The following is a 58,296-nucleotide window of genomic DNA, read 5'->3' as shown; positions in this document are numbered from 1 at the left end:
ATACATCTCATATTCAATAGAAAAACTTTACACAACAATCCCCCTTGAGTACATTCCATTAACATTCTCTCAAGAAGTGTGTCTATAATTTCTCAAAAAATAAAAAATATTTATAACTAGGCCTAATTTTGATACTGAATGTCAGTGTAATTCATCCTATTATGTTTGTAAAGATTAATTTAGTGGGTGATTCATGCAGGATCCAGACAATTTTCTCTTTATATGGTATGTATATTTGAAACTCTAAAACAATTTGACAGAATCTATATATTTTGTGTTATATCTTAAATCATAGGACGGAGGTGGTACCTCCCTTCAATTTATGTTGTATATTTATGTCTGGAATTCAAGCAATTTGACAAAATCTGTTCATCATGGTTGGCCAATTGGATTCCTGAAATTTTACCAAAACATGTCTATTTATATCATAGAGATGCAAAGCTTGGCCTCATATCTTGCATAGGAGAAAAAGACTTAAAAGTAAAATGGCAAATCTTCTGCAGCATTTCACTTTTGGCCTCGTCCTTCTTGCTTTGACTGCAGGTATCTAACTTAATTCAAGTTCTTGAATCAAATAGTTTTTGTTAGATACAATGAAAAATATATATGTATTATTCGCCCCATATCGGTTGTAGACGTGGAGCTTAGGTAGTTTATAAGTCTTAAGGCCTCATCTATCTAGCGATGCACCTATATACAATAAAATCGTGAGGTATTGTCCGTTATAGTTTCGTACGATTTTTTCGTGAAAAGGCGCCTCGTTAGGGAGAGGAGGATGCTTGGCAACATCAGTTTGGATGGATCGATTTGGAGTTTAAGGATTTCATATTTGAGTAATTCAATGTCCAAATTAAGAATTTGAAATATTTGAATTCTCATCTTGAGCTACTTTTGGAAACGCTGTAATGGATTTCAAAATCCCTAACATGGAGATTTTCGAAAATATTTTTCTAAAAGTCTTGTTCGAATTCAAATCCGTTCATCCAGATCCTAACCTTACTGAAAAATGGCTTGTGTGTTGACATGGATGCAGGTTTTTGGTACAGTGGGGATGGTGCTGTTTGCGAACAACAAATAGATTTTGCTACCTGTAATAAGGAGCAGAAAGGATCATGCGATAACATCTGCAGAAGTGGACTTTTTTTCCCACCATATTTACTGATTAGAAGTATTTGTGAGGAGAGATTCAAGTATGGCAAGTATCAGTATTACTGTGCCTGCCTCTGGGAGTGCGATGCTCGCCCACAGGCTCACCCTCCTACCTATATCATCAAATCACTTACATGAATAATTTTAAGTTAAATATATTTAATATAATCAAGCGGGTTTTTTCTTGGTAAACTAGCAACTATTTTTGTTCCTCCTGATTTTACACCAAACACAAAATGTTAAGAGCAAAAATTTACTGAAAATTTTAGATGCGAAAACAATATATAGGGTTAAATACAGTCGTTCTTATGAAAAGTTTAATGGGCAAAGAATTTCCTGAACGAAAATATAACGAAGAGCAATTCGTCCCTCTAAACTTTTAGAAAGAGGAAAATTTTACCTTTCTACGCGGGATTTAGTATAATTTATCCCCCTGTGATATTACAAATAAATAAATTATCCCCTAATTAAAAAAATAACAATTTACCTACTTAGACAGTGAGGTAAATAACTTCATTTTAAAAAATACAAAGAGGTAAATTGCAACATTTTAAGAAATATAGAAGGTAAATTGCTAATTTTTATTTTTAATAGAAGGGGAATTTGCTTTTTTTTTTCGATATAGTGAATATCCTTAATCAAAAACCAATAATTCAGCGAATTTGGGTTCCTTATCTGCAATATCTCAGGTGGTTGCTTGCATTTTTTCCCTTTTTTGGGTGCACTGGAACTATTAATTGATTTTTGACCTGCAAAATAGATATTTTGGTTGCACTTACTAGTATAAAAATATAGTACTGAATTACTTTTCTCATTTGTGGTCAAACAGTTAAATTTTCTGAAAAGTATACAAAGTAATTTTATATTAACCAAAAGCTTATCAGACTAAAAACTTAAATAATAATTATAATTTTCTCACTAATTATATGTACTTAGTGATGCTTTAGTGTCATAATAATGAGTAAGATTAATAATAAAATATTATTCAATAAAGTTGTTACTAAAAATAATTAATGATATATATACAATGATAACCTAGCGACAATAATTGTCATTAAATTGGCACCATGCACATATCACTAATTATTTATAATGACAATTTTATATACAATTTCTATCACTAATAATTAAATACCAACAAGATCAAACTTATTATCAAGTTTATATTTCAGTTGTCAATTTTAAAATTATTATTTAATATTTTATCACTAATATTGTGACGTCCGTAGAATTTCATACATAATTGATAGACTAATTAGTAACTATTAAGAAAATTTAAATTTTATTATAATAAATTATAGATTAAAGTTCGTATATATTAAAACTTAAATGGAGTAAATTGGAGTTCATTAGAATATTTGGTAGCAAATTATATTAATTAAAAAATTAAGTAGGACGTAAGGAGTATTTTGAAAAATATTCAATCAACAAAATAAAATAAAATAAATAAAACAAATATATATAGAGAGATAGAGAATGAAGGTGGGGTGGGTGGGTCATCACTTTCCACCGCCTCACCATTAATATATATATATATATATATATTATATATATATTTATATATATATATATATATATTGGTCACACACATTAAATTTACCACACACACCAATCACAAATCGTACAACACACATTTGTACACAATTGAGGGTGCGAATCAGGTATGGAGGAATTAGATTGTAATTTATATTAATTTATATAAGTATATTATTTAATTAGTCTAATTACCAAATGTAGCTTATATTGTCCGATGTAATATTTAACAGAAAAATTTTATGAGTTTAACTATTTAAATTAGTGTTGAATTAAATATTCTATTTGATCTGAAAATGCTATAGTTGGTTAATTAAATTATTAGATTTGAAAATTTAATTATTACTATAGTTAATATATTCAATTTCATCGGACCTATTAACCAAATACATAATTATATGCATTGGTGTTTATTTAAATTATATTGCAGCAAGAAATTGATAAAAAATTCGTAAAAATGTTCGGAAATTATATTTTAGAAATACTATGTCTAATAAAAAGAAAAATGAGATTTTAATGATAATTTAATTTAAAAATATTATTAAGAACGATAGTTATAAAGATATAAGAGGTTTGATTCAATAATAAACTCTTATGAGTTAATTGATAAATTAAATATATATTTGAGAAGTTTAAAAGTGTATTTATTTAAAAGAAAATGGAACAGAGGTTTGAACTTCAATATAAATGAAATGTTAAAGGTGGCTAGTATTGGAAATATGTTCCGAGGATTCGTTGGAATGCATGAAATTGAAAATTTAATTAAAATTATTGTTTGAACTAAATAATCTACAGTAATTAATTTAAATTAATTAGACCATGCGACTATAATAGTTAACATATCAACGGATTTTATAAACATATTAACAACTGTTCTTTAATTTACAGATTTCTTTCCTAGTTGTTATAAAAGTTTTCAAATTATTAATAGTGGTTCGAATGAAATCACCACTACTTTACATTTCTTCTTAAAAGGTCCGACCCGCATTTATTCCCAAAGTAATAATCATTTAAAAATTAGGGTTAATTACATTAAGACCTCTCTAAAAATGTGAAATTATACTTTCTTCTAAAAAATTTTCATAATTACATTGACACCTCCTTTAAGAATTCACTGTTTACACCTAATCCTCTTTCGTTAAAATTTGAATGAAAAATACTGATGTTTGCAAAATAGTTATATAAAATTTTAAGTTTTATCCCTCATTTTACATTTTCGTATAAAAATATACATGGAATGTAATTAAATAAGGGGAAAAAATTAGAAACTTATGTAATTTGTTTTACTAATGCTAGCATTTTTAATCCAAACCCCTAATGAAAATGGGTCATGTGTAAACGGAGAACTTTTTTAGAGCGTGTGAATGTAATTTCAAATCTTCATTAGGAGAACGTGTAATTTAACATTTTCAGAGGGGGGCTGTGTGCAATTAATCCTATATAAGAATTATCTAATACTGTAACTTCAAAATAAATATAATTTGATAAGGAAAAAATAATCTTATAGTAATTAAGACTAAACGTGATAGAAACTTTGTGTTGATTCTTGAGATTTTTACCAAATCATGTCGTCTCTCTCTCTCTCTCTCTCTCTATATATATATATATATATCATAGAGACGCTAAGCTTGGCACATATCTTCCGTAGGAAAAGAAAAACTAAGTAAAATGGCAAATCTTCTTCAGCATTTCACATTTTGTCTCGTATTTCTTAGTCTGACGACAGGTATCTATTTATAAATTTTTTATTTGGATTGATGAATTTAAAGTTAAGAAATTTAAGTTTATAATACTAAATATATTGTATTGAGTATTTGAAATATTTAAATTTTGTTTTGAGCTATTTTCAATAATATTGTGAACGATGAATTTCAAATTCATTTAGTATGGAGTTATTTGAAATTCTTTCTCCAAAACTCTTGTCGAAATCCAAATTCGTTCATCCAAAAAGAGTTTTTGTGTTTGGATTGATAGATCTGGAGCAAAAAATTTCAAATCGATAACAATAAATCCGATGTATTTGTTTGGATAATTTTGTATTGCAGATGATTTCATATGATCCAACGCTCATCTTGAGTTGTTTTTAGTAACATTCCGATATATTTCAAATATATTTAATATAGAATCACTAAAATTTTCATCAAGTTTCTCGTTCAAATTCAAACCCGTTCGTCCATATACAACATATGTTTCTTAAAATAATTAAAAAAAAAAAAAGAAAAGTTGTGAATTAATTAGTGTGTATAAGGGTTTGTCACATATGTACATATACAAGAAACACAAGTATTATTATTTAAAACTTTCATGAGAAAATTGGTTGTTTATATAATTTTGAGATGGATATCATGTATATATATGCAGGTTTTTGGTACATTAATGTTGAGGGTGCTGTCTGCGAGAAACCAATAGATTTTGCAACTTGTGACAAGTCTCATCCTGGATCATGCGACAACATCTGCAGAAGTGGACTTTATTTCCCACCATATTTACTTATCAAAAGTGTTTGTAAGGAGAGATTCAAGTTTGGCAAGTATCAGTATTACTGTGCCTGCCTCTGGGAGTGTGATTCCCGCCAAGAAGCTCACTCTCCTTTATGAATAAAATTATACACATAATTAATACTTATTAATTACTTTCTACTACTTGATAAGATCAACCACTTATTTTTTACTCTCATATTAATTTGACATCAGTTGTACCTGCTACTTAAATTAAATAGATCGGGAGAAGGAAAAATAAAAAGTTACAATTAAAAAACAAAAATCGTGTTCAGATACTGACGTGTTATTTACAAATTAAAGTTGAAAACCCATTAATATGAGAATAAATTATAACAAAATTCAAGCGAACTATATATAACTTGATTCCTTTTACGAGTTATGTGGGTAGCTAAGGATATGTTTTTAAGTTCATTCATATGTTAGTGAAAATAAAAAAACAAAACTCATGAAGAAAAAATGAATTTCAAAACATGTTCATTTGTTCACTTCATTGCATCAGATGTCCGTGAGCAAAATTCGAGGAGATATTTGTAGACAAATAAAATTTTACGCTCATTTGAATGATGACTAGTGTAAAAGAATATATTAATTATCAATTACACTCATTTTTTTTTTATTTATAGTTTAAACTTAACTAAATTATCCCAAGATAATTCCCTTAATCGTCTTCTCTAGCTTCACGTTTCGTTTTTGTATGTGTTCTAAATGAGTTTCCAAAAATTTTTTTATATAGGTGTCAAAGAAGTAAAGTTGTGATGTATTTGAATACCTTTGGTATCATCTCTTTATAATTTAATTTGAAAAGACAATACATTAAATATTTGGGAGAGCTTCTTTGTCGCTTAGTTATTGAGTTTCTGCCGTATGCGCTCCTTAACAGCTGAGAAGACTTCACTCTTTGATCTACCAATAATTGTAGGAAACCCCAAAATGATGTCTGCCAATTCCTGCTTAAGACCTTCAGCCACATTTTTGCTAACCACCATTTTCGTCTATGTGATGGGCTTAAAAAGAATTGGATCCATACGTCTATTTTCCCACACTTGTCTTGAAATGGTCAATGACGGGGAACTTCGCACCTCTTGCGTACTTTGTCGTTGTGGTCGCGGACTCCCGTTGCTTTCATCCCGCACCAGAAACCAGAAAGCAGTGTGAATTCGTGGATGATCCAAGTCCATGGTCCCAGTCAAAACAAGACACAATTTAAATTCTATCTTTCATTTTACTTCAACCAAACAAGTCACTATTATAAAATTTAAGTCAATTATATATATTATTTTAAAAAAATGCTTTTAACCTGACATTTCTTTTTACATACAATTAATTTTGAAAACATATTAAGAAACACCTCAAAATTTTCTTAAAATCTCACACTTTCTAAGTTTTCAAAGGTTATAATATATTAGATCTTATTTTAAAAATAAGTTCATTATATATTTGATAAAGTAAATTTTTTTTTTTTATCAAGGATAAAGTAAGATTATGGAGTTTATAAGATGTTAGTGATAAAAAATTTATCAATAATTTAAAGGAATTCGTTAATATTTTATAAATAAGTTGACAACTCTTTACTTCTTTTTAAAGAGTTTATAACCTCATAATATCTTATTTTTAAAACTTATAAAATCTTTTTCTTAAAAGTTTACTGAAGACTTGATAGCATCTTATTAGCCCACAAACATGTTATAAGATATTTCAAAGAGCTTATAAGCTCCCCAAGCGTAGATTGGATTTTCTATTACAATTTTTGTTGCATTTTCTATTTCACTTCACATATCAATTTTATTTCAATTTTTTTTATATATGTGCCGTGTATATGTGAAATGAAATAAAAAATGCAACAGGAATTACAATAAAAAAATACAATCCACCCGAAACACCCTATCAGTATAATATATATTAATCGGATTAAATGCAATTTACCTTTATGCGGTTTTCGAAAGATTAAAAAAAACATTAAAAAAAGAAAATACAAAAAAATCCCTGATATCTTGAAAAATAATGCAAATTTCCCAGACAGGAAGGCTGTGTGCGTCATTTTTCACATATATATATTTTTTTTAACTTTTCGAATTTCAGATGGTGTATACGTATTTACCCGATATTAATTTCCATGTCTACAATTCCAACTTCTTGCATTAAAAGTCAGTCCAAATGAAATTTCTGCAAGAAAATTAGTGAGGGTGGACCTGGAAATGGATTTACTCAAAAGTCAATACATTCATAATATTCCTTCAGAGAGCACATCGTACTTCATCCCTCTGCTCTATGGCATTCATCATCTCCCAATTTTTCTCTCAAAGTCCGTCACTGCTACATTCTCAAACAATGCTGCTGCCCTTAATTTTCCTTATTCTAGCAAACCTCTCAGCCTTTGTCCAATCCCAATCTGTCTGCCTGAACAACGGCAATTACACGAGTAACAGCACATACAAGGCAAATCTCGACACTGTCCTCTCCTCTCTGCCCACAAACGTCCATAGAAACGGTTTCTACAATGCTTCCTTTGGGCAGAATCCGGATAGAGCCAATGCCATCGTGCTCTGCCGAGGAGATATTCAGCTGGATACGTGTCGTGGATGTGTCCGAGATGCTGCTGCAGCGCTTTTAGCATCATGTCCGAATCAAAAACAGGCGGTCAACTGGCAGGAACGCTGCACGTTGCGATACTCAAACGAAACGTTAGTTGGAATTCTGGCGACTATGCCGGGATATTATTGGTGGAATCCAGAGAACGCTACGAGTGTCGACCAGTTCAAGGAGGACTTAAGCACTCTGCTAGACGATCTACGGGGACAGGCGGTTTATGGTGGTTCTTTGAGGAAGGTGGCGGCCGGGAACATAACTGGCCCTGATTTTCAGAGAATTTTCGCACTAGTACAGTGCAGCCCGGATTTGTCTCCGGAGGATTGCAGTAGTTGCTTGATTGGTGCTGCTGCAGATATACCGAAGTGTTGTGACAGGAAGAGGGGGGGTAGAGTGCTCAGGCCCAGCTGCACTCTTCGTTTTGAGATTTATCCCTTCTACAATGGAACTAGGCTTGAGGAACTAGTGCCTCGGCCTGAGCCACCGGTCTGGCCGCCCCCAGGTAATATCGTAAACAGTCCGCCTTTTGTTACAAACTAGGCTTGAAATATTCTCTTCTTACAGAGTTGACACTGGAAAAATATGATGTTTTGTTATGATTAACTTTTATATTCAAAAGTAAAAAAATTTTGATGGATACTAATTAGCTGCGGCTATACAACGTTTATGAGCTGATGTTTTTACAGATGAGACAAAAATTAACCACAGAGAAAAACATAATTGTATTCTCTTGATAACAAACTCTATATCAAGCACAAAAGAAAAAGGGAATTCAGATTATAAGATGGTTTATCGACATAACTAACGAGGTTCTTCGATTTTTGCAGAAGAGCATGGTGGTAATACAGCAAGGACGGTTAAGGATGACGGTAATAGTAATACAACTCGAACTGTTATTATTATTACCGTTTCAGTTGCTGCCGGTGTGATACTAGTTGTTTCTGTTGGGATATTCTTAATAAAGAGAATCAAACAGAAACCAAAGGATAGTGATCATATTGAGAGTAAGTATTTGATCTCTTCTGAAATGCTTATTTAGAAACAAAATTTACCTCCAACAGAGATTCAACTAAATTATTCTATTTAACTAGGTGAAGTTGTGGACGACATTAGCACTCCTGAGTCTTTGCAATTTGCCTTCAGCACAATCAGAGATGCAACAAACAACTTCTCAGATAATAACAAGTTAGGACAAGGTGGATTCGGGACCGTTTATAAGGTAATTCAGTATGCAATTGTTGTTATGTAATAATGAAAAGGGATATGTAAAACAAAAACTTTTTGAATTTCAGGGAAAATTTCTGAACGGTCAAGAAATAGCAGTGAAAAGATTATCCAAGAATTCCGGTCAGGGCGACCTGGAATTTAAGAATGAGGTCCTGTTACTTGCCAGGCTTCAACACAGGAATTTGGTTAAGCTTTTGGGCTTCTCTCTACAAGGAGAAGAGAAGCTTCTTGTATATGAGTTTGTTCAGAATGCAAGCCTTGATCTCTTTATATTTGGTAATATTTTACTTTTTCATTTTTATTGATTGCTTGAACAATTTCACTTTTAACATACATTTTGGTTGAATATGCATGTAGACCCAATCAACCATTCATATTTGGACTGGGAAAGACGGCACAAGATCATCGGTGGTATTGCCAGGGGAATTCTTTACTTGCACGAAGACTCTCGACTTAGGATCATTCACCGTGATCTCAAAGCTAGTAACGTACTTTTAGACGGAAATATGAATCCGAAAATTGCAGATTTTGGCATGGCAAGGTTATGTGGGCACGATGAAACTCAAGGAAATACTAACAGGATTGTTGGAACCTAGTAAGTATACCATCCTATTATAATTAGCCTATGAAATTTCTATGAATAAAAACAGATAAATTATATGATGATTATACTTATTCCACTCTTAACTGATTAATAATTTGCGTAAATTAGTGGATACATGGCACCAGAATATGCAATACACGGGCAGTTTTCTGTTAAGTCGGATGTTTTCAGCTTCGGTGTACTGGTCCTGGAAATTATCAGTGGCCAAAAAAATAATTGTTTTCGAAGCGGGGAGAATGTAGAGGACCTCTTGAGCTTTGTAAGTAAGACAATTATACATCATTGATAGTGATCAACGCTATGCATATACTAAATATAAGATGGCAAATTGTTACAGGCGTGGAAAAATTGGCGCGAAGGAACGGCTGCAAATGTGGTGGATCCAGTCTTGAGGTCGGGCGCTGGTTCCATGACTGAGATGTTGAGGTGCATTCACATCGGTTTGCTCTGCGTTCAAGAGAACGCATCCGATAGGCCGACAATGGCTTCTGTTGTTCTTATGCTCAGTAGTTTCTCTTTAACTCTGGGAGTACCTTCCGAGCCTGCATTTTATGTACCCAGTGGCTATGGCTCAGATGTTCCACACTTTCAGGAGTACAATTCAATTCAATCTGATCATTCATCCAGAAATGATGCATCGATCACTGATTTACATCCACGATGATTTTTCAAAATCTAAATTGATGTGATGTATCTATTTCCAGATCGGCCGATCAAATGTTGAACCATTTGCTAATGTAGAAAAAATCAAGGTGTGACCAAAACCTGTCCATTCATATACTCATATATTTAAGCCACACTATAATTAATGAATGTATTATTCTGATTTGAAATAAATGATTTAATTTTTTTATAAATATGAAATTAATTGTATTTTCATTGTCATCATTTTTTGATTCAATATTTTCTGATGTCTCATTAATTACAATAAGGAAAACAGTATTTTTTGTCCCATAAGTTAATTTTGATTTACTTTTAGTCTCATTCACTATAGGATTAACATTTTTAGTTCCATAACTTATAAAAATTATCACTTTTGGTCCTCATTTGCCTACAATTTGATGGTGTACGTCACATAAGTGCTTTTGGGTGGAGGGAAATTTGACCTTTCTTCCAACATCAGCATATGAATGATCTAGTTTGTCTATTTGATTCACTTGTGAAAAACATGATTCTTTGTATTGCTTTTAGTTGGTTTCAACTTACAAAAATATAGGAATGGTGTAATTCAATTTTTGTGAGAGAACAAAGAATTTTTCCTTTCTTTGGTCTAATTTCCTTTAAAATTTGTTTTTCTCCTTAAATTGTAGTTATATTACCCTAAGAAATGATCCCAAATTGAAAAACACATTAATTTTCCATTGCACAAAAAATACTTAACTGCAACGTGCCCATGTCATTAAATTATAGGTAAAAAAAGTGAATTAGGATAAAAAATACTCATTTTTATAAATTACAGGACTAAAAATACTAATTTCATAATGAATGATTTTAAAATAAAACGGGCCTAACTTATAAGATCAAAATGTATTTTTCCCATACAATATCACGGATTCTTGAAATTCATTTTTCTTAATATGACTTAAATTACCACTATACGCTGTAATTTCTTACCCACTCAAATTTATAAGCTTTGACAAATCACATACATCTCATATATCCACCTATTTTGGCAGTAGATTATATTAATCAAGATACTCATTGGATGAAGCTTTCTTACAATATTAACGTATAATTAAACTCCCTCTTGAAGTTTTAGTGTAATTACACATAGATATCTTGTAGTTTGGAAAATTACATTTAGTACCTCTGAAGTTTGCTTCCGTCTAACAAATAAGTCCCTCTGTTAGTTACAATTCATTAAATTTGTTGATATTAATAGAAAAATTAAATGAAAATTTATATTTACCCTCGATTGGCTTATTATTGATTTATTGTAGGTCAAACAATATTTTCATACTACACTATCCATATAACGGTGAAATATACCTCCTCACATACATTAACACGTGAAGACGTATGAGGTTAATTTGGTTATAAAAAGATTTATTTGACCTGTAATAAGTCAGTAATAAGTCAATCAAGGGTAAATATAAATATTTTTCTAATTTTTTTGTTAACATCAACAAATTCGGTAGATTTTCTCTAACGAATGGACTTATTTGTTAGATGAAAGCAAACCTCATGGTGCTATATGTAATTTCTCAAATTAAAGGAGGTTTACATGTAACTACACCAAATCTCAGGGGAGATGCGTGTAATTATCCCAAATATTGATACAAATTTGGTAAAAACTCTCAACTTTATACTAGACCGATTCTCCAACCCAGAGAGAGAACCAGTAATTAATTTATCATACCCAAAATTTGCATTGGATTGTCACAGATTAATGACAAAAAATTGTATATAACTACGGTTACAGGCCTAGCCAAAATCCTGCAAAACCTCGAACTAAAATTTATAAAAGAGAAAAATTCACAATGGCAAAGCTGATGCAGCCTTTGATGCTTGTGATCGTTCTTATAGCTATAGAAGGTGCCTTGATCATGTTTTCTGAAGCTGCAATATGTTCTTTCGGATTAAACGTTTATTGCGATGTCAAAAAGCCCGAAACATGCAACAATGTATGCCGGAGCGGGGTTCTATTTCCACCAAAAGATTTTGACAGAAGCGTCTGTGCTGGCAGAAGTTTCAACGGCACCACCACTTATCACTGTATTTGCTACTATAAGTGCGGGCCGGGCTGACGCCATGTTAGGAACTCAAAACTTATGATACAAGTAAACATATGATAAATAAAAAGAAAGTTTCTGTAATGGTTATAAATTTGGGAAAAATGCAAACAACAATTTATCTTCTTATATTTTAAAAAATGCAGCAACTTGCTATGGTTTTTAAAAACACAGGGAGAGGGGCAAATTGCTTAATATTAAAAACACATAAGGGTAAATTGCTATTATTTTTTGTAGGGGTGATTTGCTCATTTATAATATGACAAAAAGGTAAATTGCATTAAACCAATTATAATTTTTCAGTTTAATACATTGATGAGTTCGTAGAATTGTTTGCCTTTATTTATAAAACACAGTACAATAATTAGGTTATTTTTTCCATTTGATTGCTTCCGTTGTGATTAATTATAGCTAATTAATTATAGCATGTAAAAAATCTCTTCTTTCTTATTAGTCTACTTCATACAAATCCTTCGGTAGTTCAAAATATGTCTGACCTTTTATCCTGTGTAAGAACTCATATTCCTGCAAGTAAAGTTCCCTCGAAGTAATCTTTGGGCAGATTTTGGTCTCCCAAGAGGAACTATTCTTCCTCTTGGAGCTCGTACATTTTCAACGAGATCGTTGGTCTACACCTCGTCCTCCCCTTGTCCCTAATTTTTTTATCCCTTAGATCATAGCTTTCTGGATAGTATAATTTTGACTTGTATATGATCAGGTATTAATTTGCTCCTAGTCAATTATCATTTGTTAATATTTTTCATTTTTTGGGAAAGGTTAAATGCATTGATAGGTAAATCAATTGTACAAGAACGCATCAGCAATATAGCCTATACATTCGAGGCAATCCGCCATACTATATATACAAGGCAATGGGGGTTTTATGTAATTATCGAACAAATGAATACTCAACTATTCAAGGGTAAAATTGAATTTTCATTCAATTTTTATATTGATTTAAGCAAATTCCATTAATATTATTAATGATGGGTTCATTTGTTATATAATATTAATTGATAAAAATGGTAGATATAATTTTTAAATTTTTAAAAAAATTATATATAATTAGACTAAATCTCAAGATGGAAGATATATAATCCTTAAAGAATATTATGATTATTAATTGTGCATATAAGTTGGATATACTATGAGCAGGACTAGCTCAAAAGACTGCAAAATTATAGAAAAATCGTTCATAAAAATTTTGGAGCACAAAAGGAGTTAATTATATTTTTCCTATATATAGACATTAATTCTATTTTACTCCCTACTATTTCACATTCTTAATTTTGGTTTCTAAACTTTTTTATTTTTTTTCAAAATATGGTTCAGCAGTTAGTTTGGCCGTCCAAATTAACGACACCTCATTAAAATGCACATGAGGCCAGTTTGGGAGAGAAAATTGGCCCTTCTTCCCGCTTATATGACCGGTGATTGGTTCTATAAGTGAGAGAATACATAGTGTTTTGATTTATTTTTTGAGTATTTTGTGGAAATAGAAAGGGAAAAATAAAAGTAAATAAGTGTGGATTTGAGATGTGTGTGTATGTTTGGATTTATTTTTGGAGATAATCTAAAATAAGTGTTATATGTTTGATATTGTGTTTTGGGAGATAAAAGTCACTGTTCATTGACAAATTATGTCTTTTTCATATATATTAATATATATATATATAAATGTTGTATGTTTAATTTAGTATTTTTTAAAAATAAAAATTATTATTTATTGTTAAATCACGTCTTTTTATATTATATTTATATATAAATGTGTGTATATATAGAAAACCCAAAATAGAATATTTAGTGTATAATATTTATTTTTTTTATACAAAAGTTAATACAACATTGTGTAGTAATAAATAATAAATATTAATATCAATATTCTTAATAGCAATAATGATAACGATTTAACAAATCTATCAAAAATATCGAAATATATACACTCATTTTTTTAAAAATAAAACTCGTCTTTTTAATAAATTAAATTATAATATGATACCAGTAACTCCCACTAGAAAAAATAAGATTTCTCGGCAACTATTAATTATTATAGTCAAAAAAATAAAATCATAATAAATACAAATCAATCACAGCTTCGCAAGAATCACTAATCGTTGTTTCTGTAAGTGTGGCCAAAACATTGGTCATGATTTTACCATGATCAATGTTTTGGCTATGACTAAAAGTCACGGCAAATATTGACGATTAATCGTAGTAAAAATTTAAATTTTTACTTTAATTTTATTTAATCATGATTAATATATAATATTAATTTACAACGATTTTTAAATCGTAGTTATTCATGATGCAACAAAAACTAAATTTTTTGTTTTTTTGGGCAGTATGTGAGTTATTATTTTTACATTCAAATTTCAACAATATAAACTTACACAGTGCTCACTCGTCCTTAATTCTGATGTAAAACCCTATATTTGTAATAAACTGAAGTCGTCATTATTTGGCAAAATCTTAAAGCATTTCTACGCAGAGTATTCAGAGATCATGCTACCAATCTCACTCTGCCAAAACTTGGCAATATATCAAGCTCCCAACACTAATTTCATAAACTATTTTCTATGAACATGTGTATCACTAAGCAATCTATGATAGAGACACTTCGATTTTTCACTATTTCTTGAATTTATTTCTCTCTCACTAGCTAGCTAGAAGGATTATGATTTTTTTGTTACGATTAATTATTATGATTATAAAAAGAAAATAATCGAGACGAACACTAATTAACACGTTTTGCAATAGTTATTAGTCATTATTTCTGCTGACAAATTAAGGTAAAATATTAGAATCATGACGAACGTTTATTAATCATAATCGAAACTTAAATTTTCACATTGATTTTATTTGATGGTTGTGGATTTGCCATAATTTTTAAGTTGCATGTCTAACACTGCAGATGATCATCTAATTAGATAAATTAATTAAGTGAAAATTTCAAAAGTGGTTTTGTGTTTCTTTGGAAGTGCTCAAAGATGAGATTTTGGGAGAATAAAATCCAAAAAGTATATAATATTAGTAATTAAATAATTAGTGTATACATACATATATATATATATATTATTATAATTATCGTACAAAATTAAGAAATCCATAGGAAATTGTGTGAAGACAAGTAAGATGCCACAAATTGAAGCAATCTGGACATTGGACCAAATTGAGTCACCATCTCCATGTGGAGAGATGTTGAAGTTATTAGTCTTCTTTCCCAATAAGCCCTTCTTTAATTAACAGTGTATAATTAATTAATTAATTATACTTTCATTTTCCTCCCCTACTACACTACTTAGCTAGATCATGTCTGCACGCCAAAGAAATATGTTTGAATACTACAAGGTATTTAGCTGTCAAGAAAGGGTTACATTGCTATGTTTGTTTGTACACTTGAATGCATTTTTGATCCCATAATTTAGTTATTTGGTATTTTTAATCCTTTAAGATTTTAGAGTAGAATTTTTATCTTAAATTATTTTAATTTTTGCAATTTTCAGTTCCTTTTCGCTGAATTTTATCCTTATCACTGGAAAGATGCATTGTGGATCTTATTTGATTTTTTAAAATTTAGGTTATTGTTCATATTGGCTCATTTTTTTAGTATTTTTATCCTTAAATTTTTTAAAATAATATTTTAATCCGCAATACTCTTTAGTTTTTGCAATTTTGATTATTTTTTCAATCAGAATTCACTCATTCTCGTTGGTGGAGGTGAATACTTATGTAAAAAATGACTGATACTAATAGAACATCTAGTGATTGATTGATAAGGGGCTGGCTCAATTTCATTGACGGAAAACAATTTTTACATGTAAATTTAAATTAAATTAACATTCCCCTGCCCTTTTAGAATTCTTAAAACATTTGTATTAATATAGATTTTGCCCTCCAAAGTAAAAAATACTAACTATTAATCCTCTTAAGAACATCAAGATTTTATATATCTATATATCTATATATATAAGGAATAATAATCCTATAAGCAAAAGGAGGTTGCTGATAGTGCAATTCTAGCTAGAATCAAACATCCTAACCCTTCTTAAACTAAAATATTACCTAGTAATCTCTAGTATCCTAAAACATACTAAGTTACACTATTTTTTTTCTAAAATAGTCCTATATATTTATCACTGGCTAAAACCCTTGGTTTTTATTTAATTCCCATTAATTTAAAAAGTATATATATAATTTGCCTAAAATTCTTTCAATTGAATTTATTGAGATTTCTTACTAGAATGAATGAGCTCAAACAAAATTTAAAGTAACTGGTGATATATACAATATTGCTAAAATATACATATATATAATATTACTCAAAGTTTAATTTATTTTTGGCCTACATGATGAAGATGCAGAAACTTACCTTTTAGCCTTCCCATGCACACCTAACCTCGCCGGCCGGAAATTGCTTTCGCCGGAAACTGCTTTCCGTCCAAACAACTTCACAAACATTAATTGCTACGGTACATATATATATATATATATATATATATTGGTGATTAATTTGGATTAAGGGTACATGTTGACAAAAAGAAAATAACATCAAATTTACAATGCATATATATATATAAATATATATGTGTGTGTGTGTGTGTGTGTGTCTGTATATATAGTAAATTAAAAAGAATTCAACACGAAGATTTGGTTTATTGCAAGTATATATAAATGATACAAAATTTATAAATAGCTCAATTATATAATTAACTATTTTGAAAAGATACCAATAATCTATTTTATTCCTCAGTAATTAGCCTTCCTCGAGATTGAGAATATGCGGTGAATAATGTAGAAGGCTGTGAAATAATTTAACCAAAATAGGTGATATTTTCAGTTGAGATTGCGGTGAAGTCAGCAGCAGTAGATGTAACCGGGGTGTAAATGGGGGAGGACGAGGGCGTTAGAGGAAGCGAAGGAGGAGGAGGCGGTGGTGGGGGTGGAGGGAGCGGCGTGGGTGGCGGTGCAGCAATCGAGACGGCCCCGGACGAAAGCAGTGTTACATGAGAAGTTGGAAGCATACTGGTTTCCCTATACTTGTACTTCAAAATCTCAGCCCTCACAGCATTTAATTCTGCTTGTAGAACTTGAACTTGCTGTTGCAAAGCAGAGATTGCTCCCATGCAACCATAAACTGGATCTCTTAGCCTTACGTTTGCCTCATAAACAAGACTATTTGCAGCATCTGCTCTTTGGCTTTCAGGAACCTCCTGTAATGAATATAACAACATAAACGTATGAAATTACTTAGAACAATTTGAACATAAATGTTTCGGTTTCAGGAGGGTTTTTCTCGTTGAGTCTGTATGATTTACTTTACTTCCGATCATTCTTTCATACCAAATTAACGCGTACCAAACTAGTCTAATACACGCGTGTACTTATGCTTTTCTTTCTTTTAACACTTTTACTTTTCACCTCAACCGCCAAATTTAAGATGAACGCAAGAGAATTTATAAGGACGATGATTAAGAATTAGGGTTTATGTATATGGATACCATTAGCATCTTGGAGACGTTGCTCGCGCCAAAGACTTTGTGAACGGAGGCGAACTTCTGGGGTTCATGAGGTGAGAAATAAGGAGAAAAGGGGCATTCTTGAGCGCAACGACGTCTCAAGAGCTTGCAGGCGGCGCAAGGGGTGATGGTGTTTAGGGTTCCGGAAGGCCCCAACATATGTCTTCTTCCTCCCATCTGATGAGGAAAGGCATCGGATTCTCTCTTGATCTTCTTGCCTATCTCCTGATCAAGTCTCTCCCTGCAAAACCAAATTCCTCCAATCAAAATTTTAATATTGTCAAGAAAATATATATATATATATATGAAGCCTACAAATATAGCCAGTTCAATTTTACTACTACTTCAAAATTTAGAACTTAGTTTCTCTGGAAATCTAGTTAGACCAGCGTAGTTCAAATTGTATACCTTTCTGTGGACATTCAGGCATACTACCTGTTAATTGAGAAAACAAGAAGAGGAGAGAGAGAGAGAGAGAGAGAGAGAGAGAGATGGAAGAAACAAATATAGGAGGATAAGAGATAAGAGTGCTTAAAAGGCAAGATAAAAAGGAAAAAGATTGTCCATAGTTTCTCAAGAAACCCCCAAAAAGATATGATTAATTAGGAACTGAAAATGAGGTTTAAAGTTCCTTTCTACATTAGCAGTTTAATCTAGGGCCCTAGCTCTTCTTCATGTACGAGGATTCATCATTCATTAGAAAAAAAAAAAAAAAAATCGTATGCACTTTTTCATCCATTATAATTAAATGACTAATATTAAATCATTGTAGACCAATATTATTTCTAATAGTCAAATAAAACAATATAAGAACTTTACGTATTAACCAAATTTCTTATAATTTTTAACTATGGCTGATATTTTAATCTCGCCCGAAGAAATATTGGCTAATAGCATAATTTTAATTACAAAGAAAGGGTTTAGTTAGGATTTTATGAAAATTAATGCCAGCTTTCTCATGTACGATCCTCACGTGTGAGTCTTCACCTGTGTTGACTTCCGGAACAGGACTGGTTGTAGTTTCATACACATTCTTAATTTGATTTTCCTTTCCACTTGATGCATGTGGACTTGCTTCTTTATAAGAGACAAGAAACGCAGAAATCCCTTTAAAAAATGGTCCAGCGCTGTTAATATTTGTACTCATTGCACCAAAGGTTGTACTTTTGATGAATGTAAGTGATTATCCATAGCATTATAACCAGCTTGAATGACAGAAAATACCTCATTTTTACCTTATGTCAATTTCAAGAATTTCTTTTATGAACCCACACTAAAAGAAATAAGTTATTCCCTATGCTTAGAGTTTGAAATATGGATGCAAAAATATAAATTCTGATCACGATTAATCAATAATGATCATGGTTTCACTTACGAGCAAAACATTTGTTAATTATAATTCTAAGTTGAGATTAATCTCACATCATCAGTAATTTTCACAGAAAATGATGGGGCACCATCAAGATAAACTGAGTTATTTTCACATCTCTGACTAAATATAGCACGTTGCTAGTCCATTTGCGACATCTCACCTAAAGTGTTCCAAATGATAAGTTTCGAAACTAAGAAGTTTACACCCTTAATTCTTTTAATTAGTTCTACTACTTTAGGGGTTTTTTTTTTTTTTTTCTTTTTTCAAACTGACGCAGAGACATGATCTAGCACGTGATAATAATTTTGATTTTATTATAAATATAAATTAATTTTAAGAACTTAATAGTAACAAGATCGTTTTGTGTAGAATAATTATCACTTAATATAATATTAATTAATTAAACATTAAGTAACATTGTTATTTCAATTTCTTGTCACTAATTAATATTCTCTTTTGCTTTCGTGTTGTATCGAGAACATATTTACCTAATTAGTCAACCTAAACCTTATTAAGGTTGAATGCAAAAGGACCCATAATTAAGAAAAGACTATGTCAATTAACATAATTAATTAATTCTAAGCACACCTGAGAAAATATGGCTTTTCCCTATATTATTAATTTACTATAATTGAAAAATAAAAAATTACGACGAATACTAATTAACAACGAGTGCTCAACAGCTAACTAGTAACATTAGTTTCTGCAAGTGAGACTTCACATTAGCTTCAACTAAAAACTATACCAAATATTTTGGCAATGGATACGTAAAATTATAGTGAATGTTAATTAATTAATCATGACCAAAATTTATGTTTTCGCATCAGTTCCTTTTCTACATTTAAAAATTTTCAAAAAGTGAAAAACTAAAAATATTGAATTTATATTTTATGAGACTGAAAGTATGATTTGGCGAGGGATGATTGGAGGAAAGAGAGGTAGTAGTTTTGCTTGGGTGTGAATGGTGTGGAAGGTTGTTTCAAGGGTGGGTGGTGATGTAGGGAGAATAAAGAAAAGGGGGTATGTATGGAGTATACATTAAAACTATGCATAATTTTGCTTATACTTTAAGGAAATGACACCATGGATTCTTGTTTGACCCGTATTTTAAGGCAAATAACCCGGCCCGTTGTTCAGAATATCTCAGTCCACAGGCCTGCTGCGTTCTCCGTCCTGCCGCTGGCGGCCAACCTGTGTTTCTCCCCAATCAAAATTGCCTCATGAGTGTGTGTTGTGTGTGCATGCAATGTAATTTAATTATATATGTGGATACAAATTATTAAATGTGACGTATAAATTATTTTTCATATGGAAACCCTAAATTCCATTCTTGGGGTTTCAATACTTTGGTCTTGGAAGTCCAAATCTTAGCTGTGTGTTTCAATATTTTACCAAAATTATTAATGATATCTTAATCTAATCATTAAGCTCAGTTGAAGTTACATGAATAAATTCAAAATCATTTAAAAAAACAATAATATTAACTAAAATATTAATGAATATGGCTAAAAGTCATAGTAAATAATTATTATAACCACAGTAAAATAAAATCGACGCAAAAAATTAGTTTCTCCATCATAAAAAAAGTTACTTGCTACAACTAAGAGCCATGGTTAAAAGTCATGACAAATGTTTTAGCCACATTCTCGCAAAAATCATGATAAATAATTAATCATTGCGTTGTCGTGATCAATAACTATTTGCTACTGCTAATTATTATTAACCATCATAATTAGTCATAATTAAAATAAATTGCATAATTAAATACTAAAGACAAAAAACAATCATGTGACTATATTCTTGCAAGCTATGTTATAGGCTGCTCACTCAATGTCACGTTACTCTGCATTTACACACCAACTGATCTCAAAGGGTATCTGTTGAAACCAGGCCAAATTTAATTAGCAAAAAGCTCTCATAATTAATAAATTATGAATTTGATTTTTATCCGAATATGAATATTAATCAATTGTAATAAAAGTTATTAATTAATAATACATATTTAATATTTATAATTGATGTATATTGTTAATAATCAAAATTTATTATATAACTGAAGTCGATTTATTAAAAAAATATTATTTTATCATATCTAAGCTAGTCAAAGAGAAATTCTAACTTGAATTGGGTTTGGACAGGCCGAAACCAATTATATAGCAAATGTAATACACTTATCGTGTATTGGTGTACAGTTTATAAAGAATGACCAATTATATAATAAATATAATACACTCACTTTGTAATTGATTTGATTCGATTAAACCTGATTTGGGGAGTGAGGGAGAGGGGGAAAGAATTTGTTTGGGAATTATTTAAAGTTTGAATAAGCAACAAAAACATTCTAAGTCTTTGGGGGGTCAAACTAGTTAGAAGCATACATTGAAACCAACCACCTGAATTTGAAATATAAATAGGAAGAAACTAATTAATTTTAACTATCATTTTCATCCGTCTTTGCTTCTTAACATTAATCATTTATGCAAAGAGTAAGGAGGCTGTTTATGATTGACCTAATTCCATCACTAATTGACCTGGTCAATCTATCACAGGTAGACTTAGTTGTGTCATCATGTCCACCTCCAAGAACCCTGAGGAGGAATGTATTTTGTTGATGGTGGGAACGAGGTCATGTACCTTTTTTTTAATTCATTTTTTAAGGATTATTATATTGATCAGTACATGTAGTTGTTGGTTATTAATGTAAATATTATTAAATTGTGATAGTCATATGTAAATTGGTATAACTATTTGTGACTGAAATTTATAATATAATTATAATTGATTTATTTTTTTAAAAAAAAAGAAAGAAAAAAATAATGAGTAAGGTTAGTTTTCATTATGTGAAGTGATCAAAAGTGGGATTATATATATATATCTTTTTGGTCATATATAAGGGATAATTACACCGTAATTTTCTGAGGTTCAATATAATTATATATAGATTTTTTGTGATTTGAGAAATTATATTATACAATACCGCTGATATTTATTTCCTTCTAACATATAAAATCCGTTTGTTAGTAAAATTCACAGAATTTCACTAGAAGAAAATGGCTCCTACAAAAAATTTTGATGCTAAAATCAGCATCGAACCAATTAACAAACAAAATTATCATTGCTAATCTACATTATTTAACATAATTTAAATAGCTTGTCGCTAAATTCGTTAGTAAGTACTTTTTCTTACTAAATTTATTAGCAAATGAAATTATTGTATTAAATGTAAATTAGTAAAGAAAATTTTACTTGCTAATAAACTCAATGTTAATCTTTTTCAAAATAGTTATTAAGTCATTTTCTTATAGTGTCTGCATAATGAAAATTCATATTTCTCTTGGAATTTGATTGGAAATGCGATGTAATTATTGGTGTGTAATAAATTACATATGATGGGTAAAAGTAGTCTGAAGCTGAAGGAAAGGATAATTTACTTTGTGTGATGATGTAGGCAGGATAGACAGCGTTGCTGGCTCAAATGTCAAATAATAATTTTAGTTGATCAGCACAAGTCCATTTTATAAATAATAGTAATATTTATATATCTAATATGTCTTTCATTCATTTATTAGATTCCCTGTGTAGTGTGGGCATATGTTGTGTCAGACTATAGAAATTCTAATTCACAGACTTTCAATATAAATATGTTTAAATTTATTACATTTAAATTCAAAAATAAATCAAATCCATCTACCTACACATTTAAAACAGTTAAATAACAACTCGTTGTTTCCTAAAAAGAGAATGAAATTAAAAAACACATAGTTTAGTTTGGGTTAAATTACGTGGGCGGCCCCTAATATTAGATTTAATTACACAATACTCCTATTCTCTTATAAAATTATAAATATATCTCTAGATATCATAATTGTAAGTATAATAGCACCCTCTATTCAACGATGAAATCTACAGAAACACTTCCTAGATATATTACACTAATACTCCTCAAGAAATATATTTTTAATTTTATAAACGATAATAACGTATGTGTATAATTAATTTTAACCTAAAGAAGTATCCAAGTAATTTACACTTTAATTTGACATAACCTTTTTTGTTTATCGATGCGGATCCAACCCGCTTAAGTACTTTTCTAGGTCTGAACGGGTCAAGTCAGCCCTAAGGTGCCCAGTTCCTGATGGGTCATCAGAATCCTAATCAATGGCCCATATTAAAACATACGATGGCCACTCCAATTGAAATGTGGAGTACAAATTGGGCCATCATTCATGAAAAAGGGTTAAAGTTGCTATGTCGTTTGATGTTCCAATTTTGTAAATGTGTTGAGAGCCTATAAGTATTTTTGGTACGTAAATGATCGTAAATTCATAATGACTGTTTCTAAGATGGCATTCCCATAATATTATTTCTATATCATACTCTTAATTAGCTACCCATAAAATATCCACCGGGCCTTACTCGGGTAGAGTTTGCATCTTATTTATTAAATTTTGTTTTCTCTTTTTTTTAATAGATGTCTGTACAAAAAATGCAACGATTAATCATAGTTAATTATTATGGTAATAATAAAATAATTATAGTAAATAATCATTGTTCACGATCATGCAATAGTTGTTGATCTTACTATTTACGAGAATTGATAAACATTTGTCATGGCTAAAAGCCATGATAAATATTTAAGAGCCATGGCAAATAACATTTTTTTGGTGAAAATTTTATATTTTTACTTCGATTTTATTTAATCATGGTCAAGAAAAATTATTTATCATGATTTTTAGTCTATAGCTATTAAAATTATATCCAATAATTATTTTTTTTCTAGTGTGAACATGAAATTTCTCAAATTTTAAATACTATTTATTAGTTTTATGTATTATTTAATAATATTAGAACAATATGTTATTTGATAAATTATTCTTTAGTCCTATTAAAGGGCATGGGACATTTGTGGTCCCACATTCAGAAAAATTAACACGTTGCCCTTGTTAAATAAAAGTACAAAATTGGCCCTACTGTTAAATTTTGTAGCCGCGGGAGGCATATGCCCTGCACGTGGGCGTTATCTGGCCACTTGTAGGGAAAAGCTGAGGTGCTCTAGTTGTTTGTTGAGGGTAAAATATCTTTTTAATTCCTTTAATTGAACTCGTAAGATTTTTGTTTGATCATAATTTAAAAACTAATTTATTACTTTATATAAAAAAATAGGGGATAATTAACACTATCATCTCCTAAGATTTGGTATAATTACACATAGATTTTCTATGATTTGAAAAATTACATGTAAACACTCATCTGGTTTGCTCTCGTTTAACAAATAAGTCCCTCCATTAGTAAAAAATTATTGAATTTACTAACTTATTTCAGGTCAAATAAATTTTTTTATAACCAAATTTTTCTCATATGTCCTCATTCTTTAACGCATGTGAAAAGGTATATCTTAATTGTTATAAGGGTAGTTTAGTCCAAACAAAAAATAAGTGGAAGAGTTTTTTATTTACCACTTTTACTTTTAAACTATTTAAATTAAATTAATTTAAACTAAAAATTATAAGCAACTTATGTATATTGAGTTGTTTTTGCAAACGTATTTTTTCACTTCACCTATATTTCCTAACATTCCCAACTTCCGTTACTATTTAACGACAATACTTTCTATAGTTTATTTCCATTGCAAGACAGAAGACACTGCAAACACGTTGTCAGGTCACATGAGACAATTTTCATGACCATGTAAAAATATTGTTTGTTTGTGTTTTTATTTTCAATTTTCAGTGAAAAATATGTTAAAAGAGACATTTGAACTGGAGCTTATTAGAAAGCTATATCTGATTTGGGGAAAAAAAAAAAAAAAACATTTCAAGTGAATAAATGCAGGACTTGAATAGTTGTGATTGAGCCACATATGCATGCAACTCCAATATACCTCAAAATGTTAATCAGTGAGCCTTTAATTAACATAAACTCCACAATTTTAGACTTTCCAGAATTTATTTAAATATATAAGAATTAGTATTTGTATGGTACGTTGAAATATAATGTTTTTTCTTGTTGATGCATGTATGAGGAAACTACAATGTAGATTCAGTTTTAGTGAATCGAATTTTTTTTTTCAAATTTCATTACATCTTTTATTTCATTTAGAACACACGCCACGAATAAAGAATACGTCATTTTTTTCATTTAAGAAAGGATTTGACATGTAGAATGTAAGTTAAATGGACTATCCGCAGCTTCAATGCGTGTAACGTTGATGAACATTCATCAATTGCATATATTGATATTAAATTTGGAATTATTGATCTTTTCATCCGTTTTTAAATTTGAGCGTTTGAATGATTTAATGAATAGTGTCGGTGCATGAGAGAGAGAGAGAGAGAGAGAGAACTGCTCTAGAAGAAATCAAACTGAGATCTTGATTCAACTTGTCTCTAGGATTTTCTTTTCACATAAAAATCAGGACATTATCAGAAATACAGTTATGATGAGTACTAGGTAGATGACTATCTCATGATGTACAAAACCAACATCGCACGAGTTCTCTAACGTGAATTGCTCGTGCCATGCCCACCAACAATGGACGACATGACCTTCTTAACACTCTTGATTGGGTAAGAATAACCCATAAACCTCCTCTCATTCTTAGGACCAAAGCACAATGTTGAAGTAGGAGACCTTTTACCCGACTCATCATGGTATTCGTCCTCGTCTAGCCCGAAATACACTGTACTAGTCGACCTCGAACGAGCTTTAATACTACCTCTTCGTGCATTCACCGGCGTCGATGGCAATGAGCACGATGAGGACGAGAAAGACGACGAAGAAGACGAAGGCGGCGGCGAGAACGCTCGCGACGCGTTGATTTTCCTGGACGAAGCTCTGGCGAAAATGGAGTTGAAAAACCTGGAATTCTTGGAATTCTTCTTCTGCAAGGGACTTGGACGTGGGCTCGACTGGTACGACGGCGGCGGAGTCAGCGGCGGAAGAGGGTCGTCGTTGAACGTGTGTTTAGGGGTTCCAGGCTGAGACTCCCACAGGAAGGGGACGGAGCCGGCCGCGCCGCCGTAGTACAACACCCGGAAAGATGCCTCGCCCTGCTTGGAGGAGTTGTACTTTTCCCTGGAAAGCAGCCTGGAGAAATTGAACTTGTCATTTTCTGACCCTGTTTTTGCCATTTTCTCTTCTGTAGGGAAATGGAAAAGTGTATAGCAAAATCAAGAATTGGAATCAGCTAGATCTGAAAGTGGAGTGGATTTGAAGGGAAATGGGGTTGGCGTTGGAGATCAGTTTGCAATAATTTATAATGTAAGAGATGGCCGGAGAGTGTGGTCGCTGATTATTGGTTTCAGCAATTGCATCAACATGATGTTGACTCCAAATTTCAAATATAAAAATGTGTAGGTACATGGAATGAAGCGATATTTATGAAGCAATTATATGGCTATTTTTCTTTTTCTTTTTTTTAGTTGAAGCAATTATATCGTTAAGTATATGAGTTTTGGACCCAATTTTTATTTCAAATTTATTTTATTTGATATAAATGACGCAATTTATATATATATAAGATGTATTTATAATGAAATAAAATAGAAAATTTAATTCGTGGTTGAAGATGAAACAAATGCATTAATAGGCATTTGGCACTTAGTCACCTTATATAATAAATATTTGGTATTCTTTTGGCTGGTTCTAGCCTTGTACTTTCTTCATTCTATGTTTCTTTTCAATTTTTCTTTTTTTTTTAAAAAAAAATTGGTTATAATATAATATATTTTTTTCTTGATATCAATTATAGCAGTTATAAAATTTATAAAAAGAAACAATCGTCATGTGGGGATGAAAAAGAAAGAAGTTTGTGAGAACTGAGAAGAAAGAAACATGAAGTGAGGTGAAAAAATAAAAAGATTATAATGTGAGTTTTATTAAAAATATCAAAATGTGTAAGAAAAAGAAATATGGAAAAATGAGGTAAGAGAAAAACATAGAATGGTGGGTTGAGAAAAAAAATTATAATTATGAAATTATTAAAAACATTAAAAATTCCTATTCTGGTTAAATTTTTCTTTGAAGGAAATAAATAGATTAAAAAAGATAAATTTAAATATTCAAAATTAGTTCGATAATATTTTTTTTATAATAGTGTAAATGAATAGAAAAGTTATCTTTAATTCACTATATATAGCTACCATAATTAATGGACCCTAATCTCTATCAAAGTTGTTTTTTTCTTTTTTACCAAAATTTATTGGGTATTTAATTTGCTCAATTTGATATGGTCATAGTTTGAGCATCTTCCAGTCTGTTGATGGTATTCCTACATAAAGAAGCAAACTCTGTATTTTTCAACAAGGTTCGGATTTGGAATGTTGAAGTAGAAAAGGTTTACAATTTTCCTCTCGTAATTTTGATATTTTTGTTTTTTTATTTTTTTAGGTAGAAAATAGATTTTATAACTTTCAAATTTTTTACGATTTCGATCTTTCAGTCATCGGTGTTGGCAATGTAGCAGAAAACAAGCATGTAACCTGTACGTTTTTTTTGTTAATTTGGGTTTTTTTTTATTAGTCGATTTCTACCAACACGAAAGCAAACTTTTGGTCCTGTATCATATGTATTTTGATATTTTAATCTTTTATCTTTCTGGGGTATTAAAATAAGTTTTGTAACTTTTAAATTTTTATGAGTTTGGTTCATTGAATTGATGAATGAGAACAAAAACTCCAAATTAAAAAAGCATGTGCAGCGTACATATTTTTTTTCCGACAATATTTACAAACTTTGATAAGTGAAGAACCAAAATCGAGAAAAATTAAAAAATTACAGGCTTATTTGCTACCTTAAAAAAATAGGCAAAATGCAAAAAATACCATACGAAATTTGTATTTAATCCAAGTAGATAATTGTTTATTTAAATTTGGACCATTGTAGTAGTGATTAATTTCATGACTTAATGATTACCATTTACTATTTTCACATCCCATAAATTTGTTTGAGCTGTAAATGATATAAACCATCAGCCACTATTATCCCATAATATGACCATATAAAACGATAATTTCAGTCGATCGGCATAATTCAATCGGTAAAGTTGAGATTCCACAACTCGTAATAATAACGTTGAGCATATGATAACCAATAATTAAACAATTAGACTATCAAATTGATGATTGATTCATCACGGTCTAATTAAGAATCATCATTTAATATTTTCACATTTCATAAATGTCATAATTCTATCAACGAGGTCACAGGTATGAGTCCTGCCGAGGTATATGTATTATTCTATTTTAATAGTATTTGTTGGTCTATTATAATAGTAGATACTTGATGAGGGAGATCATTTAATTACCTAAATACCCCTACTTTTTAAGGCATTTATATATCTATAGTTGATTATTTTGATCAATTTTGACCAGGTTTACCGCCATTTTCTGATCTCATTCGACCCCAGTTTATTTTCGATCTCACCTTTTCGACCCCACTTTTCTAACTTAAGCATCTGAGGGTCATCGTCGAGGGCTACTCGGCTAGTCTTACGCTTGCTTTGTTCTAAGGATCCACTTACAGGTAGTTCGAAAGAAGGATCTAGCGACCCGACCTTGGGATCCATATCTAGCGATCCGACCCGGATTTTGTGCGATCTACATCAATACTGATTAATAATGCATATTCAATATTAATAATTTATTTATATTAATGATTGATAATTAAAATTCATAATTAAATTGTAATCAAATCACTAAAAAATGATAAAAAAAAAATATCAGATTTCTTCGAACTATGAAAAATATAAACCATTAAGAAAGTAGTGGATGTGGGCCGATCTCAACCGTTTAAAATTTGCAAGGTGATGAACAAAAGGTAGTTAAGGATAGATTTTGGTTACAGGTGAGGATGGGTATAATAAATGACAACTGCCTCTTTTAAGTATTCTTTTCTTTTCTTCCCCTTATTGGTAGATCTGCGGAAACAGATTTTTTTAAAGGCTAAATACACTTAAACTCCCACTCAAAATGAGAAATTATACTTTTTTTATAATAAAAAATTAAAATTACATTTATACCCCATACCAAAAATTCTTCCTTTACACCTGATGTCATTCTGTTAAGGTTTTGATAAAAAAAATACTAACACTAACAAAAAAAAATTACATAAATTTTTTATTTTGCCCCTTATTTAATATTTTTTGTGTATCTTTGTACTTAAAGGGATAAATGTAATATAAATGTGAAGTGAGGTTAACATTATTATAATTTTTTTTATAAATACAAAATTATTACATCGGAATATTAAACGAGGGATAAGATTAAAAATTTATGTGTCAATATTTTTCGTCGAAACCCTAACGAAAGAGGGTCATATGTAACCAGTAAATTTTCAAAGGGGTGTAACGTGTAATTTTAAAACTTCTATGGAGTAAAGCGTAATTTTATATTTTTAGAGTGAGTGTAAGTATAATTATTTTGTTTTTCTATATGGACAGGAGCATTAATATTTCAATAAATTGAGCAATATATCGATTCAATCATTACAACACAATTAAGAACAATAAAAATAAGTTGCAATAAACTTATAAACTCGTATAGAATGAGACAAACATACATACATTTAATGATGTTCAAACACATGAACTCGAACTTATTAAAGAAACTCCTACCTTAACCATACGTCGTTGATATGCGGAGCGTAAGCTTTAATCATTTCGGCATTGCAATTAATTAACAGATGTGTTTCTAATCAAATGTTGAATAAAAATCTTGAGGCTTGTCCACGAAACCAAGAGCGTGTTTTACTTGTCTGGATAACACGAAGAATTCCTTAATTGGTTTGTAAGAATCGCATTAATGGGGTTGGTCGAGAAAAAATACCAAAGACGCGACTCATTAGCCGAAATTATGTGTAACAATTATTGGTTTGAGTTTGAATTTTACGGATACAAATTTATTGTTTAGTATTTATAATAATGTCTTGTCTATTTGTTTATTCTGAATATTTTTGCTATGTTAAAAATATCGATATATTGAATATTCATTTAATTCAAATATATTAGATGATTTAATAATGAAGTTTATTTGAAAAAAAAAAAATAATAATAATAATAATAAAAAACATAGTCGCAACAACCACGAGAGATGACGACACGTCCAAGGAAATTGTTATGCATGTGATCGTAACCCTTAAAAAGGGAGCAAAATGCAACTACCTATGTTTTTCTATATTGATAATTGGATCCAGCAATTCCTTTTTTCCCATGTAATATTAAAAATAATTAAGTTTTTACTACACTGTAAGTAATCAGAATTTAAAATTATGATAAATCAATTGTATTAATCACGGTAAAAACAAAATTAAAGCAAAATTTTAAAGTTTTACTACGATTAATCAATATTCGCCTTGTTCTTTTGTCATAGTCAAAGCATTTGTCATGACTATAACCATGACTAATTTTTTTACCACACTTACAGACCAATGGCTAATAACATAAAGGTATGGTTGATTAGTATTGCCATTTGTCTTCTTTTGGCTATAGTAATTAGTCATAGTGGAAAATCATATTTTCTCTAGTATAATGAGGTGTTTATTTTCTTTCAAGAAAAATGACAATAGACTCTCCTAAAGTTTACTATAATTATAAAAACATTCTCGTTATTCGAAAAATTATAAAAATCTCCCTTAAAATTAACGGTCGTTTAACAAATACTCTCTATAATCGGTTGTCACGATAAATATTTTTCAAACAATCACTAATTTCAAGAGTGTATTTGCAACTTTTAAATTATAAGAGTATTGGCTTTTAATTTTAAAACAGGTATTTGTAATTTTTCAAAAAATGGAGGAGCATTTCTAATATGGTAAATTTTAACAAAAATACATTGTAATTTATCCTTTCTTTTATTAAGAATATTTTGAGTTTATTGAATTTTTATTTGTTTTTTATAATAATTATTGCTCAATTACAAATTGTTACATTTAATTTACTAAAAAATATAAGTGATTGTTATAAAATTGATCCTATAATTTTGTATGTAACAGTTTCATTGTTTAAATTTTTTTAAATAGCATTTTAGTCATGTATTTTTTTAATTTTTAGAATTCAATTCTTTTTCTTTTGGAGTTTTCTCTTTAGAAAAATAAATTTGTATTTCACTTAATCTTTTAAAATTGGAGCTATTATTCTCACTGACTCTTTTTTTTTCTTTTAATTTTTTAGGGTAACATTTGATCCTAAATTTTTTTAATGTTTACAATTTCAATAAATTTTTTCACTGAAGTTCACCCTTCTTTCCAGTGGAATTGAACTCAAGCAACAAAAGTATTAAAATCAGTAAAATTAAAAAGATTTGGAATCAAAAAATTAAGAAACAACAATTATAATTAAGTTACAACACCAAAAATATATTTAACCTGCGTAGAAAAGGTTGCAAAATTATCAAAGAATAATCAAATATAGGGTAGTGGGTGATGCTAGAAATTCGGGTCATTAATATGGATATATCCATAGAAAATTAAAGATCCCAGATATGGGTCATGGGTGATGCTACAAATTCAGTCATTAAAGATCTCAACCCACTTGGTATCTTTTTCAGGTTGAGTTGGAAGGTTTGGTGGTTCATTATGTCATTCTGTTTTCTACAATTTAAATAATTTAAGTTGAATAAAAATAAAATAATACGACCAATGTTTTATCCAAAAAGATAAAATTATAAATGTTAATTTAAATAGTTTAATTTTTAAATAGTCATCAATACCCACTCGTTGATATATTTTCACGAGGGGGTATTTATTAGACAACCGCTAATTTCATGGGGTACTTTTAATTTTAAAATAATTATAGCGTATTTATAATTATGACAATTTTTAGAGAAATCCTTTATAATTTACCCTTTTTTAGGGATAATTATGCTCTCATCCCTTGAGGTTTGATGTAATTACACGTAAACCTCTTTATGGTTTGAAAAATTATACCTAGTACCCCTGAGATTTGCTTTCATCCAACAAATAAGTCCCATCATAATTTTGATTACAGACAACTATAACCATCAATATATTAATCATCAATAGCTTTGTTAATACTAATGTGTGTGGTACATCAAAATTTCTGTGCAATTAATTTAAAATATTAAGATATAATTATTATATTTTTGAATTATATATTTAATTAAATAAACAAAAAGTATTAAAAATACAGAGGTTGTGAGTAGTTATTTAGATAAAAGTGGGAAAGAAAAAAACATGAAAGTTAGAGAAAGAAAAAATGGATGTTGAGTGGGGGAAAAACTGCTAACATAATCTAAAAAACAAAAAATGGCAGACCGAAAACGGGAGACACCAATTAGGTGTTTTCCCTTAATATAAAAGTATAGATAAAAAAAAATAATTATTTAAGTAGAATAACACCCCATATGTTGAGTTTCATCAATTAAACAAAATTTCATCCACGACTCAAGGCAAATTTTATTAATTGAAATAAATCGATTATAATCATTCCTGTCGAATATCGATATCCAACAAAGATAATTTAAAACATCATATCCTGATCCACAATATCATATAAATTAAATTTAAACAACATCTATTATGTAGTAGAACAACATCCCATGCATATAATAAGTTCGAACCTTTGACCTCTAAGATTATAAGACTTCAATTTCGTAAATTGAGTTAGGCCTCATTAGCCGTTCACGATGAATTGAAGAACCCCCAAATATTGGTAATAATTATTGGAATTGTGCTGCACTTTGATGCTACTCTTATGATGAATCAAAGGGATCAACCCCACTAGACATAAATAAATTTAGTCCCCCACTCTGAATTTAAAGATTGCGAATTTTTCTGTGCTCTTAATGACTTAGAACTGTCTATTCCTCAACTACCCGTGTGCCTCTAAATTTATTTATTTTGTTTGAACCTATTTTTCCCCGATGATTTGTGTAAGCAAAACAACAAGTTTGTTTCGTAACTACCTAAAAAGAATAAATCAAGAAAGAGAAAGCATTTGTAGAAATACATTATAATACATTGAATACGTAACTGCCTTATAATATTGAAACTAATAAAAATTTATAGAAAAAAGCCGTAAATTCAAATGTACGTCATTTGAAATGACTAATTAAATGAAACCAATAAATAATTTTCACCAATGTTCTACGACCATTATAAACATTCATCATTATTTTTGGAGGATCGAGAATAAACATGATAGAAAAAATAATAATAATAATAATATATTTAAATAGAACTATTTATAGTAGTTGGTACTTAGTAGGATTTTATTTCCTAGTTTAATTTTGTTAGGATTCATCATTGTAATTATGTAAATATATGGGCCAAACTCATTATTCAATACATTTGATTATTGAACGAGTATTTTTTCTAAATAATTTTAATTTTACCATAATTAATTAATTTAATTTAGAGTAGTCGTCCAACGTCAGTGATACAAACTGCAGATTGGTGTCCAAAAACAGGCAGAACGGCAGAAAGGTGTGGTTACGATGAAAGTTGCCCTAACAATTATGTATTTCTATGGTCATAATATTGTAACATGGATTCAGTCGTTCAAAACTTCAGAATCCAGCAACTATACCATATATATATGTGTGTCCATTCTCCAGATTCAACGGCTGCAAACCATCTCATACCACGTGTAGACTTCCCTACGCACGTGATCTCTGCACATGCTTTCATCTACTTCTTCCTCCAAGTATGGGGATGCATACCTTATATATAACAATAATAATTATAACCCTTCATTTTCCCTTTCCTAGATTACATATTTTCCCATTTTACATTTGGAAGGAATTATTTAGATTTAAGAAAAAAAATCAAATAAATTCATATTAATTAATTTATAATCCATGCAATGCTCAAAATGGGAGTTCAAGATTCGAAAACTCTTTATAATGTTGATGTGATTTACGATATGATAGATCCCTCATTACATGAGGTATTACAGGCTCTGTGCTTTGACTTTTTATGAACTTCAATTTTTTGTTTTGAAAATATGCCTAGTCAGGTAGCAGAAATATAACATTAACCACGAGCAATTTTGTGATTAAAAATAAACAGTCATGGTGAATAGTCATTGATCATGGTCACACAACAATTGTTGACCGTAGTTCTTAAAAGTATGACTAAAACATTTGTCATGGCTCATAATCATAACAAATTAAAGAATAATATTCGGGGTGGATAAGCTAAGTTCTTGTATTATTTTTATCTACTATGGTTTAAAAATAGTTATTTAGCACGACTATTGGTTTATAACTGTTAAAGTATACGAGATAGTAATCTTTTTTCTAGTGGGATAGGAGGCCATGGAGCTTATAAGCCCTCTCAAATTTCTTGTTTGTAATCTACATAGGACACTTACAATATTAAGTATAAAATTATCTAAATAAATTCAAAATAATTTGTTATATGAACTTAAAATTAAATACAATCTTAGTTTATTAATCCGACAATTTCATATATGGCTTAAATGAAATTTTTGTACAATACCTTTTACATTTTGAGTTTTAATCCTTTTTTTTTTCTTGGAAGCAAATAGGCCTTGTAACTTTCAGATTTTGAGCGACTTTGGTTCTTCAGTTGCCAGAGTTGTAAAAGTTGTCGAAAAAAACATGTGCATAGCACGTGTTTTTTTTTTTTTCCTATTTTTAATTTGAAGCTTTTGTTTCCATTAGTCAATTTCTAACAGTATGGAAGCTTTTTTTTTTTTTTTTTTTGTATTTTGAAATTTTAGTACTTTATCTTTTTAGGGTAACAAATAGGTCCTGTAACTTTTAATATTTTACAATTTTGGTCCATTAAATTGATCAATTGGAACAAAAATTCCAAATTAAAAAATAAATACGTGGAGGACATACTTTGTTCCAACTACTGAAGAGCCAAAATCTGAAAAATTAAAAATTTTACAGGACCTATTTGTTATAATAGAATGATAGAAAACTAAAATTTAAAAATAAAAAATATACAAAAGGATATTTGCATTTAATCCTTCACTACATGTATCATGAGATAGAAAATAAGGTTAACCAACATCGAACTAGATATAGTACGTACGAGAAACACCAAAACGATGTTGCCAGCAAATTATGTCTATGTTTGGTACAATTACATTTATTCATTTCACGTGTTATTATGTAAACTTATTTATTGCATCATGGTATATGTATTTTTTAAATTTTAATCAATCAACCATAGGGAAAATTAATAGCTATGTGTGATTAAATAATTATATTGATTATTGAATGCAATAGCTTTAGCGAGGCACGAAATAATTGTACTGTACACATAAATGGTTCAATACAAGTTGGTGGCATTTAAGGTTGCATGAAACATGTGGAGTTCGAGGCCTAACAAAGTACCAATATTGGATAAATAATCAAAGAGCTTAATTACAAATAACTTAGTGGATGTTTGCCCAAGTTCATTTAAAAAAAATGGATACAGTCAACTCTTCTGAAATTTTGCTTAATTATAAATATCACTTCATATTGTTTGAAAAATTATAAATACCTCTCTAATTCTAATGTCCATCTAACAAAAAGCCCATTCATTTCATTAAGTTCGGTTTAGGTTTCCATCCAATTTTTTGGTGACCTGATCAAAATGCCACTTTAGATTATGAATTATAAATTTTTATGTATTTTTTTTAATTTGCTAAAATATTTTTATGGGCTAATATGCCTTGTGAATTATTTATTTTAAATACCCTCTTTTTTTTAATTTTTGTTTAAAAAAGTTTATCAATGATGAAGTAGTAATGCTTATCTCTCCGTCCAGGAGCTATATAATTATTTTTTTATTTTTGAGATTGGTATTTATAATTTTTTAAATAACGAAAAGTATCTGTGATTATGCCAAACCTAAAAAAAGATAGATGTTTTCACTCTAAAAAAATTATGTAAATAAACTAATATACTTTATAAGATGACTTTTAAGTTTATTAGATATCGGGTTTTATTTGTAATAGAAATTGTTGAAGTTTTTGAATAAGATAAAATCGCCAATCTTACAAAATAATATTAATGGTCATTTTATAATTATAAAACCAAGGTAAATGCTATATCTGGTCTTTTAAATTTTTGTCTAAAATCACTTTAGTCCCTCAAGTTCATTTTTTAATTTTAACATTTTTGAATTTTAATTTTTATCTCAGTTTGATCCCGTTGACCATTTTTTGATAAAAATGTGGCTGAAGTTCAACTTTTTAAATGGTAAAACGATCAATTTAAGTTTGATATTTTTAGTTTAATCCTTTAAATTTGTAAAATTATCATAATAGCCCTTTTTCAGAAAGAAAACTATTTTTTTTTATTTTTTTATATGGTGAATATATGTAATTATCTTGTATGAAAAATAAAAACTGTTGAACTCTTGTGGATATAATAATAATATATTATTTAACTTAAAATAAAATATTCTCTTTTTTTCTTCATTTTCAAAAGTGACCAAAAAAATCAAATTACAAATAAATTTTATAAAACTTATCTAAATTGAAAATATAATTAAAAAATCTAAGTTTATATTTGATAAGCTAAAGATAAGTACTGCAATAAAATTAAATCTTAACAATATTTATTAAATATAGCAGCTACAATTTTAAAGAAAAAGGTGATTTTTGTTTCAATTGCAAAACAAATGGAGCTCAATCAGGTTTATGTTCTATTGTATAATATATCTATATATAAATATATCTGCATGTCTTTATATGTATATAGATTTTATTATGTAAATATATATACATTTAAATTTAATTATATATAGTATCTAATTTCTATTTTTATTTATTTAAATCTAAATTGCCGATTTAAATTAAATTAAAATCTACACTATTAATTCATTAGTTAATTTTGGAGCTCAGATTGAACTCAACATCCAACGGCCATTAAATAAGGGGATAATATTATTTTAAATTTTAAATTTAAAAAAAAAAAGGACACATGTCATTTACGATATGGTTCTTTTTTGCTCTATTTCTAAACATATAAAACAATAAGTTACTCTTTTATTTTTTAGATGGGTCTTTTTATTAAACAATAGCAGGCCCGACCCATCTCCCAAAATGGGCCGAACATATAAAATTTGGGTGGGCCAATAATTTGGTCTTGGATTATAGATATGGGTCAAGGCATTCGGATCAAAGAAATGGTATTTTGTGACAACTGGAAAACGCCTATCTAATAAGAAAAACGTGCGTAGGTAAAACCACGATTTCAACAAACGTAATCGTCCTCTGTCCAGCAAATGTGCAGAACACCCAGCAACTTCAACCTCATACCCAGCTACATCAATGGTGGCTGTATCAACACAATGAATTCCAACAATCTTTGTATTTTTGTGTAATTGTTATTGTTATTTTTCTTAAATAATATAAACAAATATAATATACTTATCATGTTTGGTTTTATCATTGCCTCATTGCATGTTTGTTTCATTATTCCGATCTTTAATTTTCTAATAAGAATTTTGTTTACGGATTGATTATCAAATTAAGAAGCCTCAATCCTGCTTTATGAAACAATAAAAATTAAAGCTGTGGGAAATTCTTGAGTACCAAAATTAAACAGGGCTGAGACAATGAGTCCTAACTCAGTTGGCGAAATTGAGGCTCCATGATCTTAAAGATAATGAGTTTGAACTCCGTCATGTGCGTGGGATATTGTCTACTGTAATAATAGATTTTGTTGAGTAGAATATGATTATCATAATAGTTTTTATTAGATATTAGTGTCGACAGAAATATTTATTATTATAATTAATTTATTTCAATTAATAATATTTTATTACTTTTACTTAAATATATATATATATATATATAGATTGGGCGGTATTATTACACTATTTTTCATTGTAACTTCATCAGAACTTGATCAAGTGTGTAAAGAATGAATATGACAAGGTTTAATCATTAGTCATCATGTCAAGTTTGAGGTTGACCCTGCAACCACACCCATCCTACTACATTTTCTTTCAAATCCGAGTAAACTAAACTGGAATAAATTTCATAAATTAATGTTATTGGCTCATTTTCAAAAGTAAATTACAATGGATTTTTTTTTAAATTTATTGTATTTATAATTAATTTTGTAGAGATTGAAAAGCTACAAAAAATCCTTCTAATATTAATAATTTTTTATTAACATTAATATTTTTCGTCTTAACCCTAACAGAAGGAATCGGGTGCAAATAGTAAATTTTCAGATGAAGTATAAGTGTAAATCTAAAATTATTTTTTAAAAAAAGTATAATTTCTCATTTTTAAAAGAAATTTTAAGTATAATCAATTCAAAAGAGTATGCACAATACAAAACAGTCGAATTAATTATTGAAATTAGAAATATGCATGAAGCATGGAGTTGGTAAGCGATACTGATCGGATTGAATTTTTTATTCTAAATTTTGTTGAATTTAATATATACATGTTACGTGTGTAAAATTTTTTGTTATATTAAATAAATAACATAATTTATTTATATAATGTATATAGATTAAATTGAATAAGAAATAAAAAATTATTTCGTGATGCCGACACTCCCAAACTCCAACGAGGGGAGACAAGAAAAGAAAAGAGAAGGATATGAGGAATAAAGCAGGAAGAAAAGAGTGGGAAAAGAGAGGGTAAAAGTGATTCTTTCTTTTTGTTTTTCTATCCTTTGGAAATTAAGTAATTATTGTTACTTAATTTTTTTTAAATGAAAGTGAAAATTAAATCATTGATTATTCGATTAAGAAATTAACAATTAAAAGTAAATGCCACTATCAAAAAATAATTTACGAAAGAAAAAAAAATCAGTATCGAGCTAATTAGTTAGTAAAATTTTTGCTGATGATTCACATATTTAATATAAAAAAAATTGAGTTAAATGCAATTTATCCCTGTGATATTTAAAAGAAGCAGATATCCCCTTGTAAAAAAAGAATTAACAAATTACTCCCCTTATTTAAAAAAACCAAGCAAATTACTCCATATCAATGGTTTAGATAATGGGGCAATTTGCTTTTTTTTTTCTTTTTTTTTTTCAAAATACAGAGAGTAATTTGCTATTTTATTTTTCATGGAGTTGACCTAATGAGTATGGACTAAAATACCTTTATATATATATATATATATATATATTGGAAAATATTTGTCACTTTATCCAATTAAGTTTATGAATAAATTGTTGTTTACACATATTTGAAGTTAATTTATTTGTTTTTCACCTCTTTCAATTAATTAAACAAAACGTGGTATTAATAAAGTGTTTGGATAAAATAAGATAACGGAGCTAATAAGTATATTAATAATGATAATTTTATAATTAATATGATTAGAATTAAAGGCGATTTATTAAAATTTTAAAACTAAATTATTTACCATAACTAAGAGTCATGGTAAAAATAGTTGTCATGACTTTTAGCCATGGCAAATATTTTAGTCGCACTCGCAAAAAACACAGCCAAGAATCGTTGCATAGTCGTGGTTAATGACTATTTATTAAGGCTATTTATGATTAATCATGATAATTAGCCATTATTAAATATTATATTTTTTATAGTGAAGGGACTAAATGTGGCGAGTTTTCTTAATTTGAAACCATTTTAAAAATCTCATAAAACAGATGACTAAATGTATCGAGGTTTTCATAATTTGTGGACCATTTTAGAGTCGAATCTCATGCTGGGACTAAAAATCTCATATGAGTTCTTGAAAAAACATCCGATTAAAAAAATGAGGCCTTAAAATTTGTAAATCGTTCCAATCTACATATCTACACTGGTGGCTACGTGAGCAGCAATCAACTTAGGGTTCTTCAAATTGTGGTTTGCATACACACATTTGCTCCTGCAATCACGCAGAAAAGGCTGAGTTGAGGGGCATTCATTGTTCTTTTTAGTGTGTGCTTTACTTTAGTCAAAATGTGCTTGGTGGGTTAGTGAGGCCACTTTGCCTTTCCAACCATCATTCTGCACCAACCCCAACCCTATTTATCATAAATTAAAATAAAAATAATTCAAAAAAAATACCTCAAAGAGCAAATAACAAATTGAAGAGGGCCCACCAAAAAGTCCTCATTTTTGCAAGAATTATATTATAACAAAATTGGTCGCGATGGCTCAAATTTAAATATTTTTTAAAAAACATATATATATTTAAAAAGAAAAGAATATTGTTTATTCAAATAAGTCTGTCAATAAATAAATATGGCGTTACTCGAATCAGGAACCAGCAATCAGCACAACCATGCAAATGCTTGGCCAAGACTACATGACTTGACGGGCGACGCATTAACTAAAATGTTGTAGCTGGTGGAGATTTGGTTTTTGGTATGGGGAGATTAACAAAATTGCGGACCTTTTAGCAGCAGAGGCAACTAGCTAGTACAAAATGGGTTAACGTCTTTGATGTTTGTTCACCAAATGTTGTCCAAACCTTGTAATAAAACTATTCGGCTGGTATAATATTTCTTGTTTCGGTGTGTCAAAATAATATCTAAATATAAAACTCTATTGTATATTTTATAGTGGGCCTTGACAAATTTATTATTTTATATTGTTATGTTCGATGTAATTTTTTAAATTTTATATTTGATAAATTACCATATCCTCAATTTTCTTAAGAAAGGTTAAAATAAATAAATAAATAAATAATGTTTTCTTAATTTTTATTCGCATAGTTTTAGAGAAGGCACCAACCATAAAGTTGAGTGGGGCAAAACTCTTTTTTTTTTTTAATAAATTTATTAATTACGTTATAAATTTCAATTAATTATCAATATTATATATATAATTAATCAATAATTATTATTAAAATAAATAAATACTCACATATTTCTAAAATTCAAACCCGTAATCGAGGGCCAAATTATTACTCATTTGGTTGGCGGCAATACTACTTGACATCAATCATTCGATTTTTATTTCTTGATGGAAGTTTGGAGAATTTCTAAGAGAGGACCAAAAAGGGGTAATCAACCAAAGAATGCGTTTTGATAAGGGATAATTACACTTTTTTTCTTCAATTTTGGTGTAATTACACGTAAATTTTTTATAATTTAAAAATTTATATCTAACATCATGATATTTACTTTTATCTAACAAATAAATTCATTCATTAGTCAAAATTCACCAAATTTGCTAGTATTATAATAAAAAAAATTAAATAAAAATTAATATTTACCCTTTGATCCGAAAATTTCTACAATAAATTGGGTAGGTCGTTGATATAGTTCCCTATGCATGATTCTGCTATAATCGATTCATTATTGACTTATTGCAGGTTAAATAATTTTTTTCTGACTAAATTACTATTATAATTGTGAAAATATACCTCCTCTCATGCATTAATGTGTGAAGATACATGAAAATAATTTGATCATAAAAATACTTATTTGACCTGTAATAAATCAGTAATAAGTCAAGTGGAGGTAAATATAGATTTTTTTTTATTTTTTTATTAATATCAGCAAGTTCGATAAATTTTGATTAACGGGGGGCTTTTTTGTTAGACAGAAGCAAACCTTAGGAGTGCTACACAATTTCCCAAACTACAAGAAGTTTATATGTAATTATACTAAACTTTATGGTAGGGGTGTAATTATCCCTTTTCATAATGATTATATATAATTTTTTTAATATATTTCAAATTTTATTACTTTTTACGTAGTAAATGATATATTCTGATGATAGCTAGGTTAAGAAATCATTTTTAAAGATCACAAATTCAAATTATAGAGGGATCATACATTCAAGATTAAGATAACTAGAACTTTACCAGACTAAGTAGAAATGCCCAAACACTCCAAAGGTTTGTGTTCTTTTACTTGAATGAGATTCTAATAACATTATCAATTACGGTAAATTATAACGAGTTTTTTTTTAAAATTTATCTTAATTATTATAAATATTTTTTAATTGTTCAAAAATTATAAATACTTCAAAAAATTAATAGTCGTTTAACAAATTCTCTCTTGTGACAGCGATTGATTCCAGAAAGTATTTGTAATTTTTCAAATAACGAAAAAATATTTATAATTCTGTCATAACTTCATAGGAATCCGTTGTAATTTACCCTAGCATTTATAAAGGTCACTCGATCCGTCTTAGATCAAAAGAGTTTAACTATCCATATTATATGTAATTGGTTCAAGTGTAACTCAACTGTAAACACTCAATTGTCTTGATGCTAAATATGTACTGTAAATCGCATCCATACATCGACATAATATCTTCATACCAATTTTGTATGGATTATAATTAAAATTTATCCAATATTCTTTTAATCTTTTTCTCCAAGTGTAAGATTGCAGGAATTGACATTCCGACCTAAGACTAGACACACAAAGGGGAAAGAAATACCAAATAAAATTCAAATCACATTTTGTTCAATTTATGCCTCTTCCTTAATAATATTATCAAATTGAATTTTTTACTTTAAATCCTGCTGTATCTTTTATTTCATTCAGTATACACACATTAAATATATAAATATGATATAATTGTATTTTATTTAAAAAAAATTATAAACTCGATATGTGTATATTAAATGGCATAAAAGATGCAAATAGCATTTGTAACATACTACGGTCTTGAGGCACAAGAACTGTTTCTGAATATTTGCTTACGGAGAATTTTTTGTCCAAATCAGATTTGACTGAACTAAATCAATTTAAAAGAACTGTGATATATTTATCAAGTGATTGACTACTTTTCTTAAATTATACATCAATTATACCATAAGTATATTGCATTTGTGTGGATTCTAGACCGTTCAAATCAGATTTGGGTTAAAATTTTCGGACCCTACAATTACTTTCACTTTTCACTGTACTGTTAAAGCCAATGGTCCAGAGTTTTACTATATCTTCCACGCTTCTCAGGCCACTGTATACTGTACTGTACTCCATCCTCTGCAAATATGAAATAACAATGCAATTCCTTTAACCTGGTCCCGAAATTTACCCCCCCAAAACATCATCATTGCAATTATACACTCCCCCGTATGCTCATCATTTCAAGTTTTCAATCAAGAAATTTACCCTTTTTGATTTGGTTTCTGTATATATAGTATCCGGGCCTTAACGAACATTCTGATTTCTGAATTCCAGGTTTTCTCTCACACTGAAACTCAGAGCTTCCCACTTATGGCGGAATCTGCTGAGACGAAAAAAGTCATAAACCCCAGAGTGGAAATCGACACCTCGCCGCCGTTCGAGTCCGTGAAGCAGGCGGTGGACCGGTTTGGCGGCAGCGGCCCCTGGATTCCGGCTCACTTGCTTCGTTTAGCCGCTCCTCATGTTAGTTTCTTGTCTTGAAAGCTTTTGTGCTGCTTGTTTGCTTCCTAATTTTGATTCTGGGACAGAAGAACTTTTAGTTTTGGGGAGGAACAGTATCGCTTGATGCATCGGGATGGCAATTTAAAAGTTTCAATTTCGTGATATTTGAGTTTCATATCATCATTTACTAAATTTATGGTTGTACAGGAAAACCAGCTCCGATCAGGTTTGGCCGAATTAAAATTAATCAGGTAGTGAGTGCATCGCCCGTTAGTTTATAGTTCAAGAAGAGTGATCACCGACGAGTGTGATATTACTTGTAATATAGTTATCGTAATGGTAGTAAAACTTGATGTGGGTTAAAAACTTATAAATTACTTAAATGAAAGGTGATGACATCATTATTAAGTGAAATGCTGACAATCTAACAGTTTGTAATCTATTTGGCTGTATACATGCAATGGAAAGGTGAAGATGACACCCTTTCGACGATGATTATCATGTAAGTAAGGTCTTTTTATTAAGCATAAATTGTGGGTCGAAAACTTGTTCACTCAACAGTATGCATGATTGTTTTCGTCTTTTTAATTAAACAATTGATCTTGGCACAGGATTTTCTAATATAAAAATAGTAGAGAGCGTATTATATCTCCTACTCGTCAAGATCGGTTGACGAATCCTTCAAGCGCAACTCATTGATCTTAATTTTAGTAGCATCATTTGTAATGCAATCACAGTACTTCAAACATGTGGCTATACCGGCGATCTTATAATTGTAGATTTATCCATTTCAACTGTGCTCTGAATTCTATGCCATGAGGAGATTGATCGAGTCTGATCAAATCTAGTGTGGACTAGTCCTACTTGCATTGATTAATTAATTAGATATAATAAGAGTTTCAAATTGGCATGGTTGCTAGTTTCTATAGTAATGCCGCCTCTAACGATGTTTGATAGTTTTCTGGTTCTAGACTCGTCGGCAGACAGTTTGTATTGGGGTGCTAGGTTTTTATGGCTGCAGTTAGTTTGTTTTGTTCTTTTCTGATGCGCTTACAAGTCACAGGGATTTTTCATTGGTTGCAGAATGATGTCGTCTTTGACGCAGAGAAAATGGAGGAACAGAGAGTACAGTTGGAGAGGGACCTGATCATGAAAGAGCAGGAAACACTTCATGTCTTGAAAGAACTGGAAGCAGCCAAACGACTTGTCGAAGATTTAAGAGTCAATCTGGTACCTGAGTTCTCCTCCTGCATGGATAGTCCCAACGAGTTCCTGTCTCCCGGTTTGATGTTCGTGGAGTTGAATCAGGCAAAATCGAACCTTAACAAGACGTCAGACGATCTTGCTGTAATTCAGGCGTCTGTTGAGTGTCTGAACAGGAAACTGCGGAGAGATAAGGTTTTGCTTGAGAAGAGAAGTAAGATGCAAGTACAGTGTTGTCAAGGAGCCTTGTCTTTAGATGAAAATCATCGGAGAAATCCAGATGTCAACAACACAGTAGAAGTTTTGATGACTCTGTCTGAGGAGCTAAAGCAAGCAAATTTTGAGGCCGAGCAGTTCAAGAAGATGACAGAAGCCTCAAGATATGAGGTGATGAAGGCGATGGCGGAGATAGAACGAACGAAGAACAGTATCAAGATGGCGGAAATGAGGCTAAACGCAGCCAAGAAAATGGAAGAAGCTGCTAAAGCAGTCGAAGCTATCGTGCTTGCTGAGAGAAGGGCTCGTTCCAACGGTGAGAATTCAGAGGATGGTTTTGTGCAAAAATCTGATGGAATAACTCTTTCGTTTGAAGAGTACCACGCTCTTACTCATAAAGCAAAACAGGCCGAAGAGCTGTGCAAAACCAAGTTTGTTGACACCAACGGCCTTTCTCAGGTCGATGAAGCCTGTCAGCTCGAAGAGCCTGTTTTGGAGAAATTTGAGGAAACCGTCAAAGAAGACGAGCAATGCCGAGAAGGGGATTTGATCAACCAAGAAGGGTCTCATCGCTCAAATGTCATTGTCGAGGATTGCTTTTCTAGTACACATGTGGAGCACGGCCCCACACGACGGTCTGGAAATAACTCTGATAAATTCAAGTTTAAGAATAGAAATACAGCTAGTCTCAATGGAAAGGAATCATGTGTAACCAAAGAGAAGCCGACTCCCGGTTTTAGAACCACTTCAATTGGGGACGTCCTGAGTAGGAAGTTGATTCTACAAGACGATGTGGTGGTCGGAAGGCACACGGAGAACCATACTGAAACACGACGTGTTTCTTTGAGCCAAATGCTGAAGGAACAGAGCAGACTTATATTACATCCGAGCAAACGAACAGGAGACAGGAACGTCGAAAAGCAATACTTTGTGCAGAGGAAGAAGTTTGGGTTCATTCAAGTGCCGATTCCCATTAAGCAAAGCAAGAAAAAAGGTCAGCCTCTGAATGTGAGGTGACGAGGTTCCAAGTCAAATAAACTCTAGTACATAGTATTTCTAGTTTTCTCGTTGTTCGTTTCCCTATGTTGTTTCTTTTGATTTTGTTCAGATGGGGTGTGTGAATTGTGATGATTCTGTATGATTTTACTATATAGCCTAGAGCGATTAATGCTGCTTGAGTTAAACTCTTTGTTGCCCAGCTAAAGTCTAAAGATGATATTCCTTAACAGCACACCCACAAAATAGCTCCATTTCTTCCTTATTTGGATGATCTCAACGATTTGGAGAAAGGATTTTAAATGAATTTAAAATTTATTACAATGCCACAAAATATAAGAATTTGAAATTCTTTCGTACTATAGATACAGCACAACATGAGGAATATCGTTTTACATCCCATCCCTTCAATTATTTATTTTTTATTTTTGACTAATACCCAAAAATAAATTACAATAATCCATCTCGATACACTGAGCAACACTTCAATTCAACAAACACATTTATATGACTAACAACGATAAATAAATTATAATAACTCATATTAAGTGCCACAAATACCCACATATTTGGATTAAACTCATGATCTCGAACTTATTCATGAGACATCAACTTTAGACTTAACAACTAAATTAAGACATCATGGATCCATCCTTAAACTATTCCACATTATACTTTTTCAACTACAATTTTTAAATAAAACTTCAGATTCAGAGGTCTTGGCCCATAAATCTCAAAACAACCAGGCCCAATTTTAGATTCGGAGCATAATAAACAATTCAGCCCAAAATAACTACAGTTCTAATCCAATCCATTTTTAATTTAGTGGCTCTTGGTGCTTTCAGAAACTTCTTGGATTTGTATTTGAACGTTACAAGTAGACATATAATTTTTTACTATAATTAATTATTACGATAAAATAAAGAAACAAATAAAATTATATCGAGTATAAGTTAATTATGGTTCTACAATAATTATTAGTTGTTGTTTCTACAAGTAAGACCAAAACGTTAATTATAGCTAAAATCATGATAAATTTCTTGGCCATAGTTAAAAATCACAACAAATATTGATTAATTATAGTAAAAATTTTAAGTTTCGCATCGACTTTGTTTGACGGTAGTTAATAGTATTGATTTATCTTGATTTTTCAATCATGGTCATTTATTGTATTGCGAAAAATTATTTTTTTTAATAACACGTAGAATTTAGAAAAATAATTTAAAATGATTCCATCGTAAATGAATTTGAATCCATGATAATGTTACTAAAAATAGCTCAATACAAGAATTGAAGGACTGTAAATCATTTGCAACATGTAATTATGCAGACATGTAACGTGGATTTGTCATTATGGGCTTAAAATTTTTATCTCTAAATTCATTAATCCAACTACAATATGAGATAACCGATGAGAGTTTGGCATGATAATTTAAATTAAAGTCCTATAAATAAATAAATATGAGATTATAAGCTCAAATTTTAATAAATATTAATATTTATCCCATTTTACGTGAGTTTGTTGTTACTTATTATTTTTATAATTTGACTGTTATGGAGGAACATATTTAAACATTGATTGATATCTTGAGATTAAGATATAATTAAATTTTCTCTAGAAATTAAAATCCAGATGGACGCCCTAACATCTCATGCATTTGCTCCAAACTCATCTTTGTAGCACAATTTGTCAGGTTCACTTATTTGTATACTATGGCTATAAATATTATAAAAGTATTTATTATTTTATATCCGAAAATTAATATATGTAATCAGTGTATGATTCAAATAGAGTGATCATTCATAACAAATACAATAATAGGCTCTTTGTCATTCATTAAATCCAACTAAATTTGATTTGAGTAAATACGATGATATAGACCGTTATCTAACATTGATTGCAGATGAGGAGTTTGAACGACTTATTAGTTCCAATGTCTCCTCTACCTTGTTTCAAGTATTATTCAACAGTATTATGAAGGAAAAAAAAAAAAAAAAAGGTCTAGACGCTACCAGGGTCTTGAGGGAGTTGGGTATGATTTTGAATATTATTTGATAGAATGAGTCTCTTATGAGTATAGGTCTAGATAGGGTCTTATCCTATCAATTGACACTCTTACCTTATGAGATACTTTTTTAGGACAAAACTATGAGAAAAGACAATATCTGGCACGATGCACCACCTATAGAGCTGTAGTAGCTCGAATTCTTCATCTACGATCAATATAGAACATTTACTTGCACCATAAAAATTTTGAATTAATTTTTTTTTTATGTTTTATAACTTCAAACCTACAATCATATAATTATAAAGTCTATATCAATTACTTGGAAAAATTGTTAGGGAAGTGTTCACATCCATGGTTTAAACCAAGCAACTAATTCTGTCCTACTATTATTAATTTTATCTTTTTAGGCCCAACTCATATTAAATCATCCTTCATTTCAGTTCAGTGCCAGTCCCACCTTCCCAAACTGCCCCTCCACACGCAATAGGGTTCGTTCTCCAGAGAAGGCTACTTTAGGTTTTTGCAAACTTGGTTAACGTGTTTCACGACACGTTTACCTCTATAAATAATGAGCACGACTTTAACGTGTCGCGCTTTGAGAGGTGGAGACTTTTTCGACTTTTGAGTCTCCAGCGGGCAATCTTTGGCCTTCTCCACCAAAGTTTCTTCATTTAATTATTGCACCCGCCCCCCCCCCCCCCCCCACCCCCAAGCTCAATTTAGTCTCCCTCCATCACCAAGTAAAATAGCATTTCTTTGAAAAAAATATATATGTATATATAAAATAAATTATAATTATTTTTTTAAAATTTATCATAATTATATATTTTTTATTATTTAAAAAATTATAAATATTTTCTGAGTTGATTATTACGAGGGGATTTGTTAAAAAATTATTAATGATAAAAGTATATGTAATTTTTTCAAACAATTAAGGGGTAATTGTAATTATGATAAATTTCAGTAGAGCTAATTTATAATTTTTTAAGGATAATTATATTCATCTTTCTTGAGGTTTGGTATAATTACATGTAGATCCCCTATGCTTTACAATTACAGCTAATACCCTTGAAATTTGTTTCTGTCAAACAAACAAGTTCTCCATTAGCGAGAATTCACTGAATTTGATGATATTAATAAAAAAAATTGAATAAAAATTAATATTTATTCTCGATTGATTTATTACTGATTTATTGCAGATTAAATCAGTGAGGGTAAATACAGATTTCTTTCTTTTTTTTTTGTTAATATTTGTAAATTTGGTGAAATTTAATTAACAAAAATAATTATTTATTAGAGGGGGAAGGGGGTTGGTTGTAAATATTATTCACAGTGTTGCTAGCCTACGGAAAGGCGCACGTTAACAATCCAGCAGTACGACGCATTGAGTCGCATGTATAAATGCGCGTTCTCAAACTTATTTCGCAGTGCACTGGGGGCACAGTATAGGCTGGAGCGTAGCTTTCAACTTCAATGGCGTGCCAGGAGCAGGGTCCACGGAATCCGCCGTGGTCCTGACGGCGGCGCATTCCAAAAATGGTTGGGGCTTTTGATTCTTTCTATTTTTTCACTTCATTGTTTGATCTCGTCCGTGGGTTTTCAGTTTATTATGTTTTGTATGTATTACCTGCATGGAATATATACGTTTAAGAGAGTATGTAGAATGTGATGCATTTTCGCAGTGAGAGTTGTGGGATTTGTGTGGAGATCGCTTACATGATATATACGAGAGTGAAATCAAAAAAATTTCCCCTTGATTCTCGTTACTATATTCAAGTGATGTTTTTTTACCTTTTTTTCCATTTTTTGGCAATAAGAATTATGTAATTTTGGTGGGTTTTCGGAGTCAGGTTATGTTCGAGGGTATTGATTTTTACTAGTTTTCTGAATGAATCTGGATTGATGTATTTTCCATGATCTGATAATTTGCTTTTTTTCCTTTTGAATTATTAAGCTAAATTAGGTAAATCTGTTGTGACTACCCACCTAAATTGTCCTTTTTTTTTTCTGCACCAAGAATTATGGGCCAGCTGCGTCAATCCATAATACACTCCCATATTGCCTAGCAGCTCATAATATATCTGCATTGTGTGGCGATCTCCACGCTCTCAATGGAGTTTGAACTCATTATAATCGATAGATAATTGTGGATTTAACACTAGATTACTGTACTGATTGTCGAATTCATTTGATATGAATTGTATGGAAGCTATTAGATTGAATTGTCATGCTGGTTTGTTGTGGATTCGTATTATTTTCTGCAGAATAGAAGTTTTTAAATATGGTTTGATTATAAAGTAAGAGCTTTGAGCAATGCTGAATGTGCTTTAGCCAGGTGGGATATTTTCTATGCACGTTTCTTGGGTTCTTTATTACTAGATTTCCCCTCTATCCCTTGGAATATGCATCACTATATCATGTTTGTTGCTTTTTTCAGGGAAGAATTTGTACAGACATTTAATCATGTAAAATGAAGTTGAGATGGATACGAAGGATTTGAGGGACCAACAAAAGAGGTATGGGTTTGAATTTGCGGTCCCTTTTTACTATATGGGATTTATTCATTTTTGAAATATCAATTACGGAGTTTCATCAGAATTGACTGCTTAAAACTTAAGAGTTCGGATCGACCCACAATAACAACGTATTGTGGTTTTTTGGATATAATTTCATGTTATGTTCTTTGATCATTTCTTTCTTTTTGTTAATTAATTTGCGCCGTAGTTTTGATGTGTCGCTTATTACATTGTGGGCATGATTTTAATCATTGAAACTGCAAGGATTATAAGAGACTTATCTTATGATTCTGAAACCTCTGGTGATTTATTCTGACTCTTAAGAAATATTGCATCTTTGCCCGTCGTATTCTTGTACATGTGTACATTGCGTGTGTTTCGGAATTTAAATAAGCTTGAGCTCTAAACTTATGGGTTAATTACAACTATCTTCTTGGACTATGTCTGTTTTCTGTTTTAAAATACCAACACTTTCCCAAAAAGTTTATAAAATTAAAACAGGTATGGGTGGTAATGCTGATTTCTATTTTCAGAGGATATAATTGTTCTGCTGTGATTTGCTTGATATTTTATTTCATCTCAATGAGGAAAAGTCAAGTAAATAATAATTAAGTTGAGATGGACATTATTCCTTACTATGGATTTGAATGCGAGACAAAATACAATAATGGTTCTGTAAAATGTGTTAAATAAGATATAAACCATAATAATTGGAGTTAATGCCTAAAATCTGTTTATATGTAATTAATGTGAAATGAGATGAGATAAAATGAAAAAGATTTATATAAGCAAAACTACAATCTATCTTAATTCCAAAGCGGAGATAAGTCAAGTCTTTTTATTAACAAAATCATTTAGAAGGGGTGTCTTTATACTTCTTGAAACCAAAATGAAAATGATGACTAGTTGATAAATATACTGATGTTCGTTGGAGATCATTGTAATCAACCCTAGTTTTATCTGCTTTATTCATGTCCTACCAATGCATAACTGAAATAAGGGTCTGTTATGACACAGGTAACGAGCAAGCGCCTGAACAACAAAGAAAGCTTGTTGAAGATGTGGGTACGTAGTTTACCTGGTTTTTCTCATTTACACCAATGGAGAAAAACTTTCTTGCAATGGGTGAGTCCACAACTATGGGTTTGAAACTCCTCCATTGCATGCAATGTATAATCAGAGGCAAGTCATGTTGGCTATTGTAGATAATCCTTGAAAGGAGTTCATTTAGTGATGTACATATCAAGAAAGGGTGAAGCCCTTGAAGAGATTAGTAGGTCTGAACATACCTATGATGAACATTTTGTTTGGATTCTTGTAGCTTGTTTTTGTTGTATATGTTACATGTTTTCTCCTCTTAGAATCAAGTTTGGATGGCAGCCAATGTACTATGTGAAAGTGTGGATGATGTTGGCGGTGGACTACGATGGATTTTAAATTGTTTGAATTTAATGGGTTCGATTTGTTACAAAGTCAATCATGTTAATGTGAAATTTTGATATTGATTAATGGTACAGATCTGTGTTTAACATTCAATTAACGATATATAAAATGGATTAAGATGTAGTGTTTCTTGTTAGATTTTCTATTATACAAAAATTACGTTATTTATTTTATTCAAAAAACGATTTTATACATATGCTCGTTGGAACGGAAAATGCAACATGATTTCAAATAAAAATATTCAATTAATTTTTAAGTTAAGTCTAATTTACACAAATATAATCTGTCATTGAAAAATTTCAAGTTCAACCTCTGAAATTGTCATTGTAATTTTACATCAATACCCCTATTAGGGGAAGAAACTTAAACAAACGTCATATGATACATCAAGGGGGTGACTTAGTAATTCTGCAATGCACATGAATATTTATATAATTACCAGCAAATTGTGTCTTTACAAGATTTTCATCTTGGTCAAATAATTATATAATGCAAAAGTCCAACATTATGTCATAATGTACATTAATTGTTATTATATTCTTCATTGAACGCAATTAAAAAACAACCTAACAATTGTTATGAAAATTAAATAATTTGTCACATACGAACTGTACTTAGATCAACCATTTTTTTTTTTGGTTAAAATAAATAGTTTTAAAGCCTCAATTTTATTATTGTGGCAAACCCCCATTGGTGTTTTCCTAAATTAATGCATAATTGTATAATTTAATCATTGTTTCAAAATTTATACGTATTCTAAGACCTATAACTATATCTACTATCATCTGATCCAATATTGTTACTAAAATATTTATTTCATAAAAAAATAATTAAATAATTACAAACACACAAATTATCAATTTCTATTTTCTTTTCAATTCAGTTTTTTTTTGGGCCTTGTAAAATAAACAAACACCCAAAGCGAAGCCCACCACAGAAAAGTGAGGTCCAATTATTTTGGATACGACAGATTACAATCACTTTTTTATAAAGTTTGATAAAATTACAAATACCTTTTCACTGTTTGAAAAATTATAAATAATTTGATTTAACATCGCCTGACAACAATCCATTCTATTAAGTTTTTCATTTTTGTGGTAAATTGATCAAAATGCCCTTTTAAATTATAAATTATATATACATATTCTATAATTTTCTAAAAATACTTTTATAAACTAATATTCCCTCTAAATTATTTATTTTATCCATATTCCAAATATATATATTTTTAAAGATTTTCAACAAGAGTAAAATAGTAATGTCCACTTCACCGTCTATGAGATATATTATTATTTTTCAATTGAGAGGGTATTTGTAGTTATACCAAATCTCAAAAGGCAGTATTCTGGTCTATATTTTTTGATATAATGTGTCTCGTAATATCAAAAATACACATGATGTGTCATTCTTGCTATATACTGTATCATCCAGCTAGATTTAATTTATTTTTTAACCTATAAGACTAGTATAAATCGATAAACTATGAGTCTGATACCTTATTCATGGACCGGGTCAACCCGGCTTCTCTAATAGGAGCATTATCATTATTATTGAAATGTTTATTTTCATAAAAAATAATTAAATAATTACAAACACATGTCAATTTTCTTTTTTTCTTTTTCAATTCAGGTTTTGGGCCTTGTAAAATAAGCAAAGGCCCAAACCGAAGCCCACCACAGAAAAGAGAGGTCCTTTATTTTGACGAGACTTCCAGAGCTCGTGACCCCTAAAAATGGAGAATGCCGTGAGCTTCAGAAGCTCCTCTCTACTTCCCCTCAATCCGACGTCGTTTCCCTCTCATCTCCCAACTGAGCTCAGATTTTCGGTACTTCTTTGTCCGTAACTCTGTATTTTGCTTTTACTCTTGATTGTTTCCTTGTTAAGGCGACGTTGATCTGTTTGAACAGAGGTTAAAGCGCTCAAGTTCAGAGGAATGGCGTCGAGATAAACCACTGAGGATAAGGAAGGCTTTTGGGTCGGATGAAAATGGGCAGCTTGATGGGTTTCCTAATATGCCCAACAAGATTTTCATGGAAGAGGTGATTTCTGCTCTTTCTCTATTTTCACTGAATTATTTGAGTTTTCTTGGTGTAATGGCGAAAGAAATGGGATTTCTCGTTGTTTCCTTTCAGTTTCTGAGCTTTTTGGATTTGGGTTCCCGTCAAATTTGCATCTTTTTTTATCAAGTTGGATTGGATTGTTTTAAGTGCTTATATAAGTTTGTGATTTTAGTGTAGACATGTGAATAACTGCACTCTAGACTTATTTTCTTTAATTTCTTTCAGGTAATTGGAGCTGAATATGGGGAGGGTTTTGAGACATTTAGACCTGAAGGTCCCCTTAAAGTTGATGTGGTGAGCTTCATATTATAATTCTTTGTATCTTGCATTGCTTATCCTCCATGTGTTGAGTTACTTGCAAACAGCTGTCTTCTTATGTTAGATGTCTTCTTCATGAAACTTTATAGTTGTTTTATTGTTATTGTTTCATGCTAGGACTTCTTGAATGATAGAATGCAAGAAGGATTTCTCCAAAGAATTCGGTATGCCATGAAGCCTGATGAAGCCTATGGCCTCATATTCTCTTGGGACAATGTCGTGGTAAAGCTTTGAATTATAATCATGCGCTCCTTATGCAGTTCCCTATACTGGCAGCAATTCGTATTCATTCCTTAATTGTGCTACAGGCAGATACTCGAGGTCTAAAACTGCATGCTTGGGGACAACTTGCATCTGAAGAAGGTATGCAGCATTCCAATCTTAGGTCTCCCGGCTGTCTCTGGGTGCAAGTCAATTAATTTATAGAACACTCTTAAAGTTGCGGTCTTTAAATGCATTAAGACACTAAACCATGGTATTGGTTATTAGTTAAGACAATCGCTGCTGAATATTTTTGTGTACCTCTGGATGGCGACCTGGCTTGGCAGATTTTAAGAGTGCAAAAGCATGAGCTGACAGTTAGGAATAAATCCACAGTCCAGTTCTTGAAAGGAGGATGAACAGTGTATATTAGGATAAATGTATTTCTGAGAATTTGGATTCAGTATGTATCTGAAATAAAAAAACAATATAAAAAATATAAATGTACCATTGTTCCCTTTGTAGTAAAGACAAGTACTAGTGTCAACACAACTTAAACTTGGAAGTTTGAACTGTTTCCTAGGCTTTCTATCTAAAATGGAGAGTTAGCTCGTTTTTGTCAGTGCTATAGCAAGAGTAAAAATGCACTATAGAGTTGGTGGGTTACAAAGACCTGTTCCTACTTTAAGCCTGAAGAGGGGGTTGTTTCTTTTCGGCAATGCTGCTTGATGGATGCGTACTCATAGAAATTGAGTTAGCAGGTTTAACTTAAATTGTTTCTATATTCTAAAATGCGATCAAATATAAAAGGTTTCCATGCACTTTAGGCACCAGGTTTTCTAAAATTTGTACAGGCAATGCAAAAATGTTTAGTACCACTGAAGAAGGTAATGATTTGGTATTGAGACAAAGGAGATTGCCATTCAATGGTTTCACTTTCTTTAACATGTCCAGCAGGAGATTCCATACATTGATAGGATGATAATTAACCAAATAGCTCTATTATCCTGGCATTCATACCGATTTTGACTAATTACAATTATTGTGCAGGAAAGGAGATTCCTGGAGATGACAATGTGCAAAGATTTTTGCTTTATGCGGGTGCTGATCATGTTCTACGTAAGGTCTGGAAATCCAATATTTATGTTTTCTCTACATTTGCCTCTGACACTTAATTGTTAATTAAAACCTAGTGCGTTATTTATTGCTTTATACCTGAGGATGGATGTCTTGTTTTGTGACAAAATTTTAGGTATTGCTCTGGGGAAAAGCTGAAGATGATATAGACAGACTGAAGTCCAGGCTCTCTCAATTATATTATGAAAATCTCCTGAAAGTAAGATTGTGCGAAATATTTTTATGTGGATCTTGTTTTATCTTAGTCAGATGCCAACTAAACATTTTTAATTTTTCTTTAGCTCTCGGAACCTGTGGAAGGGGTAAATGAATGGTTGGATGCTGTAGCTACATCTCGCATCCCCTGTGCAGTTGTTTCAAGTCTTGACCGCAAAAGCATGGTTGACACTTTAGAGCAAATGGGCCTGAAAAAGTATTTTCAGGTTGCTCTCTCTCTCTCTTTCTCTCTCACACACACACACATGCTCACACATATGAATAATGTTTTAGAATTGATGACTATGTTATTACTGATAATAGTATTGATACTTCTATTCAAATTTTTTATTCTTGTGTTTGCTTATCTTCTATGATAGTACTGTTAGCCTGTTATCTTGTATGAATCCCATTAGCTGTTAATGCATATGATCTCAACTTAAATCAATGTCATTGCTCGTTTTGATTATATCTTTATAAATTCCATGGGATGAATGCCTTGTTGGGTAGGTTTCTTTGGAGATGCTTAAAAAGGAAAGGATCTGTCCATTAGTTAGAAGTTAGGAGACCTTCCTAGACTGCTGGAGAGATCCGACAATTGACATATAAAATGCCCAATATGGATTCCATGTTATTTCTTGATAACTCAAATGCATTGAAAGTTGTCAGAACAGTATCTGTGCAAAGATGGCTAAATTTTCTCCTCTTGGACTTGCAGGCCATTGTGTCTGAGGAAGATGGTATGGACTCCATTGCTCATAGATTCCTTTCAGCAGCTGTGAAGGTACGTCCAGCTGTGATTGAGAGCGATCAGTGGGAATGGAAAAACAATTATCACTATGATATAAGACGTCCTAGAAAACAAACAAGGCCATGAATTAGTTAGCATTATTTGACCTGACAATTGTCTTTGCAGTTGGACCGAAAACCCTCCAAGTGTGTTGTATTTGAGGATGATCCCAGGGGAATAACCGCAGCTCACAACTGCACTATGATGGCTGTAGCTTTAATCGGTGCTCATCCAGCGTATGTGTCTCAGGAATAATTCTCAGTTTGGCATTAGTCATTAGAAATCTCGATGCATTAGTCTGCATGAACGAGAACGGCAAATCTTTTTCATGCAATGCTGTTATCTTGTGCTAGGAAGATAAATCGCAAAATAGAAAAACCGATTGTTTCCTGCAAAACCACTGTCGTTTTATGTACCAAAACGCTAACATGTAGTTTGAAATGCAGGTACGATCTTGGGCAGGCTGACCTAGCGGTCGGCAGCTTTAACGAGCTTTCAGTGATCAATCTGCGGAGACTGTTTGCTCATAAGGGGTCGACGTTTATGGACTTGCAAAAGCAAGTAATAGAGAAAACTCCTAGACGGAGGAAGCTGACTACTGACACCATCTTCTGATACATCGCCTCGTCTCAACTCTTGTACATTCCTTGTAATTAAGGGCTCATCTCTTGTATTTTTCTCTTTGAACTCCGATTTTCTTATATTTTCTGGATTCTTACAGAAAGATACAATCGACAAGAAATGTATAGAAAGCTTGTTATCAATCTCAGGTGTATATAATCGACACACAACTTTCTTCATGAGTATTTATTTATTAAATTTCTGTATCCCAAATGTGTAAAAAGACAGATGTTATGCCTTTGAATTCAGAATTAATTTTAAGCATTTATTTAATTTTATCATGGTCATTTTTTAATAATATAAGTAAATTTATGTCATTTTAATGTATATAAACGAAGACTTGTGTGCATAGTACTTGTAGATTTATATTCAACCCAAAAGCAAAGTAGTTTAATCAAATTTGAATCTACAGATATTACATTATGAATTTTCAATTTTCACTCACAAATTATCTGAATTTGTCTACATATTTCTAAATCCAAATGATTTTAAACTTTTTGATAGATGCCTATTTTGTCACATAATTATCGGAATAATGTTTTCTTTATTTAATGTTAAATACTTCTAAACTTGATGCAATATTAAATAGAGAAATTGAGCCAAAAGAGTGAAAATGAAAAACAAATATAAAAGAAGAATGAATGAATGTCATTGTTGTATTGATGACAACAGAATCGAGCATGATCCCATCTTTTCTAGATCTACACGTCACCAAAGTTTCCCTTTTTCATACGAAGCAATTGATTTAAAATCAATACTTTCACAAGTATTAGTGTAGAAATTTAATTTTATTGGATTAGACACCTATTAATTTTCAATTGTAATTTTGAATTATATTTATTGATAAATTTAATTTTTCTAATATAAACCCATTTAAAATAATTTTGGTAATATTTGCTTAAGATTAAATAATACCAATCCAAAGTTGACTAAACAAAATAAATACTAAAAAAGAGAATTTTAAGAATTTGTGTTTAAGACTGCTTTGGTCTCCTAAACTTTATTTTAATTTTAATTCTTTTCTCCAATCCTTTTTCCTTATGTATTTGTCTCTCTCAATTTCTTTTTCCCTTTTTCTCTTAGGGGCCTTAAAAAGACGATTAAATCGGTCGAATCGAACCAAATCAAAAATTTAATTCGAATTAAAAATCGA

At 30.5% G+C, this 58,296-nt stretch overlaps 5 protein-coding genes and 1 long non-coding RNA gene across 8 annotated transcripts; 4 read left to right on the top strand and 2 right to left on the bottom strand.

Moving 5' to 3' along the window:
* The first annotated feature begins 7,345 nt into the window (after positions 1-7,345).
* LOC105160816 (cysteine-rich receptor-like protein kinase 26) lies at positions 7,346-10,437 on the top strand. Its single transcript, XM_011078310.3, has 7 exons — positions 7,346-8,271; positions 8,597-8,773; positions 8,861-8,988; positions 9,062-9,272; positions 9,354-9,591; positions 9,709-9,859; positions 9,938-10,437. The coding sequence occupies exons 1-7, from the start codon at positions 7,452-7,454 to the stop codon at positions 10,262-10,264; spliced, it is 2,052 nt and encodes a 683-aa protein (XP_011076612.1). The 5' UTR covers positions 7,346-7,451; the 3' UTR covers positions 10,265-10,437.
* Positions 10,438-16,965: 6,528 nt separating this feature from the next.
* LBD15 (LOB domain-containing protein 15) lies at positions 16,966-18,402 on the bottom strand. The gene is made up of 3 exons (XM_011078308.3): positions 18,257-18,402; positions 17,831-18,089; positions 16,966-17,542 (listed from the first exon to the last, which is right to left on the bottom strand). Exons 1-3 carry the CDS (start codon positions 18,268-18,270, stop codon positions 17,144-17,146), a joined length of 672 nt encoding a protein of 223 aa, XP_011076610.1. The 5' UTR covers positions 18,271-18,402; the 3' UTR covers positions 16,966-17,143.
* Positions 18,403-25,563: 7,161 nt separating this feature from the next.
* LOC105160970 (uncharacterized) lies at positions 25,564-26,600 on the bottom strand. Its single transcript, XM_011078516.3, has one exon. The coding sequence runs from the start codon at positions 26,348-26,350 to the stop codon at positions 25,718-25,720; it is 633 nt and encodes a 210-aa protein (XP_011076818.2). The 5' UTR covers positions 26,351-26,600; the 3' UTR covers positions 25,564-25,717.
* Positions 26,601-43,020: 16,420 nt separating this feature from the next.
* LOC105160813 (WEB family protein At3g51720) lies at positions 43,021-46,041 on the top strand. Of its 3 annotated transcripts, XM_011078306.3 has the most exons (3): positions 43,021-43,162; positions 43,271-43,459; positions 44,522-46,041. In XM_011078306.3, the coding sequence occupies exons 2-3, from the start codon at positions 43,307-43,309 to the stop codon at positions 45,872-45,874; spliced, it is 1,506 nt and encodes a 501-aa protein (XP_011076608.1). In that variant the 5' UTR covers positions 43,021-43,162; positions 43,271-43,306; the 3' UTR covers positions 45,875-46,041. The 3 variants fall into 3 exon arrangements, with proteins under 3 accessions (XP_011076608.1, XP_020549269.1, XP_011076609.1); XM_020693610.2 differs by lacking the exon at positions 43,021-43,162 and having other exon boundaries at positions 43,177-43,459; XM_011078307.3 differs by lacking the exons at positions 43,021-43,162; positions 43,271-43,459 and adding an exon at positions 43,471-43,940.
* A 3,208-nt stretch (positions 46,042-49,249) lies between these two features.
* On the top strand, positions 49,250-51,855 carry LOC105160812 (uncharacterized). The gene is made up of 3 exons (XR_847716.3): positions 49,250-49,401; positions 50,300-50,378; positions 51,396-51,855. It is a non-coding gene; the product is annotated as an uncharacterized LOC105160812 (long non-coding RNA).
* Positions 51,856-53,506: 1,651 nt separating this feature from the next.
* LOC105160811 (Haloacid dehalogenase-like hydrolase (HAD) superfamily protein) lies at positions 53,507-57,349 on the top strand. Its single transcript, XM_011078304.3, has 11 exons — positions 53,507-53,646; positions 53,729-53,860; positions 54,107-54,175; positions 54,317-54,421; positions 54,508-54,562; positions 55,451-55,524; positions 55,653-55,736; positions 55,819-55,959; positions 56,451-56,516; positions 56,649-56,758; positions 56,969-57,349. Exons 1-11 carry the CDS (start codon positions 53,554-53,556, stop codon positions 57,135-57,137), a joined length of 1,098 nt encoding a protein of 365 aa, XP_011076606.1. The 5' UTR covers positions 53,507-53,553; the 3' UTR covers positions 57,138-57,349.
* Positions 57,350-58,296: the final 947 nt, after the last annotated feature.

This window comes from Sesamum indicum, linkage group LG4 (assembly GCF_026168435.1).
Source record: "Sesamum indicum cultivar Baizhima isolate 11 linkage group LG4, ASM2616843v1, whole genome shotgun sequence".
Lineage (NCBI taxonomy): Eukaryota > Viridiplantae > Streptophyta > Magnoliopsida > Lamiales > Pedaliaceae > Sesamum > Sesamum indicum.
This window is presented reverse-complemented; position numbering and strand designations above follow the sequence as displayed.

Coding starts and splice junctions, on each gene's coding strand:
- LOC105160816 (XM_011078310.3), top strand. CDS start 7,452: ATGGCATTCATCATCTCCCAATTTTTCTCTCAAAGTCCGTCACTGCTA. Junction 9,273..9,353: donor CCTTGATCTCTTTATATTTG/GTAATATTTTAC, acceptor ATATGCATGTAG/ACCCAATCAACCATTCATAT. Junction 9,860..9,937: donor TAGAGGACCTCTTGAGCTTT/GTAAGTAAGACA, acceptor AAATTGTTACAG/GCGTGGAAAAATTGGCGCGA.
- LBD15 (XM_011078308.3), bottom strand. Junction 17,543..17,830: donor ACGTCTCCAAGATGCTAATG/GTATCCATATAC, acceptor TATTCATTACAG/GAGGTTCCTGAAAGCCAAAG.
- LOC105160970 (XM_011078516.3), bottom strand. CDS start 26,350: ATGGCAAAAACAGGGTCAGAAAATGACAAGTTCAATTTCTCCAGGCTG.
- LOC105160813 (XM_011078306.3), top strand. CDS start 43,307: ATGGCGGAATCTGCTGAGACGAAAAAAGTCATAAACCCCAGAGTGGAA. Junction 43,460..44,521: donor TTCGTTTAGCCGCTCCTCAT/GTTAGTTTCTTG, acceptor CATTGGTTGCAG/AATGATGTCGTCTTTGACGC.
- LOC105160811 (XM_011078304.3), top strand. CDS start 53,554: ATGGAGAATGCCGTGAGCTTCAGAAGCTCCTCTCTACTTCCCCTCAAT. Junction 55,737..55,818: donor ATTATGAAAATCTCCTGAAA/GTAAGATTGTGC, acceptor ATTTTTCTTTAG/CTCTCGGAACCTGTGGAAGG. Junction 56,759..56,968: donor TTAATCGGTGCTCATCCAGC/GTATGTGTCTCA, acceptor TTTGAAATGCAG/GTACGATCTTGGGCAGGCTG.